Here is a 72,089-nt window from a genome sequence, read left to right as displayed (position 1 = left end):
TAGAAGGCATTTTCATTTGAAGTTTTTTACGGTGTCGCCGAAGATGAAAAGGCCAAGTGTTAGATACACTATCTCAGAGACACATAAAAGTTTGTTCAGAAGGTACACTGACGCTGGTTGATGGTAGTTGAATAGACAATAATGAACTTTATTTGTTTGTCATCCAGATAGAGCCAAGCAGATTTCGAGCCCGGGCACAACATTAGATTACATTTGTTCATTATTATAATAAGTAAATAGGCAGACGCGAGGCAAATGCGTAACCCACCTTAAGGATAGTGGAAAATGAGGCCCAACGGCTACTAAACAGACGGCCTTTGCGTTGCCAAATTGAACATTGAGATGGATTGCCTCTATTAACAGGTTCCCTGTCCCGCGAGGCACATGTGCCTCATGCGTGACTTTACTTCCATGAGGCACATGTGAAATAATACATTTTATTACGTATTATTTTATAATATTTTTATTCTTGAACCATATTTAGATACATACACACATACAATACATTTCATCACCTATCTTACCTCCAAACCGAAATAATAACACTGAGAACACAACTATTTGGCCGAAAGTTAACGAGTAAGATGGTGGTAGCTACCAGCAGGGCTACTACGAAACTAGAAACTCGAAGTTCGTGTCGTGCGGTCCCTTTCGCTCTCGTATTAAATAGTACAAGTGTCAGAGGGACTGCACGATACGAACTTCGAGTTTCAAGTTTCGTAGTAGCCCAGCAGGACGGACCATGCACGATATCCTTCTACCATAAAAGGGAGCCTCTGAGTTTATGTAATCTACGTGTGAAATTACATTTCTTTACCATAAGCTTGTGAATAAGGAAACATCGGCACAAAACCGGAGGCTTCATTGTCTAACGCACTCATCCACAATCATTTTTACTGCTTCTTTCTGACATAAGGACCTCGTGACACATGACGAGGGCGCAGAAAGAGACAAATAATGCGATCGCTAGTGGCCGCGCATTTCATAATACGGCCTCTGTAATCCTGCGAAGCAATTCAATGGTGTTTGAAGTCCTAATTTGCACTGGATCCACGTGAAAAGTACAACCAAAGGCCTATCATACAGTAGTATACAGGTCAAAGACAGCGATGATGAGAATTATTGAACAGGTACAAGTTTACAGAAGGGTACTTCGAAATCTATAAAATCCCGAGGGAACATCAATAATCCCGCATGAAAACCATTCCGTGTCAAACTTCGCCAACTTTCACTCATTATAAATTCCGCCAAGTTCCGACAGCCATCGATATTGAAATTTCATAGTTCATTCTTGATTAATTATCGCCTAACCGGCCCTTCGTTTGGGCGAGGAATTTCAATGTACTGGAGCATGTATATATAAGCAGTAGTAGCTTTAACTTGCAGCTTTGGCTGCGTCAGGAATACTTTTACAAGGAACATTTAAATACAATGTAAAGCACAGGTTAGACCTGCAATAAAAATCGTTCCAATTACATTACATTGCGAGAACGTCAAGCAAATGCGTATAAAGTCGTTAGTCGAACGCCACTTTAAATGTAATGCACCTTGTATGATTTTTCTTGCAAGTCTAAACTGGGCTTTAGAGTTTATCCTGAAAAAAAGTTCAATAACGTTTTTGAAACGCAACATTTGTTGGGAAAACGCCATCTATTGATTGCAGACGAAGTTAACACGGCATCTGGAAAGCCGAGGTGCGATCTTTACGTAAGACGAGCGCCCTCTATTCTTTTTGAAAATAAAATATGTTCCTACGGTCAATTAGCCTTTCAACCATCGAAGGGTACATAGCTGTCTTTATTTTATGACTTGGACTGTCAAAATTAAAGACAGCTTGCATCAAAAAGCAGACAGCTATCACACACTTCTGTGATTAGATTAACTTGAAATTTGATACAGACATGTCATCAAAAACACTAAATATAAGTTAAAATATATTAAAAAAAAAACTCATTTAATTTAACAGTTCCATTTTAGCAAAAACAGCTGCATAAAGGAACAATATTATTTTAGTAATAAAATCTGTGCAAATATAAAAGTAATTATTCGAGCGCACTGAAATCATTAATGACTGTGTAATGTGTACACATCTTATGTTACAAAACCATTATATATTGCTACAACGTAACCCATATTGTCCACAGGTGTTATAAACGACCCAATTTCTATTAAAAATAATCACCAAATCGCACAGATGTCGTGCCACTATTAATAAACGCCTTATTGCCCTATAACCCAGTTTACCAGTAGTAGCGATGATTTATCATATTTTAACAATATTTTACCGCCCCTAGTGCAGGCAAGTGTGTTATATAGAATTTTGTAAAACATAGTATCTATTGTTATTTTATACTGCAAATTATTGAATAAATTAATACTATTATTATTTATAGAATATCCCTTAAATCGGTGTGCCATCTGGCATAGGCCTCCTCCAACAATCTCCACTCTGCTCTGTCATCTGCAACTCTGGTCCACTGTGGCCCCAGGGTCAAACGGATATCGTCCACCCATCTCCTTATTGGGCGTCCTCTTTTTCTGGTACTGTCCCTAGGGTATCACAGTGTGACCTGTTTGCTCCACTTATTTTGTTTGCATCTCAGCATGTGTCCCGTCCAGCTCCATTTTAAATGGTCAATTCGGGTGAGTATGTCTGACACTTTAGTTTTCTTCATTATCTCTGTACTTTTAATTTTGTCGCTTAACTTAAGTCCTAACATACTTCTTTCCATTGCCCGTTGGCACTTTACCATTTTTCGGTGGTGCTCTGTAAGTGACCAGGTCTCGCATCCATAAGTTAAACATGGCAGGATGCAGGTATTGAATGATTTCTTTTTGATGTGTATGCTTAGTTCTTTACTTTTCATGATCTCCTTTAGGGACCAATATTTCTTCCATCCATTGGCTATTCTTTTATTTATTTCCTTAGACATTATGTCGCTAGGCGAGATGATTTGTCCTAAGTACACATACTCGCTTACATATTCGAACTTAGTGCCATCCATTTCTATATCAACCTCTGTGGAGTTAGTCATCAGTTTCGATTTACTATTATTCATTTCGAGTCCCACTTCTTTACTTTTTTTTGCTAGTGTTTTTATCATAATTTCCAATTTTGTAGGGTCTTCTTCAAGCAAAAAATTGCCAATATTAAGTCCATAATTGTCCCAGTCCAGCTCCCTAAAGACACCTTCCAGTATCTTAGTTAGTATATTAAAAAATCACGTCACACTTAGTACGATTAAACGTCTGACAAAAAATATTTGGACGCAAAATGTTTACAGGCATTGTCCCAACGTTGGCTACGAGTTTTTAGCCAACTCTTAGATAGACTATAAAATCCTTACTGTAAAAAAAAATAAATAATTTTGAAAGTAACTCGGTCTTTCTGTATTGATGATGGGTATGAAGATAATTTTATACTCTGAGAAATACAGGATAGTTTTTATCCCGGAAAATCGTATAGTTTCCACGGGCGCGATAAATAGATAGTACTTTATAAACATAGTATAGCGTGGTATAGAATGTACTGGGCCCCTAACCTTACCACATTTTTTTAATAGCAAACATAGCAAATTGAATGTAGGCGTCCAATCTGATGTCATGAGATAAATGGATTATTTAGTGTGACATATATAACAGATCATCTAATTGAGCCATTGAATTTACTGATCTAATTTATTGATACGAGTCCAATTATAATTTTTATGATAAAAAATACAAACTATAGATGTCTGTAATTTACTTTTCGCTAACCTTATTAGGGATATAAAATCCCACGAGCATTGTGATTAGGTCCAAGCACACTTCAAACATTAAGGTAATTCCACTTGGGCAGAGATTTCCCGTACGTTTACTTAGGTCCGGAACTCCTAAACTTGGCATACTTGGTCCAACTACACCAGCTACTACTCTCTTTGTCGCACCCATATGCAACGAGTAAGAGGTAAATGTTGGCCAAATCATGGCGGGATTGTCCAAATGTTTGGTTGAATGGGCCAATGTTGGTTCCCTGGTTCAAATGGGCTGTTTAACCTCAGTATTATTCTAGGTCCCTAATTAAGTTGAAAATAGAACCTATTTGGCTGAGTACATATTGGATCGTTAAAAGGGTTACTGGACAAAGCTTAGGGCAAGGTCCGCATGAAAACATAAATATATAATGCTGAACAGTTTGTCAGTAAATTACACGAACAAAATTTTAATATAGATCGTCCTCGTCAAACTGAACATTAGTTCAGCGACTTTTAAAAATAATGGAGTCTTTGAAATTTCCTTTTTTCATACAAATTAAATACTGCTATCAATGTACGCCATCCTAGAACCCAACTGACGTCGCCTGTCACGCTACAAACATCAAGCTTTTTGCCTTACATTGCTCATTCGAATAAACTTTAGAGTGTGATAAGAATTAAAAAAGTAATTATTTTTAAAAGTCGCTGAACTAATGTTGTTCAGTTTAGGAGTATGATCTATGTTTTAATTATTTGCTCATATTACAGGTCACACCCGGTATACATCTTAACTTATTCGTATAACTATTTTTTATTTTTTTTAAGTCAAAGCTTGATAATGCGTATTGTCGAATAGAATAGTAGATTGTACAACAAGAGCATAAAACGAGCCATTTTACCCAAGACGTTCATATAGCCAACCGAGCCGGTGCGGCGAGGGTGGATAGGTACGTCGAGGGGAAAATGAGTGTGGTATTTATTTTGATTGATTTTTTTAGATTTTCAGTTTCATATAAATTAAAAATTATAAAAAAAATATGTAGAAACTTTTTGTGTGTCATTTTATGTCGCCTAGATCCAGCATAAACACGAACTTTACGAGCATGAGAAGTGAAAAAACATTTTTAAGCTACCTTTACACATAATCGATTTACAAAGGTTTGAAATTGAAGATTAGACAGAGAAAGAAATACTAGCGTGCTATGTCACAAGCAAGTATAAAAAAATACCAAACAGCATCGAGAAAAGTGCTTTAGAACACAACAAAGACAGATGCACATTTTTTCAAAATTCATACTAATAGGTATTATAAATGAGTGTGTGTTTTTATGTTTGTCCGTTTTCACGTGGAAACGGAGTGACGGATCGACGTGATTTTTGGCATAGAGATAGTTTATAGGCCAGATAGTGACATAGGCTTCTTTTATCCCGGAAAAATGCACAGTTCCCGAGGGAACAGCGCGTGATAACCGAATTCCACGCGGACGAAGCCGCGGGCAAAAGCTGGTTTCAACATAAATTCAATTTTCAACTAAATATCTTTTTTGCTAAACATTATCTATTTATCTATATTTCCATAATAATTTATAGGATATGGCAAATTTAGCAGTTGTCGAATATCGTGTTACCTAACACTATTACTAGAAAACAACTGAAACAATATTTTTCTTCACACAAAATTTTTCATAGCTGCCTATTTACTTATATCACACTATAAATAGTTACTTTTATAGATAATCTTCCAAAAAGGGTTTATTTATATTTTTGTTACTTTTGTTAGTCTCCCTTTTATGTTAAAACAAATATTTATATTTACTTTTAATATAATGAGCAAATGATCGAAACAAAATTACCACGCTGGCTTGAGGTTCGCTTTGATTGAGAAACTTTAAGCACTTAATGGTAGGGAGTTGGCATTTAGTCTAATCTATAAGTCCATTTTAGGGCTGCAAGAAAAATTGTGCACGTTTGCGGTGCTTGATGGACCAGTTCAAAACTTGTTTGTTTTATGGTAATATATTTTATGCTAGTACCTAGTAAGTAGGTGGTAGGTTTTACACTACAGTATTAGATTTTTTAATAGATCATAGTAGTAACTAAGTAGACGTTTTCCTTCACCGTTAAGTTTATGGTAAATTTCAAATGTAATTTCGCAGTTGCTCACTTAAATTCTCAAAAACTTAAAAGTGTGAGCCAGTGTTCCTCCACCTTTGGCTTGAAAGGATAGGTCAAACGCGACTCTTACAAACTTTAGCGTTAGTAATTAAGGAGAATTTTAGAATGAGAAACTTAAATAATCACATCCAAAGCACTTAAATTTTGTGATATGAGTCAGCTTTTCAAATTTTATCACGGCCCTTAGAGCACTTTAATCCGAAAGCTTATTAAAAATCCAAAAATAGAGCCAATAACTCGCGCTGCATTTTAGGACAATCTCGTTCGGCTGCCTGTCCACTGGAGTGGAGCTAGGCAGCGGAGCGAAGCGTGGGGAAAATGCGGAGCGGAACTAGACAGAAATGCGGAGCGGAGTTGCGGAGGCGCAAAGCTAGATAGCAGAGCGGAGCGAGAAAGTAATGCCTAGCGGAGTAAAGCAGGCGTGATGCTCGATAACAGAGCGGAACGAGAAAGTAATGCGGAGCGGAGTAGCGGAGGCGCGAAGCTAGATAGCAGAGCGGAGCGAGAAAGTAATGCGGAACGGAGTTGCGGACTGTTTTTCCATTCGTGGAGCTTCTTCGTTTCCCCGCTTGCGATGGTTTCGCCGCCCCACTTCCCCAACCTCTTTCTCGCTCCTTATTCCGGTTTTGTATGATTTTTTACGCTAGTTACCGAAAGTAAGTAAGTTTTTTAGTTGCATTGAATGTGGTTAACAATAGATCTTATTACAATTCATTTTACACTGAAAAGAAGCGGAGATTCTATGCAACTCTATTGGTGGAATAAAAAAATCTAGTTCCGCTCAGCATGTTTACCACGCTCGGGCGAACGCTCCAGTGAACAAGTAGCCTTAAATGGAGCTTTTATGCACCTGTTTCAGAAGCTTTATACTGAAACTTAAGACGGTATAAATTCTATTTTAGCTACTTTAGGCGAACGGGATCAGACTTAAAGTTGCAAAGCTCGCGGACCAAGAAGTTCGTAAAAATTTATAAGTCGTTATCAACTGTTGTTAAATAGCTTTAATAATGCAGCTTTATTTTTGTGGTGAGATTATTAACGAGGTAATAAAGATGATGTAGAGTTGAAATTACGTCTGAGAGATTAATTCTTTATGTTGTGTTACTTACTTATTAAATAAGTTTTTGGTACATTTTAAACAAAATACAAGCTTTTTTTTTGCTGACTGCACTTTTTGTTGACTATACTTGTATTGTCACTCAAACTACATTTGCATATCAAATTTCAAGTCGATGCCATTAACCGTTGAAGAGTACCGTCCTGTGGAGACAATCCTGGCTGGACTACCAGGATGTCACTATCAGATTATTATATTATCACGCAATTTACATAATTGTACCAAATTTAAAGTCAATCCAATTACTGAAAGTTGGTCGAATTCAACTTGCAAGATTTGATTACAGAGACAGACAGACAACGGGACAGGTAAAACTAAATAAAAGCTTATAAAAAGTACGCAGTGAGGGGTCGTTTTTGATGGTTATTGACGAATAGACATCAAAATAAGAAGTTAGTATCACTACGCTTCAAAACCAGCTGGTTTAGGTAGCAAGTGGCCTAAGAATCGACTGGTCTAAATAGTCTAAGAAGCAGCGTAGCAAGTGCTTTAAAAAGTTCCCCGAAAGTTTACTCTGCCTCCGTTCATATTTTTGGTATGTCTTTCACTTGCTACTTGAATAGTCCAGTTGTTTATTAGACCACTTGCTGCTTAGACCAGCTGCTTTTTAGACAAAATGATATTAACTCAGAAAGTCGCCATGACGGTATACTACTGATCCTCAATCTAACAGTGTAAGGTGACCCGGGACTATTGTAGCTGGGGGGATATTGTATCTGAGCCGTCTGATGGCGTCCTTACGACGCCATGTTCGCCATGTTCATGTGTGTTGTGTGAAGACAGTCTTCTGGCGAACACAACGTAAAATGGCCGAGAAGAACATGGCGTCGTAAGAACGCCATCAGGAGGCCCAGATACAATATCCCCCCAGCTATAATAGCCCCGGGTCACCTTAGCAACTTAGAAAAAGATTTGAGCTAATAAGTTTCAACCCTGCACTATAAATAGCAAGTCACACATTTAAGCTGGTGTCACACTGACTAATTTAGCATCGTAATGGATGCATTAAGGATTCCGAGTGACGCATTTCGTGTTTAAGCGAGAATCGTTTGCTTCGTTGGTCAGATCATTTAACATCAGCAAATTATTGATGAAAATTCATTTCAAATTCATTTTGAGACTATTTGAGGTTATTCTTATCAAATCATACTTACTACTACTGGTACCTTACAATAACGCCATGGCTGAAATCGGTCAGATCATCATCATCATCATCATCATCATTTTCACGATACCAAATTTAACCCTACTAAACGTGTAGGTAGTAAGTAACTATAAAAAAAATGTTTTTAATTCAGACAAGGGTTGCAAGGGTTCCTTGTAGGACTATGAAGTCTCTCAAAAGTCCTGGTAGTTCAAGTCCAAAAATTGGATGTATTAAGTTGGGCTATTTCTTTATCCTACCCCTCCTGTTGCTTGCTATTCCATCTGCTTTCTATGGAAACTGCACTATTCCGGAATAAAAATTGCCAATGCATTGACAGTGCGTACAGTCAAAGAAAGTAAATCGCGTACCAGTGTGTGTGGAACCTATGTGCTACTGTGATGTCATATTGACGTTCCATACATCTACCAAAGAAATCAAAGCGAACTTGATTATGAAAAGGTCCCTCACTGGTACGCGCTTCAGAATTTCTGATTTATAAATAAAAGGTCCTTTTACCAAGAGAAAGTGGCAATGACCTATCAAATTGCACATCTAGCGCAGTTGCCCACTTCTTTAGGCACAGGTACTAAAATAAATGCTCCACCATTTACTAGACACCCTGTTATTTTAGCAGATATGAAATATTCACAAAATGTGATAAATATGTGTTACATGTAACACTCTGTAAATGACAGGCGTAAACTTCAAGTGCCTTCGTTAGCTCTGCAATGAGCAAGGGACGTGACTTGTGGCCCATCTGTGAGTGTTACGGTTATTTATGAGTTGTCAGAGTTGAGTGTCGCGGTCACCTTCCCTCATTTGGTTGCAAATACATATCCACTCACGTGCTTTGAGCAACTACGGTTGCCAAATATATTCCGTTTGCTTTTTCACGCGAGCAGCTGAAAGGTTATGTCCCTTTCTAAATTATTTATTTTAACATCAATCAACGCACAGCCCGAGCCCGAAATTTTTCGAAATACAAATGGGATAGGAAATAAATGGAAAGAATGAAAGATATTTTCGCTTCAAAGTGGCTCTAACTGCGTAATTATAAATATTACAGACTTCAAGTTTGGCTTCCAGGTAGTCAATGGACATGGTAATACTTATGTTGAAAATAGCCTGAATGGCTACGAGAAAAGTATAGTACGGCCGTGCCTTTGTTTTTGTTTTGCTCGACTTGGCGGGGGCACTGCCGTGCCCCCAGATAGGTAAAAACTGTTCAAAGCATTCCCAAAATATTTATAGAGAATAAGTTCGCCTTTGTATATAGATCTCAATGTTTGTCAATTGTGTTTGTTTAGGTACTTGTTTTGTACAATAAAGAGTTAACATACATACATATATTTCATTAACATGTAAAATACACCTAACTTTGATGAGGCTTAACATGAGAACGGATAGTCCAAAAAATATGAACTTGGCCTCTTTCTATGCGAAATTAAGTTTATCCCTATCGGGGTACATTTTTACCCCCCATCACTTATGCACCACTCCGTGGAGGGACCTAGAATAGTCATATTGGGCAACAAATGAAGTCATTAAAACAATAAAATATTTTTAAGCATTTTTCTTATTTGCTTATAGACTTTTCAATTTTCATGTGCTTATAGACTCACTTTATCAATTAAATTTATATAACGTATTGTTTCTTATGGCAAATCATAGACGAAACCGATAGAAGCAACGTTTTGCAAATTGATTAATTGAATTAAATACTCTTTTTCTTAATTTCAGGTTCAACTGAAGACACAATGGCCATCTGGGCGACGTTAGCACTTCTCTGCACCGCATCCAGTTTGACTGTTGCAAAATATGAAAGCCCCAAGAAGGACACACCAACCATTTGTGATTCTGTAACTTCTCCCACAAACAATACCAACAAAATCCAATGCTACTGTATCAGAGATTTAAATGGCTTAGATATCGTCAAAAGCGCTGATTGCTACATCACCGAAGATTTAGGACCTGACGATATAAACTGGGAACTATTCAGCATTTTAGAAAACGCCAACAAATTGACATTGACCAATTCAAGAGGGATCACTCTGAAATATATCCCAACCAAAGCGCTTAAGCGCACTGGCTTTCTCACTAAAATTGATGTAAAGTACAGCACAATACAGAGAATAGAATCTTTTGCCTTTGCAAATTTGAGCACGCTACAAGAAATTTCTCTGAGAGATAATCAGATCGAAGTGTTGGTGATAAATGCATTTGCTCATCATAAAAATTTGACCACTATTGGTCTCGATAAAAACAATATTGTGGAGATCAACAGAGATGTTTTTGTTGACCTACCATCACTACAAAAGCTGTTTTTGACTAGCAATAAGATAACTACGCTTCATGACAGAGCGTTCGTGCATTTGGGAAATTTAAGAGAATTAGAAATCGACAGGAACGGTCTGTTCAGTCTGAACAGTGAAACATTTTCCGGTTTGAAAAATCTGCAAAAGCTTGATCTCAGTAGCAACAGCTTGGAGGTTATAGGAGACAATACGTTTTTGCCTCTCGTAAATCTAATTTCACTAAATTTAGAAGGAAATAAAATTCAGATGCTTGATGAAAAAGCCTTTAATGGTCTTTGGAGATTACGATCGCTCTCTTTAGGACGGAATAAGTTAACAACTATCGAGAATGTAAAAATTTTCCATGGATTGGATACGCTCAGCTTGTTGAGTTTGAGGGAAAACGGGCTTTGCGAGATGAAACCGGAGGTTTTGGCGCCAATTTTAAGTAACTTTTATGGAGTATCAAGCAGTCTTGATGTAGAAGGTAATAATACTTAATGTACTTAATTAAATATTTAAGGTAGCTCACAGCATGGTTATTTATAATTAGCTAAATAAAATCTAGAATTACGTACTTTTGTTCAAGAAGCTCTATTATTTTTAATTTGATATAAATTTGTTCTATTTCAGGTAACAACTTTCATTGTGACTGCCACCTCGATTGGTTCTTGTCCCTCATGAACAAAACACAAAACAACCGACAAAAACTTGCAATCGAGAATCTTCAATGCCACCCAGATCCAGAAATCAGGGATTTGTACATGAAAACCGAAGAGGCTGAGAAGAACATTGCTCAGGTTTTTGAAGATGAAGAACCTCAAGCGCAGAACACTGATTATGAATACTACGACGTGTCGCAACTAAATGGGAAGTTATTCTACGTAGATATGAGGTACTTGCTCAATTGTACTAAGCCTGTGGAGATGTGGACCGCGCCAACTGTGCCAACCGTGCCGACTGTGGAGACCCTACCGAGCGTGCCGACCGCAGAAACTCTTCAAGTCAACAACGAAATGAGAACAGAAGCTAATCCAAAGAAAACCAAAGAAACACCTGCACCGGCTAAGTCTGTAGCTACAACCAAATCGAAATTAAACAAGGTTGACAACCACGGAGTGCTTAATTTAAATGAAGAAGAGTCGACTACGAAAACAGTTGAGACGACGATGCCAGATGTGGATGATCCGACATTTCGTAACGCTGCTAGATTCGATCAAAGAGCAAATCAATTTACTACTAGTCGCCTTGCCACAGTATCTGCTAAACCGTTAGATGACAAGAAGACGTATGATGAACGGGAGATGGCAGCAGATGAAGCAAAGCCTGAGCAATATAAACCCCACAGAATGCAAGAGGATGTTAAGAAAACTAATGATTTTAATAAAGGCAATAATGCACAAATAAACCTCGGCTGTGTGTACATACTATCAGTGGTAGTTCCAGTTGTACTAAGTCTTTAAATTCTTAACTTAAGTATTTTAGTTATAACGCTTACTGTATGTTATTGTATTTTAAGCTCTCACAGTCATTAAAATAAATAAAATCATAGATAAGGTTGGACGTTGTTTACAGTTATTTGTTTTCCTTAAAATAATATTATAGTAGGTAACAGAAAATGAGTTTTGATAAATAAGGTTTTTTTGGAAAATATAAATATACCAATCTGAATTTAGACCTCCATCTACGTAAAACAGACTACCTGAAAGTTTAGAGTAGATAGCATAATTTGTAATCAAAATTTATTGAGACATACGAGTAGTAGCTTGCATGACTTACTGTCACGTACATCTATAGTTGAGAGAAAAAGAGTTATCTATACAGATTTGGTTAGTATAAACTGAAATTTTATCGGTGCGAAATATTCAATATACCTAACTGGTTTCCTAAGGATTGTTCCGACGTCCCGATTAAACTGGCATTGGCTTTGAACGCGACCTGAGAATGGCTCCTCGTGATTTACAAATCCAAATGCTCCAGATTAGGTACCTACTTAAAAAAAATTGCACCTTTTAGTAAAAAGAATCTGCTATTTCTCTTAAATTTCGTATGCTCTTTAATACTAGTTAGTCTGAAAAAGATAATTAAATTTATTAGATGAAGGCAAAATAACATTCTGCGGACAAAAGTTAAACATCCATACTAATATTATAAATGCGAAAGTGTGTGTTTATGTGTTTGTATGTTTGTCCGTCTTTCACGTTGTAACGGATCGACGTGATTTTTGGCATAGAGATAGTGTATGGGCCAGAGAGTAACATAAGCTACTTTTTATCCCGGAAAAATGCACAGTTTCCGAGGGAACAGCGCGCAATAACTGAATTCGACGCGGGTGAAGCCGCGGGCAAAAGTTAGTACGGGACCAAGACTGCTACAGACGGACCTGCTAACGCCATCTATGAAGAAATCTAAGTAACTCGTGCCTTCTGAAACAACTCGAATGTCTGGCTGGCGTGTTTTGTTCAAAACTTCAAACGATTCCTACTAGATGGCGTAGATCTGCTGTCCAAAAGCTTGAATTGAAAACAGAGGGCGATAAATCAGTAAAATGTTTTATTCTAATATGGAAAAAATATGTTTAATTAGTGCTATGCTATCCCATCATTATAAATAAATACCTAAATATCACGGGAAAATTGATATTGGGCTCCAGATTGATAAGTGGATAAGTTTTAGGGATGCTCTAACATGATACATACCATGAATTAATGAATGATGTTATATGAAATTAATTTTCAAGTTGAACTCTATAATATGCATAAAAATCATACTTTATTTATTTCACTGCTCCAACGGTAACAGACCTGAGTATTTGATATTAATTTCAGCTTAACTGAACTAACAGGATACTGATTTGTAAAACGTATTACTAAAGACCGAAAAAAGCATGCTGGGTCACGTAGTAAAAAAACAAGTAAAGTTGGAGTGAATTGGATTGGGTGATTGGAAGAGTGGAATTGGAGGTTACTTTGGGAATTAGTTGTATCGAGCGAAGTGTGATGAATCGTGTATCGAAAGCTGTGTTATTAAAGATAATATAATCAAGAATGATATATATTTTTCCCACGTCTACAAATAGCAACGTTTCGTAGAAAAATAGGATAATTCTTGGGGTAGTTTTGCGTATTTGGCTCAGGGAACGGCCTTAATCTCTATGCGTTCTGAGAAAAAAAGTCTTGACTAGCGGACGAACGACTGGACAACAAAGTGCTCCAAGGATTTTGTTTTTGCCTATTGAGATCTAGAAGCTTCATTCCCAGCTTGCCTACTAGATCCAAGTTATTTAGTGCCTCTAAACAGTAGTGGTCACGAGGGAATGATTGAGAGGGCAGGGGGACAACTACGAAATTTGAAAATACAAGTTCGTATCGTATCGTCCCTCTCACTCTCGTATTAAATAATATTAGCGTCAGCGAGACGGCAAATAAGAAGTTCAGGCCCTATACCGCGAAGTGCAAAACTCGAACTTCGTATGTTGCCGTCCCGCTGACGCTTATGTCATTTATTACGCAAGTGAAAGGGACGGTACGATACGAACTTCGATTTGCGAGATTCGTAGTATGACCGAACCCCGGACGTAGGGGGAGGGGCCCAGCGAGCATACTGCTCAAGCGAGCACTGGCGCTCATCTTGAAATATATAGGACAATGGCGGTGTGACTGCGTGGCGATATCCGCCCCGCCCCGGTCCACCTGCCGCATCGCCCACCACCGCCTGTTAGCGACCGTGCGCGTGTAGTGTCAAAAATTACGATTTGATCAGTCCAATATGAAAATACGAGGTATGTATCGAGTGTTTCGGATTAGTGAGGACGTTGTTGAAAAACGTTAATTGTAATATGTATTGACAGTTATTTAGCTTTGTTTTGGTAAAATGTTCTTAATGTGCGCGAAATATTTGAAGTTTAGGTTCGAGTACAATGTGTATTTGGTCGAAAAGGCAAAGCGGCAGGGCAAAGTGAGCATATGCCCACATACCGTTAGGCATATTAAAGCGATTTATTTGTTTTTGTGTTATTTAAACGCTTAGCTTGCTTGTTTTCATTGCTTAATTGTTTTAGATGGTCAATAATTACAAAAGAAAAACTGAATAAGGTGCTTGGATGAAGAGTCAATGTCAAAAGCAATGGCGGAAAGCAATGTTTTGGAAGAAGTACCATTTTTTGTTAAATTAGTTATGTTTTGACTCTGATTAAAGTCTACATCAAATCACTGGAGTTTTATTGACGTGATCGAAGTATTTTTTGTCCTTATCTCCAAATAAATATTTTATAGTTATTGCATGAATGAAGGGTGCTCATTTTGCCCCCTTTGTGCTCGCTTTGCCCAAAAGCAGTGCTCGCTTTAGCTCCGCCTCGGGCAAAGCGAGCAAAAGTAAAGTTTTCGTAATTTGTTATTTTTATTAGTTTTCTAAACTTTGTTAGAATATTGAAGTATGTATAATTAAACTACGATAAAATTCAGCTTTAAATAGCATTTAAAGTTAAGTGATACTGATATTTTCTTCATACTTTTTTCTCAGTCCTCTAATGGTGCTCACTTTGGGCCCCCCTCCCCTTATGACCCAGGGGGCAGGTGAACGGTTGCCGGAGCAATCCATCTTATGTTGCTTTGCTATGATAGTGTTGGTGTTTTTGTGTACGTGTAAGGAGACATACTAACAAAATGATAGCCTAATAGCTATGTTAGTTCTGCTGGGTGAAGGCGCTTGTGATGAATAAGAATTTTGTCTATGAGTCACCAATGTTATGTTACTTTATGTATTTATTAAGTACATGTTTATCTAGTACAGTCACCTGCTTTAATATCGGCCACAGGCGCAGTGTGTAATAGTCATTTGTGTCACGAGGGAGCAAAATGATTTATTTAAAGCGAGGGCGGTACATTAAATCCAGAATGTAGCGAAGGATTCTACGATAGAATCCTGATCGTAGCAAGGGATTCTAAAGTAGAATCCTAAGCGTAATGAGGGACGCCCAAGATGAAAATAATTCTTGCTCCCGCCCGAGTGACGCATAAACAATTTTTAACCCGAGTATAACGAAAATTAAAAAAAACAATTCTTAATATAATTAAAGAGCAACCAGCATAGAAGATGGCGTGGTTTTATAAACTTCAAAAAATTGCATTTGCAAAAAAACACTTAGAAAAGCCTTGAACAGAAAAGTTGCACTTTGATCCCTCTCGTCAGCGAGGCGAAAGTTACTTTTCTGAATGAGAGGTGTGAAAAAATAGTTGACACGTCCTACCAAGCCTAGAAATAGATTCGTATCAGATATTAATGCACGCTTTGTCGTGTCAGATTTGGTGCCGGTGGCTGTACTAGCTTTATCCGGCAGCTTCACTCTTGAAGGAGTAAAAACCGGCCAAGATCGTCTCGGACACGCCCAAAATAGGGTTCCGTAGTTATTACGAAAAAAATTAAGTAATATTTTTCTAAGGATTTCGTATTTTATACGGAATCTTCCAAGTTTAGGTATATTTTATACTTTAGGCTGCTATTTACTCTTAAACTACTAATAATTCTCAAGCAAACTTGGCCGTTATAGTTTTCCTTGTAAGTTTGATATACTTACTACCATTGTGAATTTTTTCAAATTTTTCCACTCACCAGTTTAGATTTTAGAGGGGGGGACGCCCTATTTTAATGAAAATTTGCACTTTAAAGTTGAATATTTCGCAAATAAATCACTGAATCGAAAAACCGTCTTAGCAATACCCTAATGGTATTAAAAGACCTATCCAACGATACCCCACACTGTAGGGTTGTGAAAAACAGGTCCTAAACGTTTAAGACATACATATTATCTATTAATAGCTGCAAAATCTATCGAGCGTCAGAATAAAATATAATTTCCTCAAATAGCATTCAAATTAATTCAATTTTAACGATTCCATTAAGCCGGGCTATGCTATTTGATATTATCATTTGAGTTCGATTATTTCTGAGTTAATTTATTCTGTCTCTAAAGACTTAATTAGAGAGCTTTTCTTAGAGATTGTTCGGCCAGTCATAAAGCACTTCATACACGAACCAACTTTGTATTGTACTTCCGTTGAACAAAAACTGCATTAGGGGAGACCGAGGAGAGTTGTGACAGGGGAGAGAAGTGACAACGTCGATTTTGGTAACCTCTTAACTGCTAGCAAGCTCGCAACAAGGCGCGTTTGCTAGCTCGAGACCTGAACTAAAAAACGCGCGCTATTGCGAGCTCGCTAGCAGTAAATAAGTTCCTAAAAATCGACGTTGTCACTACTCTCCTCTGTCACAACTCTCCTCGGTCTCCCCTAATATCAATAACCGTAGTCGTATCCTGCCTTTCCGCAGAATTATTGTTTGCCAAATATTTAATTTGCCAAATGTTTCATTTCCCATCTCTCAATTTTCTCCGAAACCAATAGTTTTTTGCAGTGTATTTTCTTATGCTTTTATAGAAAACAGTAGGTTAGTATAGTTTTGTTTTATGAAAGCTCCGAAAAAAATATAGTTTCATAGAAAATCCTGAGTTGGGAAATGAAACAGTTTGGCAAATGAAACATTTAGGAATCGTGAGTCAGGAAAACGCAGAGAACCAACTGTTATTATGTCAATTTTGGAACACCTTTCAAGTGTAGAGATGTCTGCTTGTACGTGCCAGTAGCGTGGCTGGATAGTTTCCTGGGTAAAAGAAATATATTTTAGTCCGTCAGTTTATCAGAAAATATTTTAGTCCGTCAGTTTATTAGAAAATATTGGACACGTATTTTATCTTTTGCCAATCAAACAAAAAATTAGAAAGATTAACCACGTGAGCTCGAGACTGGGTCCCAAAGGGTGCTAAAAAGTGACAGCGTGACGTCATGCGGAACTTCAACTGGCTATCATCCTTTTTTGGGTTACATAACGTATCTCGCAGATAAGGTCACAGCTCATTACAGCCACCCGGCACCCGACCAGCACCGCCTCTCCTCGAGCGGTTAGTATTCTTCATATGGATTTGTATGGGCATGCGCTCACTACCGTAAACTGCTTCAACTTTGCCCTCTGGCCCCAACATTGCCTGATTTGATTTAGAGTCAATAATTTAGCACTCATATAGGTTTTAAACTTTTATCTACACGGGAATTATTATTACAGGGGGATAAAAGTAAAAAAAACCTAAAGGGTGCTGAGTCGATAGACTCTAAATCGAATCAGGCAATGTTGGGGCCAGAGGGCAAAGTTGAAGCAGTTTACGGTACATCAAATCCGTAGCATCACCGGACCACCTCACTCGCGACTCGCGAGGTTAACACGCGCGGACGGCGAGTGTACCATTCAGTGATAGCCCGCTGCTAGTGACTACTCGGGTAAATACGTGAACCACGCGAGGTCCATTCGTTGTCAACGCGGCGTCCACCCGTGGACCACCTGTCAACAACGAGTGGACGCCGAAAGTCGAGGCGGTGCTGGTCGGGTGCCGAGTGGCTCTAATGAACTGTGACCTTTAATGTACACGTACACCACTTTTGCCATACTTATGTTATCACTGAAGTCATGTAGCGGTTATCGAGCATTGTAAAAGTAACAGGCAACTTAAAGGACATCGAGTTGTTACTAGGCTACGTCACTGGTGCAGTCGAGGAAACTAAATGACGTACCTTTTCATAATTAATTTCGCTATAATTTCTTTGGTAGATGTATGGAATGTCAACATGACATTAATAGTACAAAGGTTCCACCCTGGTATGTGATTCAGTTTTTATTGACTGTGCGTGTATACTGCACGGAAAGTAGCAGCAAAATACAGTAAAAAGCAAAAGGCTCCCTTTATAAGTAAGTGCTTTGCAATTGGCTGTCACATATTCCTAAATTAATGTCAAAACTGTTCACAATTTCGGTGCACCCGACATGGTCGGCTCGTGAATGTCAGGCTTAATTTAAATTAATTCTTATTAGCATCAACTTCATTAAGCAGCGATTTCTACTTGAGTTTTTGTAACTGAATTAATCAGGAGCGTCCCTTCTCCGTTAATTAACCGACTCCGATAAACAGTTAAGGGTAAAAATTTAATAAAGAAAACACGGCCGGAGCGGGATTTTGACTTGACAACTCAGTTCCTTAGGAAATTTCGAATTAACGTTTTCAGTGACGTGAAAGCTGTTTCAGTCAGTGTATTTATACTTATACCATTTGTTGGTAAACATTACACGAACATGCGATTTGTAGAAACTATTGCTACTATTTGAATGTAAAATCTCCTTTCCATGGCGCATTGGTTTAAAAGCTTATCTGTATTTGTTTGTTTTACTTTCCTTGTGCTTCAATCATTACAAAATTTTATTTACAAAAGACTAACATGAAATTTAAAATACTCGAAACTCATCACAAATGTGGATTCATTGTTCGCAAAAAAAACTCGCATATTATTAGTTTTTAAAATACGACTAAGTATAATCAATATTTTAAGCACGTGGCACGTGGCCGATATATATTTTTTTAATTATGAGAGGGAGGCAAACGAACAAGCGGATCATCTGATGGTGAATAATCCTTCAATAATCGTCTTATTTTTAACAGACTTCAAAAAAGGAGGAGGTTCTATGTTCCAAAGTTTGTATTTTTGTTATGTATGTTCACTGAATACTCAGTCAATTGTGAACCAATTTTCAAAATTATTTTTTTATTCGAAAGGGTACTTTTCTGAGATTGTCCCATTGTCACCAAGTCAAAATCTGATGATGGTATCCTAGGGAAATCGAGGGCAAACCTCAAATTTTATAAGTACACCTATGACGATTTTGGCATTTTTAGCATAAAGATAAGCATTTACATTCAAAAAGTATCATTTGGTAAACTGGACCTGATGAAGAAGACCGTAGATGACCAATAGAACTCGTCAAAGCTAAGTAATGATCGCTCGTCTATAAACGATCACAATTAATATACCTAGATAAGCGACCAAAAGGGAGCTTTAAGTTAATGATTCTTTCGAACTGATCTGATGCTGAAGCCGGAAGGTAGGCAACGGAACTCTGTTATAAAACAACGTAATTAAGCCGTGTTTGGGCTTCATGGAATCGTTGTGAGATGTACTTTGGCTACAAATCATTAAAAAGTGAGAATAAAGAAAAATTTTAACATAAAAGTAAAACCGACTCCAAAAAAATAAAAAAATAACGAAAAATGGAACCGACTACAAAACCCTTGAAAATATTTTTCTACCGAAACTACTGGTTTGTAAATATTGAGAAAATTCATGATGGTAGTAAATATAATTTACAAAGGATAACTTTAACGGTTAAGTTTGCTTGACAATTAGTAGTTTAAGAGTAAATAGGTATAAGCTACAATATACATATATACCTAAACTTGGAATATTCCATTCAACTTGCAAAATTCTTAGAAAAACATTACTTGATTTTTTCGTAACGGCTACGGAACCCTTGGGCGTGTCCGACACGCTCTGAGCTGGTTTTACTTCAAAGACTTTTTTTTTTTTTTTGGTACCTATAATATTTTTTATTCCGCTAAAACAATAATTACTTATGACAAGTGCATAGCAGATTAAGGTAACCACGGTGAAGCCGGTGAACCGTATTATGCGGTGTTTGTCGAGGGCCTATTCTGATGAAATGAACTTTATTAAAATTGTACGTTTACAAAAACTTATCAGGTCTCCATAATAAAATTCACCGTGTTGGTGTTTCAAATGTTAGGTCCCAAATATATTTGAAAGTAAAGTATATACCCATTATGCGTCTAAGATTCCTACCGCAACGAACAAAAGAGCTGACGATCTTGAAACGGCTAAACTGATTTTGATAAAAAATGTCTAAGAAACATCGCTAGAAAACCTGCTTTCCACCCGTTTAAGAGTTACGGTGCCACAGACAGACACACAGACACAGGGTTAAAAACACAGTCCTCGCAACACATCCTCGCACATCATTGGTGGAAACGCTGCTTTACGGTTGCTTTAATGTCAAACCAAACATAGCAAAGGTTCTTTGACCAAAAAGAGCGCATACTTCTTTTCTTTGGTGACTTTTTGTAATTTTTAACCCCCGACGCAAAAGAGGGGTGTTATACGTTTTAACGCTTCATTTACCTCGCCTCGCTCCGCTCAGCTGTTTCCATCAGAGATGTGCCGTGCGAGGATGTATAAACAAAGCGTTTCTATTGGTTAATGATAAACATATTCCTCGCAACACATCCTCGCACATCTCTGGTGGAAACGCTGCTTTAAGCGCCCGTAAGCAACACATCCTCGCATATCTCTGATGGAAACGCTGCTTTAAGCGACCGTAAGCAACACATCCTCGCACATCTCTGGTGGAAACGCTGCTTTAAGTGCCCGTAAGCAACACATCCTCGCACATCTCTGTGGAAACGCTGCTTAAGCGCCCGTAAGCAACACATCCTCGCACATCTCTGGTGGAAACGCTGCTTTAAGCGCCCGTAAGCAATACATCCTCGCACATCTCTGGTGGAAACGCTGCTTTAAGCGCCCGTAAGCAACACATCCTCGCACATCTCTGGTGGAAACGCTGCTTTAAGCGCCCGTAAGCAATACATCCTCGCACATCTCTGGTGGAAACGCTGCTTTAAGCGCCCGTAAGCAACACATCCTCGCACATCTCTGGTGGAAACGCTGCTTTAAGCGCCCATGTAAGCAACACATCCTCGCACATCTCTGGTGGAAACGCTGCTTTAAGCGACCGTAAGCAAACATATCCTCGCACATCTCCAGAAAAATCCATCCAGAAAAAGAGCGTATCTTTACGGCACTTACGTCCTTTTGTTGAGAAGCGCAGTTTTTCGGCAATAACAAATAATTAATAGTAGAAACTGTTGTAGCTACTGCAATATTTATATATGTTTTATACTTTGTATTATTTCAAGCTGTTCGTTTTCCTAAAATAAATAAATAACTCAAAAACGGTATATCCGATCATGTTGATGAAACCAATTTCCGTTGAAAGTATTTATTAAGCGTTACCTTTCCATATTTTTTGGACAAACGGTTTACAAAATAGAGGGGCGGGGGGGACACAATTTTTGCTACTTTGGGAGCGATTATTTCCAAAAATTTTAACTTAATCAAAAAAGTTTTTAACAAACCGTACTATCTTTTCAAAAGAGCTGTCGAACTATGTAACTACATATGAGCCACACGTTGATGCGAGTTAAAAAAAAATTACGTGTAAGGAGTGCCCCCCCCTATAAATATTTATTTTTGTAATTTAACTACAAAACTAAATAGCGGCATTGACAAGACATCTGTACTCCAAATTTCATTGATATACATCTTGTAGTTTTCGAGTAAAATGTATGTGACATACGGACGGATGGACAGACAGACAGATAGACAGACAGACGAACTTGACGAAACTATAAGGATTACGTTTTTGCCATTTTGGCTCCGGAACCCTAATAAAAAACAGCCTAAAAAAGTGCAAAGTTAACTACAACAATCTTCAGACAGAGCCGATTGCAAGTGAAAAGAGGCCCGTGATTCGATTACAGGCCGCCCAGGTCGTCACAAAAATTGGTTCAATTCGAACCGCATTCGATCGCTAACTCTTCGAATCTATTGGTTGTTTTTGTATTTAGTCGATCACGATCCAAGTTTTTCACGGAAAAAGAGCGTGGGTTTCACAACAGAGACTTCCGCGGGTATGCACGTTTGCTTGTTTACCAAAGCGGTTTTATCCTCATCATCATCATCCAGCCTATATACGTCCCACTGCTGGGCACATGAGTGCGTTTTTGTGGAAATTATCCGTAACTAGCGTTTACACTTACGTAACCGCGTAAATCATTAGATACAGCAGTTGAATTGAAATACAGGGATTTTATTAAATTCTCGTGGAAAATTACATCGTGGTCTTCATTGTCGTTACCATGCCAAATTTCATGACTCTAAGCCCAGCGATTATTATTTCGAACTTTATCCCTATTCCGTAGGAATATCGGGATAAAAAGTAGCTTATGTGTTATTCCAGATGTCCAGCTATCTACATACAAAATTTCATGACTAAGCCCAGTCGTTATTAGTTCGAGATTTTATCCCTATCCCGTGGGAATATCGAGATAAAAAAAAGTAGCCTATGTGTTGTTCCAGACGTCCAGCACCCTACATACCAAATTTAATGACTTTAAGCCCAGCGGTTGTTATTTTAAGATTTTATCACTATCCCGTGGGAATGTCGGGATAAAAAGTATCCTATGTTTTAATCCAGGTTATAAACTAACTTTCTGCCTAATTTCATCCAAATCTGTGCAGCCGTTTTAGCGTTTAGAAGTAACAAACATACTCACTCACTCACTCACTCACAAACTTTCACATTTATAATATTAGTAGGATTGGAGGCCCTCCTCCAGAGGACAGCAGCGTCCGCAACTCTCGCTATGTTGTCAGTCCACCTAACTAGTTGGAGGCTTGTCAACACTTCGTCTTCGTGTTCGTAGTCGCCACTCGAGGACTTTTCTCCCCCAACGGTATTCAACGGTATTAAAATTCATGTCCCTTAAAATTAGATATGATTATTATAATACTGTAGAATCTCAGAATCGCCCGGCGTGGACTAGTGCGTAATAAAGGCCATACTTCTTATCAGGCCGGTGCAGGCTTTTGCATTATTCAACCAACATATTTATAGCTTAATCTGCTGCACTGCTTTTATTAAAGCTGTTTCGCTTTAGGCAAGTAACAAGAGGAATATCAAAGCAATCCTACTTTTTTATAGAATTATGTACATTTCAATACTAAATTTGGTTTCGTTTTTAGTTGTTAAACATTATTGAGTATTTATTGTATGTAATGGCGGATGTAAATGCCGAATTTTTTACTTTACTAATTACGAGTAGGTACTCTACATTTTATGTGAAGGAGCTTGGCAATGGATACCTATAAAAGCTTTCCAAAAAAAGTTTTGGTTGTAAACTTGTTGTTTACTTGCACTTAGTCTTATGACTTTGACAATATTATTAACTTAAAAACAATAAACGATATATTTCTAATTTTATAACTGAAATTTGAGTCTGAACACAATTGAATCTCTCGAAATAATAACCCTGTTCCATAGTATTTTATCCACAAAAAAATCGCATTTATCGTACCTACTCTCTCAATTAGGTAGTTTCAGTACCTACCCATCGTTCAGCCATCTATTTATTATTTTGACACTAAATAATAGTGTCCTATTAATGTTTTTTTTTATTCGACTGGATGGCAAACGAGCAAGTGGGTCTCCTAATGGTAAGAGATCACCACCGCCCATAAACACCTGCAACACCAGGGGTATTGCAGATGCGTTGCCAACCTAGAGGCCTAAGATGGGATACCTCAAGTGCTAGTAATTTCACCGGCTGTCTTACTCTCCACGCCGAAACACGACAGTGCAAGCACTGCTGCTTCACGGCAGGATTAGCGAGCAAGATGGATATGAAAATATCACTCATTTAATACAATAATTTTATTGATTGACACCTCGGGTGCCGTCGTACTATCATTGAGATCCGAATTTTTCCAATGGAAATACCTTATGCACTGATCTGTACTTAAGTATCTCGCGTTCGAAGTCCCTTGTAGTTAAGGAATAGTAAGGAAAAGGTTGTAGTTAATTCTGTGCCTCCAGTGAATACGCTCCCCACGTCTTCTATGTGGAACGAAATCCTGTTAATTAGTACTTTCGTAGATAATATTCACTGTAGGCACATCATTGTAGTGGGCTGCCGTAAAGTAGCTCTGAATCAGTCAATGGTTTAAAACAATTTATTAGAAATTTCCAATTTTATTACTGTTGTGATGAAGTTATTACAAATTAATTAAAATGTATCTGTATAAAACTGTATGCAGTTATGCCAATATGTTACTCGCAATCTGCGTCAAATAAGAGATAAATAAGGCGTGTGTCATCACTCTCTTATAAGTACCAAGTACTTACCAGATATTTTTGAAAGATATCTGTAATAATAATAATAAGCCATTTATTGCCATCTCCAATGCCGATGCAATGCAATGTAATGTAATGCATTGTAATGCCATATCTGTTTTTTAATTTTCGAATAAACAGACGGCAAATAAATATAACTGATAATGAAAATTTTGCTGCGAGAAGGTACAATCTGGAATATTATTTATGCTATTTTACGAATTTAGCTCCATTTCACACACAAAATATGAAGTCTCGTAACAGTTCTTTATTTGTATGCGTTCAAATTTCTCGGTTTTATTGATATGCACTGCATTACATTCATAGCGTATGAAACTTTCGTTGGCAAGCTGTTCGTCGTAGCTTTTTGCTGAAACAAAATAGGATATAGCAAGCACTTATGAATGTAAAAAAAAAATATCACCGGTTCGGAAAAATCTCTGTTGAGACCAATCCGGCAAGAAACTCAACGAGGTAGGTATATAATATTATATTTATTAAACAGATTCGTGAAAGACATTCGCAATCTATTCCAAATGTTTATGTGAAACGTGTGCCATCTATTTGGCATACTTTTTAATGTTCGAAATTGATTACGCATAACAGGTTTCGCATAATTTATTTACGCCGAATCTTAAACTTGCCGAAATTTAGTTCGGCATAATTCTGTATAAGCCGAATAATGGTTTACCCGAATTTATTTTAGCATAATATTAACATGGCCAAATATTATTATGCATAATCTTGTGTAGCATATATGTGTTAATTGTGCGAGTGTCGAAAATTTGCAGCATAAATGGCTGTATCTTTTGATTGCGTTAGCTTAAAAGCTTGATTTTTTCACAGCTCCAAGGGACAGTAGACCTGAGTATTTGATATGAATATCAGCTTGATACTTCCACGCGTTCCTGAGAAAAAGGGTCTTGACAGACAGACAGACAGACAGACAGTCGGACAACAAAGTGATCCTATAAGGATTCTGTTTTTCCTTTTGAGGTACGGAACCCTAAAAAGATCGTTCCACCATCTTTGTCGGCCGTGGCTACCTATTGAGTATTATAATTTTTAAATTAGTTACCTTTTTGAGGAGACATACTCCTTACTACGATTCGGGGACCAAGAAAGTATTCTTCAAAATAACGCAACTTTGGAATAAGGACTTCAGCCCGAATAAATCCTGTGGATAACGATAATGCTGCTCCTTCTAAGGTACATGTTTTATCGGCATCATCCCATGTTTTCTTGCTTTGATGCACTTTGTAGCACGCGTGAAGGTTTTTCACGTAAATATATCCTGCCAAACGATAATGTAAATAAGTAGTATCATCAAATTTGTAAATAACAAGTCAATCCGACTACTGCTGCGAAAAGTGCCTCTAGCGGAACGTTTGCGATGTTCGTGTTTCCATACAAATTGAGATTTTAACGCGAACGCGATCGAGAATTATGTTGTAACCGAAAACTTACACTAACTCGTAACTATTTTACCCGACTGCCCGAAGGAGGGTTATGTTTTTCGAGCGTCTGTATGTATGTATGTATGTGGGTATGTATTGTATGTATTTGGTCCTCGCTGCAGCCTAAACGGCTGGACGGATTTTAACATATGAGGTAGGTATCATTTTTTTTAATGGCTTTCACTCTTGCCGTTTTAGCAAGACGTATTTTGCCAATGTCGACGTAGAGACATCACACACATGAGGATCATTGGATTCGTCATAACTGTTGGAGTGACATAGGGTATATAATATTTCAATATGGCGTCTGCGAAAAAAAATATGGCGGAGGAAAAAAAATTGTATTGTAACAATATGGGTATCATCATCCCATCCCAGCCTATATACGTCCCACTGCAGGGCACAGATTTCTCTCGGAATGAGAGGGCTTGGGCAGCAGTTCCCACGCGGGCCCAGTGCGGATTGGGAACTTCACACACACGTTGAATTGCTTCGCAGGTTTGTTGTGCAGGTTTCCTCACGATGTTTTCCTTCACCGTAAAGCTCGTGGTAAATTTCAAATGTAATTCCGCACATGAATTTCGAAAAACTCAGAGGTGCGAGCCGGGGTTTGGACCCACGATATGGGTATATTGGGTATCAAATGAAAGCTTATAATTAGCCCATTCTAAATTTATATATTGGTTATAATACTTTTAATCTATCATTTTCACGAAAATATCAAAAAAGTATAAAAAAAACATTACTTAAATAAAAAAAACTGACTGCCTTATAAACTAAAAGGAAGAAAATTAGTCTAGTGGTCTAGAACTCTGTCAATTAGCTTATTTAAAGTTCAACAGTCGGAACCCACTTAAATCGTAACCAGCTCAAAAATTCTTGGTAACGGATCCCGAAAAAAAATCCAATTATGACATTTCTTAAGATTTTGGTATTAAATAAACGGGTAAAAAACTAGTTTTGTTACAATTTTATCGGTTAAGTATAATTGCGTATGATTTTTGATCGTAATATTTTATCAAAATCAGATAAATCCATATGACAGTTTTTTTCAAATGTAGGTAAGTCCATCCAAGCCAATCAGCGAAAGAAGTTTCTTTTTTTTGTCAGTTTTTCTTTCACCCAGAATCCAGGTCTGTTAATCAAAATAATACAATTTTTCATTATATCAAATGAAGGTAAATACAAACAACATTTTATTTTTTTGTAAAGAATGGATGGTTTTAATGCTGAATTTGCCGAACAGGATCGATTTCCTTAATGCTTTAGCCAAAATAAAAAACTGCTTTACAAATCACCGAATTATCGTTATTAAGTATCACTTTTTTTCAATAATCTCCCAAATGGTTAGAGTGGATTTATCTGAGTTTGAAGTTAAGCGACTCATTTCTCAAACAATTATTGTGAAATTTTGTGAGCTGGTTCAATAACTACAATGATATTTAATGTACTGATTCTATTTTTTTTTTATGAAGGAATCATGCACGGGGGTGAAATCATAAAGGACAGACTCGTGAGGTCTACAGCTCAAAGAACTTCAGCCATATACTAAAATGGACCAAATACAATGTACCTAATACTTACCAGTATCGATAGTAGGACAAGTAGCTTTTTTTTTACAGACAAATGATTTCACGCTGCCCATTTCACAGCTGCCTGTCATATTATAGCTGCCAGTTTCTATGTCCATTATAACGCAAGTTCTTGTTTTTGGAGCCTGTTCAATGGGAATGGGAGTCGGATCTGGTAAATCTGAAATTAAATTTTTTAAAGTCGTTTACTGTATTTTTTTAGATTGTTATGAATCTAACCTAACCTAACCTAAGGGGTTCTATACAATGCCGTTTTAATGAATCCTGAAAAGTTTACGGTTTCAGAAAATAAACCTTTCGATATTATGACCCATTCGATATTTTAATATATTCGATATTTTAACATCCGATATTCAGATGCGTACCCGAGATAAATAGGTAAATACGAGTAGTTAAAAAAACTGCTACCAACCACCACCAACTGATTTGATCTCGCCGTATCCGAACTCGTCGCTCATGCCAACAATAATGTCCGTGACATTCGGTTTCTTTTTCATTCCCGCTACCAGGGCCTTTACAACCGTCCACTCATCTTTCACCTCCGGGTAGAACAACGAGGACTCTTCATCGGCGCACGTCGAAGAGGCCTGGTCCCACGAAAGCCCATTCCCATCCCAGTGGACTTTGTAGAAAGCGTCGTATTTGTATATATACGTATAGTCTGTTCTATAAAATGGACCATGACGAGAAGCCACGAGGGTAAGTCCTGACAAAAAATGAAAAAAAAAGAAATAGTTTATTTTGTGTTACTATTTACATGGTAAAATTTGTAGCGGCTGAATCCTCCGAAGCAACTGGTCCATGTGGATTTATAGCTGGTTTGTAATTTGCTTTCTTTAGTGTAATTGTTTAATGTTTTACGCCATACGATTAAATAAATAATGGGGGGAGGCCGATTACCAACAGAGGTCGTTCTACGCGGCTGATATCATGACGATGATGGTAAAATTAGTCTTATTAAGTACCTGTACTTGTTGAGTACCTAGTGCTAAAGTGCAATGACATGTCTAACCAGATAGAGTAACAGAGTTTAAATATGGTGGTATATTTCAATCGTTTTCACATCAGACCGTTTACGTACATCTTTGGCTAATTCAAAATTATGAGAGCTCTTAACGTAGAGACGTAAAATTATTGTGCAATTTTTGCCTATGCTTTTCATCACAAAAAAATATTTTTTCTTAACAACTTACAAGAGCTATCTCGGAGCTTTTAAATGTTCCTACGGTTCTAAAATGATTGGGCGAACTGATGGGTCGAACTATTTATTTATTTAGCATAATAGTTGAAAATGATAATTAAGTGCTTAAACATGATTAGTAAGACAATAGGTAAATGTTTCATCGTTAAACGCAAAGTTTTCTTGAATCATGATAGTTTAAGCTTCGCAGTTATCATAACGTGACTGATTAAACTAAAAGTGTATCATCTTAGAAAACAACTTCACCCCTCGGGAACTAAAAAAGTACAGAATTCTATTCTCATCATTTTTAATAAGCACTGTTCACGCCGCTATCGCCGTTCACAGGAATATGACCTTAATTTGTATAATGATAAAGTATGTTTTGCATTGTATAGTTTTAGGCCAATAGAAACACTCATACATCACGCAATACTCCACACCGACCAATCACAGCGACACACATACACACAAAAACAACACAGCTACACTTGCACTCCAAATTCCAACTAAGAAAGATCGATATATATGTAAATAATCAAATTTGTAATAAAAAAATCATAAAAATCTACGTTTTCATTCAACTCCTTGTTCCCACTCGGAACAAAGTGGCGACCGTGACAGGACCTGCAAGCATTATAAATCGGATCAACTCGCCTACCTACCCAAATCAGAGCGACTACCTAGAAGAGGTCATCAATCAAGTCGAGTACGCCGTGCAGCGCCTAATAACTATATACCTGGAAAATACCAAGGCAATCCGCTGCGCCTGCGCCTACATTGTACATCGGACGAACGGACCCCGCTCCAACGAAGCTGCCTGAAGCGAGCCAAGCAGCTCGCGATTGCATCAGCCAGTGCTAACCAACATCAACAAGTGTCGAATCGAACAGTTTTAGTGCCGATCCTGATTTGCCGATCCTGAAAATCAAGTGAGCCCGTTCCTATACATAAGTCCTAGTTCTTTTCCCTAGACTTTAGTAACTAGTGAGCTCAATTTCTCGAACTTTAGATTCTATCGTTTCTATATCTCTTTGCCAATACCTACTATTCGTTAAAGTTACTTGCTATAGCTTGCAAGCAAATGTTTTTTTGCATATAAATCAAAGCTAAGAATATCGTACCGTAGAATATCATACCTATCTACCTACCGCGCTTACTAAATTGCAAGTCATCTACAAAGCGCGCATAGATCGCATTCTTGCCTATTTATGTATGCCTACAATATCTCTTCTACAAATAATTCTTTATATTACAAGCAAACTTACCTTTTATTTATTATTTCTCATCACTTGTTAACTTTAAAATTACTATTAAAGTCCATTTAGAAGTCATTATTCGCAAATTTCCTTCCCGCTTGCTGCTTGCTCCGATCAGCTGTTTAGCCGTGCTTTGTATGCACATTCCAGGGCACCTAAGGTCTACCTATCTGCCTACTACGTGAGCCGGCCACTGCGACTGCTGTTCTCACCCGCGCTAACTGAGAGGGAACCGGTTCTGCGGCCTGCTAGGCAGTCGATCAGCTGATCCACAAAGCGAGGAGCGTATCGTATTCATTTGAAATTCATTTGTTTATTTGATTTGTGCTTGATTTATCTCGAAGGTTTGTGGCAATGTCTGAAATAAAGGATTTAAAGACTAAACGTAGCTATATAAAAGGACGTTTAACGAAGTTTAAGAACTATCTTGACGAAATTACGTCCTTGGAAAAAACTACTACTTTGATTGTAAATAGACTTGCGATGAAGCTTTCGAGATTTCAGGCATTATTTAGTGAATTCGAAGAGGTGCAAAGTCAAATTGAAATGTGTGAGGCGTCTAACCAAGACGACGAATTGGAAACACGCGAAACATTTGAAGTGGAGTTCGATAATTGCATTTTAATTGCCCAAGAGTACATTGAAAATAATGCCCCTACTAAAGAAAATCCTTTATCTACTACGAGTAGTGTATCTTCTCACTGCAATCATGATGATTGCGACGCTCTTGGATTTAAGCTGCCTGTCATCAAGATACCTAACTTTGACGGCACGTATTTTAAATGGCTCGAGTTTAAAGAGACATATACCTCTTTAATACACGACAATAACAAAATTAAAAACATACATAAATTTCATTATCTTCACTCGTATTTAGAGGGTGAAGCGGCCCGTGTGCTCAGTAATTTAGAAGTGACAGAGGCTAATTATTCCGAGGCTTGGCAACTACTTTGTAAACGTTTTGACAACAAACGTCAATTAATTAACAATCACCTAAAGGCTTTGCTTAGCATTGAATCGGTGCGAGAGACCGACAAGTCACTACGTTTTATTGTTGATCACATTAATAAAAACTTGCGGGCTCTCCGCACTCTGGGCTTGCCTACCCAACACTGGGATGTCCTCATTATTTTTATGACACTCGCTAAACTGGACAACAGTACATGTTACAAATGGGAGGAACATAGGAACGGTTTATCTGAAATTCCCACGCTTGACGATTTTTTTACATTTTTAAAGGATCGTGCCGATGTGTTAGAAATTTTTAACCGACAAAAACATGAGAAACCTAAACATTTGCCACCGCCGCCGCCAACAAAGCCGCATACTAAAACTTTTACCGTATCGAATAAGCAACCTATCGCGACGGCTCCTAGGTCTCCTCCTGAGTGCTTAGTGTGCAAAGGTGCTCATCGCTTGTTTGAATGCACAACTTTTAAAACTAAAACACCAGAAGACAGGTTTTCTATAGTGTCTACATTAAACTTGTGTGAAAACTGTTTGAGAGTTGGTCATAAAGTTCAAAGTTGTAGGCTGCCTGGGTCTTGCCGTTGTTGTAAACAAAAGCATAATACCCTTTTACATATACCAGAGAAACCCGCGATGCCTACTCCTGGGACTAACTCACAATCTCATAGCTTAGCTGCTATGACAAACGCCGAGGTTCTATTATGTACTGCCCAAGTTAAATTAATAAATCCTAAATCAAATCAAATGTTAATAGTCCGAGCGCTGCTGGACAGCGGGAGTCAGTCGTCATTTGTCACAGAAAGGATTCAAAAAATGTTACATTTGACTCCTCAGCCCTCTAATGTCAGTGTAGTCGGGCTATCCGATGTTCCCTTAGCAGTTGATACGAAGCGTTGTGCGCTACTTCTTCAGTCACTTACCGACCCTTTTAATGTTAATATGACATGCTTAGTTATACCTAAAATTTCTGAAAAAATACCTAAAACTACCGTTGACATAAGTCATTACAATTTATCCAAATTTCAACTTGCGGACCCCAGCTTTTTTGAGGCATCTTCTATTGATATGCTGATTGGTGCTGATCTATTTTGGGACCTCATAGGTTCCTCTCAGCATTCATTAGGATTAAATAATCCTATTTTACGCAGCTCTAAATTAGGATGGCTCATCGCAGGTCCTCTGCCTATCTTATGTAAACCTCAATCCAATCAACGCGTCAGCAAATTTATTCACTGTAATTTTCTATTTAAAGAATCTAACCTACCTACCATTAACGATGAGCTGGAAAGATTTTGGGAACTAGAAAATATACCCCAGGCTCATCCCTATACCAAGGAAGAAAAACTATGCGAACAGCACTATCTTTCCAATACCTATCGACTAAACGATGGGCGATTCTGCGTAGGCCTCCCTCTGCGCGATGAAAGGGAGTGTTTAGGCGATTCCTATACATTGGCTAAAAAAAGGTTCCTAAATCTAGAATCTCGCTTCAGTAAACAACCCGAGTTAAAAAAATCGTATTCTGAATTTATTCACGAGTACTCCAACCTAGGTCATCTCTCAGAGTCCCCCGTTCTCAAGCCCGCAAATGCATTTTTTCTGCCTCACCACCCTGTCATCAGAACGAAAAGTGAATCAACTCGGCTCCGCGTCGTATTCGATGCTTCAGCACGATCCACTTCCGGTTTCTCGGTCAATGACCTACAAATGGTAGGGCCGGTCATACAGGATTCACTTTTCAATATTCTTTTACGTTTTCGACAGCACAAATTTATAATTTCTGGTGACATAGAGAAAATGTACCGCCAGGTTCTTCTGAGACAATCTGACCGCGACTTACAATTAATTCTATGGCGTGACAGCGAAACTGAACCGTTGCGCACACTAAGGTTAAATACCGTAACCTATGGCTTCTCCAGTGCTAGTTTTCTTACTACCAGATGTATTTGGCAACTTGGCGCTGAATGTGCTGACCCCGCTATAAAAAGAATAATTCAGAGCGATTTTTACTGTGACGATTTATTAACTGGGGCTGACCATGAAGATGAGTTAAGTTATATTAAGCGTCAAGTGTCGAGCGAGCTTGCCAAAGGATGTTTTCACCTAAGAAAGTATAGGTCAAATTTACCAACCTTACTTGACGACTGTTCTTCGCATCAAGAAGGTAGCCTAATAATAAGCAATGCCACAAGCACGCTAGGCATAGGTTGGTCTCCAAGTTTCGACCAACTAAATTTTCAAATCGAGTACATGCCCCCCCCTAATTTAACCAAAAGATCAATCTTATCTTCAACGTTTAAAATCTTTGACCCACTCGGTCTTCTATCTCTATGTACTATCAAGCCTAAAATTCTCCTCCAAACCCTATGGTCCTCGAAATTAGATTGGGACGAAGAAGTACCCGTTGATATCAAAAAAGGTTGGGTAAAATTCACGCAAAATTTAAATTTACTATCGACACTTCAAATCCCGAGACGTGTACTAATTAACAATTTTAATTTTATAGAATTGCACTGTTTTTGCGATGCGTCACAACTAGCGTTTGGGGCATGTGTATATATTAGGTCTAAGGATGCTGCAAATAACGTTCAAATTAGGCTATTGTGTGCTAAGGCCCGCGTTGCTCCGCTCAAGCCTACAACCATTCCCAGACTTGAGCTGTGTAGCGCGCTGTTAGGAGCTCAACTGAGCGCCGCTGTGACTCAAGCCTTGCGGTGCAAAATTGATCGCCAGGTATACTGGTCCGACTCGAAGGTAGTTCTGGGCTGGCTTCAATCGGCAAATAGAACTAAAACGTTTGTCACAAACAGAGTCGCCGCAATAACAGAGCTTACCGATGCTAATAAATGGCGCTACGTTCCAACGGCCGAGAATCCGGCCGATCTATGTTCCCGTGGCGTGGACCCCCAAAATGTTAAGGCCACCGACATCTGGTGGCACGGACCAGCCTTTCTTAAGCACGATGAAGAGTTATGGCCAACTACGGATTTTAAAATGGTATCACTACCCGAATTAAAAGCTTTGCCCGCTTTGGTGGCGGATTCTGCACCTCCGGTGGCGTTCATAGATGTAACTAGATATTCTAAGTTAACAAAATTACAGAGAATAGGTACATACATTCTAAGATTCATATATAATTGTCGAAATCCTCGAAACAAAATTACTGGTATATTGTCAGCGGACGAGCTTCGACATGCTTTACTTTGCCTAATAAAGGTAGCTCAACAAGACGATTTTCCTACAGAAATAGCATGCTTACGAGGTAAAAGGCAACTACCGCGTAAGTCTAATCTAAATAGCCTTAATATTTTTATTGACAAAGATGACTTGGTTCGCGTCGGTGGCAGGCTGGGTCATTCAAGTCATGGTTTTGATAAACGGTACCCTATTTTACTGAAAGCTACACATCATTTGACTAAATTAATGTTTCAACTCTTGCTAGCCTGTATTCGCGACCAGTATTGGCCTATAGGTGGACGCAAATTGGCTCGTCATGTTTTTGAGTGTTGTATTATATCTAAATATTCATGATTGTGCTTGAACCTTTCTATATTAATGCTGAATAAGTTTACGCAGATTGAAAATACGCTGTGCTAGTTAAAATGACTTCTAATTATGTTGTGAGTGTGCCCAAGTTGAAGGGACGTGAGAACTATCAAGAATGGGCTTTCGCCGCGGAGAATTTTCTGGTGTTGGAGGGAACTTCGGATAGTATTCGAGTTACAGAACCAAAAGAAGCCGCAGCTGATGCGAAAACCAAGGCCAAATTGATCTTAACGATTGACTCGCCGCTATATGTACACATCAAAGACGCGAAGAGTACAAAAGAGTTATGGGATACACTTAAACAGCTGTTTGATGATTCTGGTTTCACTAGAAGAATCAGCTTGTTAAGAACTTTAATTTCAATCCGTCTTGAAAACTGTACTTCTATGACATCGTATGTAACACAGATCATAGAAACGAGTCAAAAATTAAGTGGATCGGGCTTTAATATCAATGACGAATGGGTTGGATCTCTACTTTTGGCCGGATTATCTGAAAAATATTCGCCGATGATAATGGCGATCGAACATTCGGGCATAAAAATAACGGCAGACGCCATTAAAACCAAGTTGATGGACTTGGAGGAAGACAGTGGCGACGTCAGCGGAGCGTTTGCGAGTTATCATAAAAAGAAATATGGCAGCACTAGCGGAACCAGAGACAGAGATAATGCGTCAACGTCAAAGTCAAAGAAAGTCATAAAATGTTATAAATGTAAACAGACGGGACATTATCGTAATCAATGCACAAATGTTGATAAAGATTCATCAATTACCAATTCGAGTGAACGAAAACAAACCAATGCATTTAGTGCCGTATTTTTGAATGGTAATTTTTCTAAGAATGATTGGTATATCGACTCCGGAGCGAGTGCACACTTAACTGCGAACGAACATTGGATTAAAAATGTTTCGAAAGAGCATTCCGTAAAGGAGATCGTTGTTGCAAATAAAGAAAAGGTGCCTGTTAAGTGCTCCGGTGATGTGCAAATTACGACATTGACAGATAACTGTGAGTATGATGTGGTTGTTGAAGGAGTATTGTGTGTTCCAAGTTTGACCACAAATCTCTTATCAGTGAGTCAACTGATTGCTAAAGGCAACAGAGTGTTGTTTACAGATGGTGGCTGTCAAATTTTTAATAAGGCAAACACGCTGGTTGCCACAGCTTGTTTAATAAATGGAGTATACAAGTTGAGAATACCTGAGTTGCTAGCTGCAGTGATGACTTCAAGTGACATTTGGCATCGCAGGCTTGGTCATGTCAACAGCAACTATTTAAACAAAATGCAGGATGCGGTGGAAGGTCTCACACTTGACAGAAAGGCAGATATAACTAAGTCGTCATGTACAGTGTGTTGTGAAGGCAAACAGAGTCGTTTACCATTTCCACAGAATGGCAATAGAAGTGATGATCTTCTGCAAATAATACATACAGATGTATGTGGCCCGTTCAATAATATTTCAATTGGTGGTTCCAGATATTTCATTTTGTTTGTGGATGATTATAGCCGCATGATCTACATTTATTTTTTGAAAAACAAAAGTGAAGCTTTTAGCTGTTTCCAACGCTACAAAGCAGTTGTAGAGAATGAGCTGAACAGAAAAATAAAGATACTAAGGAGCGATAACGGGAAGGAATTCGTCAATAAAGAGTTTGATAACTATCTGAGCCAAGCAGGAATAATTCATCAGAAAAGCAATGTTTACACACCCGAACAGAACGGTTTATCGGAACGTTCTAATCGCTCAGTGGTTGAGAAGGCAAGATGTCTATTATTCGATGCAGAGCTAGACCAAAGTTTTTGGGCTGAAGCAGCCAATACTGCTGTATATTTACAAAACAGGACAGTAGCATCAGCCTTGAACGGAAAAACACCTTTCGAGTTGTGGACAGGGAAAAAGCCAGATATAAGCCATTTAAGAGTCTTCGGAAGTGTTGTGATGATGCATATACCCAAAGAGAAGCGACAAAAATGGGATAAAAAGGCTGAGCGAGGCATTCTAATCGGTTATCCAGATGGTGTCAAAGGATATAGAATCTACATTCCAAGAACAAAAGATATCACAACTAGCCGCGATGTGATAATCATTGAAAAACCTAAACCGGCAGAAAGTTTAGTTCAGATTGAGGGAAAATCACCATCAACAACTGATGCCATTGGAGATTCAGTGGGGGATACATCAGATGATTCCAGAAGTGAAGAGTTTCATGATGGTGATGACACTTATCTCCCAGATGAAGACTCTTCTGTAAGTAGTGTGGAAAGTGTTGTGAATGTTGAAAAAAGATGTGCTTCCCGTAGAAACAGAAAGCAGCCAGACAGGTATGGTTTTTCGAATGTTTGTGTAGGAAATAGTATTGACGAAGATGCTTGTGAACTTTCTATTGTAGAGGCTTTAAAAGGGCCAGAGAGAGAACAATGGTTAGAGGCAGTGCGAGATGAATTGCAGTGTTTTGATTATAACAAAGCGTGGGAACTTACTGATGTGCCTAAAGACAGTACCATAGTTCAGTGTAGATGGGTATTGCGTAAAAAATATGACAGCGAAAACAATGTTAGATATCGTGCTAGACTTGTAGCCAAAGGCTTTTCACAAAAACAAGGTGTTGATTACACAGAGACTTTCTCACCTGTCGTCAGACACACGACCCTACGGTTATTGTTTTCACTATCAGTTCAATTAGGACTTAATGTTACCCATTTGGATGTTAAAACTGCATTTCTAAATGGAGACCTAGAGGAAACCATATATATGCAAAAACCAGAGTGTTATGATTCCCCAGGTAGCTCTAATAAAGTATTAAAACTTAAAAAAGCAATTTATGGCTTGAAGCAGGCATCGAGGGCCTGGAATAAAAAGGTGGATAACTGTTTAGTTGACAATGGTTACTTAAAGTCAAAATTAGAACCTTGCATGTACACCAAAATGGTTGAAAATAAAAAAACCATTGTGACAGTTTATGTAGACGACTTCTTTATTTTCTCTAATGATAAAATAGAGACTGAAAATGTAAAGAAAGTGTTGTCAAGTCAATTTCAAATCAAAGACTTGGGACAGGTTCAGAAATGTTTAGGAATGAATGTGAAATTCAATAAGTTGGAAGGGTCAGTCACCTTAGATCAGGAAAACTATATTGATACTTTGTTGCAGAAATTTAACATGACTGACTGTAAGACTTTTGACACTCCAATGGAAACTAAATTGAGTGTAAACATGGATAAAAAATTAAATGATCAAGTACCTTTTCAACAGCTCATAGGTAGCTTGATGTATCTTTCTGTTTTAACTAGACCAGATATAACTTACTCTGTAAGTTACTTAAGTCAATTCAATAACTGTCATACAGATGAGCATTGGCATTATGCAAAGAGAGTCTTAAAATATTTAAAAAAGACTAAATCTTTTGGTATTAAATATTGTAAAAGTGGAAATTCTGAAATTAAAGGTTTTGTTGATGCTGATTGGGCAAATGATCCACTGGATAGGCGATCATATACTGGATTTTGTTTCTTATTATCTAACGGTATTATATCTTGGGAATGTAGGAAACAAAAAACTATTGCGCTTTCAAGTTGTGAAGCAGAGTATATGAGTATTTCAGAGGCATGCAAAGAAGCTATATATTTAAGAGCTTTGCAATTTGAAATAACACATAAAATGTATACTTTAAGCTTATTCAATGACAATCAGAGCGCACAGAAGCTATCTACAAATCCAGTACTTCACAAGAAATCTAAACATATAGATGTAAAGTATCATTTTGCTAGAGAATGTGTTTCAAATAATATAGTGAAGTTGTACTATCTGCCAACAGCTGATATGCCCGCTGATTTATTTACTAAGAGCTTATGTGCAAAGAAACACTATACCTTTTTGGAATTATTGGGTGTGGTGTTTGTATAAATTAAATGCACAACTTTCTATGATTATTAGATATAGTGGGGTGTTGTATTATATCTAAATATTCATGATTGTGCTTGAACCTTTCTATATTTGTTTATGGTTAATTGTCTATGACTTTAAATTAAAATTCAGTTCTCTTTTGAAACACAACACGGTCGTTTTATTATATTGAGCACTGTTTTATATGTCGCAGGTTCAAAGGTAGCGGCATGACTAATATAATGAGTGACTTGCCATCAGAACGTGTGGAACCAGATTTTCCGTTCAGTACTGTTGCTACAGATTTTGCGGGTCCCTTTTTAATCACCGACCGTAAAGGTCGGGGTTGTAAAATAACTAAATGTTATTTATGTATTTTTATATGCTTCAGATTTAAATGTATCCATTTAGAAGCAGTGAGCGAATTAAGCAAAGATGCCTTTATTTTAACTCTAAAAAGGTTTATCGCCCGCCGAGGAATGCCTAAAGTGATTTACTGCGATAATGGCCGAAATTATGTAGCCGCAGCTAAAGAACTTAAGGATTTTCTGCATGCAAACAATCAATCTATTACCGACTTTGCAGCTCAGCGAGGCATAAAATTTAAGTTTTCTCCCGCATACGCTCCTCACTTTAATGGTTTGGCCGAGGCCGGTATTAAATCTTCCAAATTTCATATTCGACGTATATTAGGGCAAACCCATCTAACGTTCGAGGAGTTGTCCTCCCTGTTTACCCAAGTCGAAGCTATACTCAACAGCCGGCCCTTATGTCCCCTCAGTCCATCTCCTAGCGACTTTCAGTGCCTCACTCCGGGTCACTTTATAATCGGCAGGCCACTAACTTCGTTACCGTCTACGTGCAGTCAAGACAGCGAAGCTCCACTGCGCGACCGATTCCAGCGGCTAGAACAAATCCGTCAGCATTTCTGGAAACGCTGGTCACGCGAATACGTAGCTGAACTACAGCAACGTACGAAATGGCGTGTGAAAGGCAAGGAGTTACGGTTGGACGACCTTGTACTAATTAAGGACGAGACCCCACCTCTCTACTGGCGCTTAGGCAGAGTCACCAAGCTGTTTCCTGGGTCTGACGGAGTACCACGCGTCGCAGACGTCTCAACGGCTCACGGGACTATACGCCGAGCTCTCAATCGACTGTGCCTGCTTCCAACTGAAAGCTGATTTTGAAAGCTTAGCTTTCAAAGGCGGGGATGATGTTCACGCCGCTATCGCCGTTCACAGGAATATGACCTTAATTTGTATAATGATAAAGTATGTTTTGCATTGTATAGTTTTAGGCCAATAGAAACACTCATACATCACGCAATACTCCACACCGACCAATCACAGCGACACACATACACACAAAAACAACACAGCTACACTTGCACTCCAAATTCCAACTAAGAAAGATCGATATATATGTAAATAATCAAATTTGTAATAAAAAAATCATAAAAATCTACGTTTTCATTCAACTCCTTGTTCCCACTCGGAACAAGCACAAATTCTACTGATTTAAAAAAAATACAAAAAGGTAGCCTTCAATTTGACACGGATCCTTGTTTTAAGCATATTATTATGAGGGGCTAACTCCGCCATATTATTATAATAAAAAATAATAATATATAAATATCACGGGACAATTCACACCAATTGACCTAGTCCCAAAGTAAGCTTAGCAAAGCTTGTGTTATGGGTACTAAGCAAGTGATAAATATAATTATATAGATATAGATACTTACATACTTAAATACATATTAAACACCCAAGACCCGAGAACAAACATTCGTATTTTTCATACAAATATCTGCCCCGACACGGGAATCGAACCCGGGACCTCAAGCTTCGTAGTGAATTGATTTATTTCCGTCCATCATACTTAACAAACCAATTAACATCTACTTACCTAAAAAAATGTATCATGAAAATAATTTTCTACCAGTCTGAAGTCGGTGCTTCAGCACGAGCCAGCAGGAGTGATTGAAGCCCAATGTATAGGTGAGGTTGACGACTATAGGTCCACTCCTGCTTGAAGCCCAATGTATAGAATGTAGGTGAGGTTGACGACTATAGGTCCACTCCTGCTTGAAGCCCAATGTATAGTATGTAGGTGAGGTTGACGACTATAGGTCCACTCCTGCTTGAAGCCCAATGTATAGTATGTAGGTGAGGTTCACGACTATAGGTCCACTCCTGCTTGAAGCCCAATGTATAGTATGTAGGTGAGGTTGACGACTATAGGTCCACTCCTGCTTGAAGCCCAATGTATAGTATGTAGGTGAGGTTGACGACTATAGGTCCACTCCTGCTTGAAGCCCAATGTATAGAATGTAGGTGAGGTTGACGACTATAGGTCCACTCCTGCTTGAAGCCCAATGTATAGAATGTAGGTGAGGTTGACGACTATAGTCCACTCCTGCTTGAAGCCCAATGTATAGTATGTAGGTGAGGTTGACGACTTTTAGGTCCACTCCTGCTTGAAGCCCAATGTATAGTATGTAGGTGAGGTTCACGACTATAGGTCCACTCCTGCTTGAAGCCCAATGTATAGTATGTAGGTGAGGTTGACGACTATAGGTCCACTCCTGCTTGAAGCCCAATGTATGTATGTAGGTGAGGTTCACGACTATAGGTCCACTCCTGCTTGAAGCCAATGTATAGTATGTAGGTGAGGTTCACGACTATAGGTCCACTCCTGCTTGAAGCCCAATGTATAGAATGTAGGTGAGGTTGACGACTATAGGTCCACTCCTGCTTGAAGCCCAATGTATAGTATGTAGGTGAGGTTGACGACTATAGGTCCACTACTGCTTGAAGCCCAATGTATAGTATGTAGGTGAGGTTCACGACTATAGGTCCACTCCTGCTTGAAGCCCAATGTATAGTATGTAGGTGAGGTGACGACTATAGGTCCACTCCTGCTTGAAGCCCAATGTATAGAATTAGGTGAGGTTGACGACTATAGGTCCACTCCTGCTTGAAGCCCAATGTATAGAATGTAGGTGAGGTGACGACTATAGGTCCACTCCTGCTTGAAGCCCAATGTATAGTATGTAGGTGAGGTTCACGACTATAGGTCCACTCCTGCTTGAAGCCCAATGTATAGTATGTAGGTGAGGTTCACGACTATAGGTCCACTCCTGCTTGAAGCCCAATGTATAGTATGTAGGTGAGGTTGACGACTATAGGTCCACTACTGCTTGAAGCCCAATGTATAGAATGTAGGTGAGGTTGACGACTATAGGTCCACTCCTGCTTGAAGCCCAATGTATAGAATGTAGGTGAGGTTGACGACTATAGGTCCATTCCTGCTTGAAGCCCAATGTATAGAATGTAGGTGAGGTTGACGACTATAGGTCCACTCCTGCTTGAAGCCCAATGTATAGAATGTAGGTGAGGTCGGCGACTATAGGTCCACTTAGGACTTCAGACTGGTAAAAAAATATTTTCATGGTTTTGTTGTAGTCGCTTAAATTTTTTGTTATAATTTTTAGTGTAAATAATCCAAGATAGAATAGTTTAAAGTACAATTCAATAGAATCTGTCAATTTCTACATATTTAAGACACCCTATCGTGGGCACACTTATTATATTATGTCCCTTTGTTGCAATTATCATCTAAAAGGAATAAAAGAATAATAGTCACATCACAAAGCCTTAGCAAGCCAGGTGTTTATATGTAGGTAGGCTGGACTATAGGTCCACTTAGGACTTCAGACTGGTAAAAAAATATTTTCATGGTAATGTGGTTTTAATTGTTATAAATTTATGGGTTTAAAAAATGCCTAAATAAAGAAATTTAATATTATTATTAGGTAATGTCAGCTGCTCGTCACCTTTTACGAAAGATTTGCTTTTTCTGATGCAGACATTCATTATTGAGGAGCAGTCTTGGTGCTTCACCACCCGTTCCATTTTACCATATACATTACGAGGAGCATAGATTGCTTAGCAACTGTGTTAAAAATTGAAATTCAACCCGTGAAATACTTGTTATTGAGTAGTAAAAAACATACAACCGAATTGATAACTCCTCCTTTTTTGAAGTCGGTTAATAAAAGCAGTCCACTTACCCAATACGAAGATAAACGTGTTCTCGAGCATGTTGCTTCTTTCGAACTGACTACGGAAATATTCTTTAGCAATAAACATGTCCGTTTTTATATTAATCAGTATCTTTTGTCCTTATTTTATAATGATATAATGACCATCTTAAACTGTGTTTCCACCAGAGATGTGCGAGAATGTGTTACGAGGAATGTGTTTTACACGATGAACCAATAGAATCGCTTTATTTACCTATCCTCGCACCCGCACCGCACAGCACATCTTTAGTGGAAATAGCTGAGCAGAGCGAGGCGAGGTAAATGAATCGTATTTATTGGGTAGGGTAATCCATCATTTTACCGAAAATTGTTTCATCGATTATCGTTTCCCATAACACTATTCGCAGAATTTTGTTATCACTTAGGAATCATTTATCGAACTTCGTTTCATCGCTCATACAATTGCTCGAATTACCTTTTACACAAGAATCAACTCATCGAATTTTACTTCATCATTTTATTTGTATATCGACATAGTCGTTCATCGAATCGCTTTTACTATAATTTTGGTTCATCGTAAGTTTCAGTTCCTAAAATTCTTATACTTACACAGAAATTCGTACTTTATAATATGTTTATATGACAATACATTTCATCAAAAATGCGTGCCAAATGCAAAAAACATTTGATTTCTGCGAGCGAGCGAAGCAAGCGAGCAAGACGGTTCGGAGCAGAAGCGACTCGGATAAGTTAGGTTCAGAAGGCTAAGGCGGCAGCTTATGTTAGGTATTTTTTTATAGCAGCCCGGATAATATTGCTTCACAAATGATATTTGCTGTTGGAATCTTAAATATAGGGTAAGTAATTAATTGTGTATTAACTTACGACTGACCGCAATATATTTTCTAAACGTGCTGCAATAATAACAAATGCATCGTTCGATGAAAGGTGACCTCGATGAAACATTGTTCGTGGCAATAATAATATATAGGACGTACCGTCTGTGAATCATGTTTCGATCATTTGATACTATTAATAACTGATAATTCTATGACATGTAAATTCGATGAACCGTTATGCTACGGTTTGAGACAGATTCGAAACGATTTACGATGAAAAGTCGTTCGATTATATAAAAAGTATTGAATTGAAGATTATGTCATTAAAAAAAGGTGATAAAATTCATGGAATAGTTTTCGATGAAATGAAAATCGACGTAACAAATTTCGATATAATGATAGTTATCCTTTCTATTGGCTCATGAAAAACACATTGACGCAACAAATCCTCGCACATCTTATGTGGAAACGGAGCCTTGAAGAAACATAATTTCCATCTTATCAGTAATTGCGGGTAGGTCAGTAGTTACCCCAACAGTAGATTATAATTATTATCATATTTATTACACCTATAAACGAGAAATGCTTTTATATTTTCAATGTTGTTTATTTTGATTAAATATACCTACCTAAGGTGCTAACAAATTAAGTACCAATATTTTAAGAGACGTTAATAATATAATATACCTAATATATATTTTATTTATTTATCAGACAACATAGATCCATTCATTTGTTATAATTATTGCATTTGTGATAATTTTGGATATCTTCTCACTGAAAAATAAAACAATATTATAATAATTAATAAATTCGATCTAATTTATACGAGTACTCAATAAATTGAAAATACAAACTGAAATAAAGATGCACAGAAAAAACAGAAAAATAAGACCATCACTGGGAATCGAACCCAGGTCCTTGGTAATCCGTACCGCGTGCTATACCGCTACACCACTGATGGTCACTGGTGGACCATCATCATGCATCTTTATTTCAGTTTGTATTTTCAATTTAGGTTTTACGGGATGGCCGTAAAAGTAAAAATTTGGAATTGAAATAAAAAATACAAAAAGATTCCAAAAAACCAATCTTGAGTACTCAATGGTCAAGACTTTATTGTTAAACCATTGTGTAAAAGTAATATGTTTGTTTTAAACAGGTACAATTTAAATGATCTTCACAACAAAACTGCCACTCTAGTTCTTGACGTATTTTTGCTACACTTCAAGGTCCGCCCGGATTGCTACCACCATCTTGCTCGCTAATCCTGCCGTGAAGCAGCAGTGCTTGCACTGTTGTGTTTCGGCGTGGAGAGTAAGACAGCCGGTGAAATTACTGGCACTTGAGGTATCCCATCTTAGGCCTCTAGGTTGGCAACGCATCTGCAATACCCCTGGTGTTACATTGGGAGCGATTATTTCCGGAAATCTTCACTTAATCAAAAAAGTTTTTGAGAAACCTTACTATCTTTTCAAAAGAGCTGTCGAACTATGTGCTACACGTATTAATATTTTTTTTTTTTCAATTTCTATTAACTAAGAAATATTTCACGATTCGGTAATAATGTTCGATGGTTTTCAATTTCCCGTCGGCGCTGTCCGGGCGGGTTCCGCATCAATAAATATCATGACCAATGACCATATATTTGTGAGATACAACCGTGGGATTGCCTATTTGAAGTAAACGTGTTATTTATCGAAAATTCTGTGTGTAATATTCACTATTTGAGTGAGAATTGGAGATTGCTCCATACAACATTATCATCTATATCTCGGCATATACATGTCCAACTGCAGGAGACAGTTCTCGTCTCAGAATAAGAGGGCTTGGGCCGTATTTTTTTTAAGTGTGTGCGCAGGAAAATGACTTGGATAATCACAAATTATTATGTTGTTTTCTCCCTGTATAATGCAGGGATAGCGACCATCCATCGTTTGCCATCCAGTCGAAAAAAAAAACTTCGCAGACAGGACTCTAGGCACCAGTAAGTATCAAATTAAACTTTAGTTATATTATCGAATCTAACTCCATACAGCTGTATACTGCAATCTAGTCATTATGCAAAAGCATACCAACGAGTTTGAATTTGACAAAGTAATAATTTACCTACAACTTATAGGATGTTATTATCTCTCATGCATCTCTATAGCCTCTCAAGCAGAGGGTAGTGGGTTCGAACCCGGGCTCGCACCTCTTTGTTTTTCGGAATTTATGTGCGAAATATGCGAAGTTCCCAACAAGCGCCCACATGGGAACTAATGGTCCTAGCCTAGCTAGCTCATTTAGAGAGGAGGCCTATCGTTTGCAGTGGGACGTATATAAGTAATCCCTAGTTATTTATATATCTTTTGAATGTCTTTTTTTGTTTTTTGTAGGCTTAATTTAATTCAAGCTGCTCTTAAATCAAGGTACGCCGAACAAAACCCGAATCCTACTTAATATTATAAATGTGAAAGTTTGTGAGTGAGTGAGTGAGTGAGTTTGTGAGTGAGTGAGTATGTTTGTTACTTCTTCACGCTGAAACGGCTGGACGGATTTAGATGAAATTTTGCAAAAATTTAGTTTATAATCTGGATTGAAACATAGGATACTTTTCATCTCGATATTCCCACGGGATGGGGATAAAATCTCTAAATAACAACCGCTGGGCTTAGAGTCATGAAATTTGGTATGTAAGTAGCTGAACGTCTGGAATAACACATCGGCTACTATTTATCCCGATTTTCCCAAGGGATAGGGATAAAATCTTAAATTACAACCGCTGGGTTTAGAGTCATGAAATTTGACACGGGTGTTTTAATTTAACGTCAATGAAGACCACGATGTCATTTTAGGGAATTCCCACGAGAATTGGTTAAAATCCCGGAATTTCAATTCAACTGCTGTAGCTAATGATTTATGCGTGCGAAGCCGCGGGTAAACGCTAGTTTAATTCATAAAATTATAATTGAATTTTATACCGCATTGGTTTTTTACCGATAATGATGTAATCAGTGGTGGTGGTGGGGTGGCAGTGTGGATGGTAGGACCTTGTGCAAGGTCCGTCCGGATTGCTACCACCATCTTGCTCGCTAATCCTGCCGTGAAGCAGCAGTGCTTGCACTGTTGTGTTTCGGCGTGGAGAATAAGACAGCCGGTGAAATTACTGGCACTTGAGTTATCCCATCTTAGGCCTCTAGGTCGGCAACGCATCTGCAATACCACTGGTGTTGCAGATGTTTATGGGCGGTGGTGATCTCTTACCATCAGGAGACCCACTTGCTCGTTTGCCGTCCAGTCGAATAAAAAAAACATAAATATGGGGATTCCCCGAGTTACTCTATTTGCCTTTGCAACGTATGGAACTAAACGATAACATAGTAATAATGAGATAAGTTAATATAAACACTGCATTGAGTTAGGATGTCGTAATTATTTCAAAAGTGAACACGCTCTGAGTAACATGCTCCAGAAGACATTATTATTTTTCGGTAAGTTTTTCTCCGAAATTTAATTTATCTTTCGAATCTTGCCTAAGATCTAGCTTACATTAACAATTGGTTTTAATTTTTTGCTAAGGTTATTTTTTTTTGTTTTATGTCAGTTTGTTAAGTTTCTCGGAAAAGGCCCAGTCGGTTTTTACCAGTGAATTACCTATATAAAATGTTTTTTTCTATGCTCTTAGCAGCGTTGTAAGCCCCAAAGGGGATGGGATTAAACTTTGCTTATTTTAGCTGACAAGAGGGAGAATAGAGTCAAAAACTACTAAAATTCTGCTTATGTAATACTTACATGGGCCAATATGATATTATGTAGAATTAAAGCTAACACAACAATCCAAAAAAAATATTATAATATGTATATCTTTATAATGAATTATCCAAATGGCTTTCGGATACCACAGGGGACCGAAAAGCTGGCAGTTTCCTCGCATAACGTATCAGCATGGCTATACAGAGAGGAAATGCTGCCAGCATCTTTGGGTCCAGGCCGCGGGGGGAAACTTTAAAAAAAATCTAGTTAAATATATTGACCCGGATAAATCACGTCTTAAATCGAGTTTAGCTCGTCATGTTTCGGGCTAATCCGTAGCCGTAGGAGCAACGGGACTCAGCGGCTGCTGCAACACGTGCACTCCGCGGATTAGCCCGAAACATGTCGAGCTAAACTCAATTTAAGACGTGAGTTATCCGGGTCAATATATTTAATATGAGTGAGTCTCACGGTAGTTTCATGTTCAAATTTTTTTCTACTTATTATTGAATTAATTATTTAACATCGTGAGGAAACCTGCACAAACCTGCGAAGCGATTCAATGTTGCGTGCGAAGTTCCCAATTCGCACTGGGCCCGCGTGGGAACTATGGCCCAAGCCCTCTTGTTCTGAGAGGAGGCCTGTGCCCAGCAGTGGGACGTATATAGGCTGGGATGATGATGATGATGATTATTATTTAATTATTAGTTTGTTTTACTTTTAGTAATAATTTTAAATTAGTTTAATTTTAATTATAAGTGGGACATATATAGGCTGAGATGATGATGATGATGAGAATGAAATATTTTATTAATGTTATCAATGTTATGTTTTATATTATACGAATTCAAAACCCAATGTCAAATAAGTGGTAAATAATGTCTTTGAGCCATCTGAAACACCCAATGAATGTTATCGTATTGACCGTGGATGACCTTTGCCCACGCAGTGAGATTAATCACTTATCATAATAATATGAGATATATTATTACTTAGTTGACTAAGTTTTTCTCAGAGTTCTTTTTTTGTTAAAACTCTAATACAAATTAGCTAACATACCTACCTTGGGAGTTACAAGAATCGATCGAATCCGAAATACCATATTGCGCTCTAAAATCGAATCGCTGATGATGGGAAAGTGACCGCCCAGCTTAATGGAATTGGCGTGGGCATATCTGCTGGATGCACCCTCAAAGATTGGCGCACACAGCCACATGGTGGGTGCCGCTCGACGGCCACCAACGGCAAGGCACACCGAGGCGTAGATGGCGAGACAGCCAGGACGCAGTACTGAGCGAGTGGCCGGATGTATACCTTCCGCCGTCTAACTATGCCTAAAAGTTCATTGCCACGACTAGTACTACAATACAAAAACTATAAAGGTATAATTCCAATAATTGAATAGGCACTATACCGCTAAGCGATTCGAACACAATCCCGGAGTAACGTAAAGACGTCGCATAAAAAATGTATCTCAAAAATGCGCCAAAACTGAGTATTAAGTAATGAACTTTTAGGCAGATTTATATAACGCGTGGTATAGCTCCGGATAGGGAGATGTGGAGGTCAAAAAGGGAGGCTTTTGCCCAGCAGTGGGACATACATGCAGGCTATTAAAGAAAATAAAAAATTAAGCAAACTACAAAATTCTATCTTTCTTTTAATAGAAGTACTTATAGTTAATTAGCTTTTGCCCGCAACATTGTCTACCAATAATTCGTTTATTGCTATACCATGGGAACCATGCAATTTTCCGGAATATGTATGTTTATCCCAAGGTATCACACACCTATCTTTACACCATCTGTCAGTTTAGCGGTTCAGACTTTGGGATTATCGTGAGGCCAGTATCATGACATCGTGAGGTCCGTTGACAACTTTGATAGTTGCGTTACGTTTGTGATTGATTAAATAACTGGTAAACTTTAACTTTAAACGGATTAACGCCATCTAGCGATCTTTTGCCTGTCAAGAATCCCTCCCATTAACCGAATATTGAGCAAATAAGGAACAATCTGCACCCGAGTACAACTTCAAATTTTTTTCAGGTTTTGCTCTCGTGGCTTCACACCCCGAGCCGTTCTTCAGGAAAGATTACACATATATACCAAAATTTGATGCTTTCTATAAAGTCCATTGGACCGCAAAAAATGGCTTATCCTGGAGTTCAGCTTTCATGGCATGTGAAGATGAAGAATCTTCACTGTTCTATCCAAAGATGGCGGAAGAATGGACCGTCGTGGAAGATCTAGTGTCAACAATGAAAAAGGAACCCAATGTGAACGAAGTCTTCGTCGGTATGCATTACGTGGTTGACTTGGGCGAGTTCATAACCGTTGATGGAAATGGTATTGTCTAAATATTTTCTTTGTCGGATATTCTTGATAGAACATTCGTGGTCACGTAGCACGTCGAGCAATGCCACGCCAGTTGTCTCTGGCTATCACTTCTCTGGCGCAAGTGTTCAGAGGAGGATTGCTTTTACCTGGTCAGTCCAGCGCGTAGGAGAACTCCTCGTGTTCTTATGTTATTGACCCTTCCCTGCACCACAAGTCGCTCTAAAGAATGCTCCCCACGTTGAGTCACATGTCTGACTTTTATGAGTATACTGGCTCTTACCTGTGGCTCTGCCTACACGCGTCAAATTATGTCTATTAGTAAGATTTTAAAGAGACTGACCACTTTTATACGGGAGTGGGTGAAGATAGGTTTTGGACAAGCATAACTTAGTTTTAGCTTTTCTTTTATTCTTAATTTTTTTTCATAAGCTCATAAAATTATAGTTAGGTACTTAGTCTTAATGGAGGGTAGAAAATATATTTCATTGAATTTTTATTAATCTATTTAGTTAATCTATTTGGTGTTTTTAAAACGTAAGATTTCCTTCCTTAATTTCTAAAAAGAGTTTCTAAGTAATCCATATTTTTTATATATTTCAGGTTTACTAAATCCAGGACCCATAAATAATGAAAATGATTCACCTCCCGAAGATGGAATGGGTTCATGTGTTACGATGGATATACGCAATGGGTCGTACAAGCTCCAAAGCTGTAGTAACTTTACAAATAATGTGCAGCTTTTTGTATGTAAGAAGAAAGTAGTAGTAGAAGCCTGCCCTACTGTGGATACTGGTAAGAATAATCACCATCATCGGGAAGCCATCCACTGTTGGATGAACGTCACCTGCTTCTAGAACATACTGAGCTTCTAGCGCATCTATTACATTCAATTAATCCCTGCTGTATCATGTAGCTTTAGTTTTGAAACTGATATATAAGGGTGTATAATCCCTTTAAACGACCGGATGGACAAGTGGTTAGAGTAGAGAACCTGATCACGAAGCTTGAGGACCCGGGTTCGATTCCCGGCCGGGGCAGTTTGTATCAATAATACGAATGTTTGTTCTCGGGCGCCCTAACCGTTTTTATACCTACCTTACGTGTACCCTTAGGTAGTCTTGTATAATTATTTTCAAAATTGGTTCATTTATTTGAGTTTATATTTTTGTTTTTATAAACAAAAACCGGCCACTCTAAATAGGGTTCCGTGGCCAATACGAAAAAAATAAGTAATATTTTTCTGAAGATTTCGTATTTTGTACGGAATATTCCAAGTTTAGGTATATTTTATACCGTAGGCTGCTATTTACTGTTTAACTACTAATAATTCTCAAGAAAACTTAACCGTTTTAGTTTTTCTTGTAAGTTTGATATATTTACTACCATCCTGATTTTTTTTTAATTTTTCCACCCGCTGGTTTATATTTTAGAGGGAGGGGGGACGCTCGATTTTAATGAAAATTTTCACTTATTCAAATTTAAAAAGAATCACTAAATCGAAAAATCGTTTTAGCAACCCCCTAATGGTTTTAAAAGACCTACCCAACGATACCCCACACTACAAGGTTGGATGAGAAAAAGAAGAAGAGAAGAGAAATTTTATTTTTTTATTTTTTATATTCGATCAAAATTACAGCTTTCTAACATTTAGTCTGAGCAAATACGGACGGACAGACAGACAGCAGTGCAAAATTACAGCTATTTCTTGCATTGTTAGTCCCTGAGAAATAAAGATAGAAAGGAAGGATTTTGGATAAGACCACCTAAAACTAGACAGAAAGACACTCAGCATGTTGCCGAAATATATAACGCTGGTTCCATTTTTGAGCCATTTTGGCTACGGAACCCTAAAAAGGGGAGGACCTTCGCTCCGAGTCATTTCTGGTGCAAAGGCTATCCATGGCTATTCAACGAGGACATGTCACGAGCGTTATGAACACTTTTGCGCCGGACATGGCAAGGGGCGGGTTATTTGACCAGATTGTTTTTGCAACAATTATTATTATTATTATTATTTAGAAGCCTGTATTGCTAGGCAAATAAACTGCAACAATTGCTTATTGATAATAAAAAAATAAATATTAATTTTTTAGGTTACAAATACGTGAAGGAAATTGGGAAGTGTTTTAAATTACACGAAGTGAAGAGGAAGACCTGGAAAAAGGCAATGGAAACATGTTTCAATGAAGGCGGATCTCTGGCTATACTTAAGAACTCAGTTGAAGCCGAAATCATAAGGAATAAAATAACATTGCACAACAAAGATTATTTTGTGGGATTCAAAAAAATGGAATCCGACACATCAGATCGTCATTTCTACACTATTCATGGTATTCTATGAATCTTTCTCTATTGATATGATTATCAACATCACATCCCATCCTATATACATACATCCCACTGCTGGGCACAGGCCTCCTCTCAGAATGAGAGGGCTTGGGCCGTAGTTCCCACGCGGGCCCAGTGCGGATTGAGAACTTCACACACTCCATTGAATTGCGTTGCAGGTTTATGCAGATTTCCTAACGAAGTTTTCCTTCACCGTAAAGTAGGATTAACGAGTGCTGGTAGCAACACGGATGGACCTTACACAAAGTCGAAGTAAATTTTACACAATGTTTTATCTATACGGGATATTGTTTGCCATTACCTTCGATGAGTGTTACTGCGTCGAAATTTCAAGAGGTAATCAAAGTCAAAAGTCAAAGTAAAAATATGTTTATTCAATTTTATTTGCTAGAAAATATTGTGTGTATTTAAACTGTTGAGCTAAACTTTGTTTTTGTGTTTGCAAGTGGGATCTTAACCTGAAAAAAAAATTGATTGACCGGTTCAATTGTAAACAATGGGATGAGTAATTAGGGTTCTTTACCTCAAACGGATAAAACGGTACCCTTAAGGCTGGAAACAGTGCTCGACCGACGGTACGTCCTGACCGTCAGCGCTGACCGTCGGTTGCCAAAATTCATTCAGTGCTACGCTGATTGCTACGCTGACGGCGAACTGCGACGCGTGTGTACAGTTCACAGGTCGGTCGCTCCATCAGCGAAGCACTGAACGCATCCATACAATCTCATAGCTCGTCGGTCGACCGACGCCGCGCGACCGACCAGCCGGACCGACGGCTCGACCGACCGTACGCGCGCACCAAATCACGCGCGTACCGTCAGCGTAGCTGTGTGCGCATTCATAGACCTGCATAGATATAGCTACGCTGACCGTCGGTCGAGCACTGTTTCCAGCCTAATAGGATCACTTTGTTGTCCGTCCGTCGGTCTGTCAAGACCCTTCATCTCGGGAACGCGTGAAGATATCGAGTTGAAATTAAAACTATATACCTACTCAAGACTACAGTATTATTATTGTGAGAAGGTTAAAATATAATATAATAATACGTTTATTGTTTCAGGTCATAAATTTGATAACACGTTTTATATAAGATGGAACCATAATGAAACATTTGACTTAAAGGACGATTGCGGTGTGATTTACAAATTTAAAGAGAATTTAAACACAATGACTAAAAATTGCGACGACCCATCACCATTCCTTTGTGAAATGTTATCCAAGTCGTACAGCTGGAGTGCTTTCAAAAGTCCATTATCACATGTAGGTGACGAAAGCGATACTTTGACGCTAGATCATATTGTTGTGAATAATGATAAAGACTCTATTGTTTTTGGACCACCTTTTCAAGATGTAAAATAAACTGGATATCATTTTAAGTGTTGGTGTTTCAATTATACATGTTCCATCCAGACGGTTGTAAACTAGCATGCCAACAGAGGTCCTCTGGTTGGAACTTGGTTTACAAACATGCGCCTACACGCTATAGTAGGTACTTTTCGGACAGCATGGGTACGGTGACACTTGCTATTTTTCCATTCCACGCCATGAACGTTTCAGGCCAATAATATATGAAAAAATATACTTGAATCCAGAAAGAACAAAAAAAATATCTCTATAGCTTAAAAGATTTCGTAATAATAAACAAAAATCACTTAAAAATATATTATTGTGTTTTAAAACTAAAAAGAAAAATTTTAATCTCGTCAACTTTCATCGCGTAAAACGGAACTCTATTTCAATAGAGCTTGACTTAAGCAAAGCTTATCGACCGAATCGATTCCACAATCTTGTCAAATCGTTTGACTCGCATCATCTGTCAATTAGTACGAGAGTGAAGGTCCTTAAAATGCGTCTTTGTATCGAGTGTTTCGTATTGTTTGATGTTTTGAACTGTTACTTTATTATTCAATTATGTTATAACGGTTTTTGTTATTTTTTTTACCGTTATTAGTTTTGTTATAGTGCCAAAGAAGACCGCATGGTTTGTGAGATCCCGATAGACAAGCAAAAACACTTGCTACGCGGGTGAAGCCGCAGGCAAAAACTAGTTAAAATACAAACTATAACTAATAAAATCGATTACACACCCTTAGCATATTTAATCGAGAATAGGAATAAATCGATTCGAATTTACATTGTCACAACCCTTTAATTGCTTAATGACATGTGTCACCGTACTCATCCTATCCGAAAAGTACTATAGTGAATAGCGAGTTGTGCTTGGACACGCGCCCGTCTGCCAAGGACGTTGAACGTGATGTTATGATTTGGTTTAGGTACAATGCATTCTACTCGCACAAGGATGGCAAAAAGCAAGGTCAACCCTGTTGGGACGTTGGTTTAAAACTGTCTGGAACATGATTTACAATACGAATATTCTTCATTGCGCGCCACAAAGCAGTGAATTAACAAAAACAAATAAGTAATGCATGGCTGACGATAGTCGCTCTTATTGCTAAAAAGTGATATCTTCCAGGCAACCATTACCCAGTACGATTATAAAGACAAAGTAATATAAACACGGCAAAGTAGATAGCGAATACACATAGACAAGAGAAATTAAAATATAGGTAATATTAAAATGAATTAGGTAGACAAATAAATAAACACACACATACCTACTACATACTATTAATAAAATATCGTTAAGAAATAAGACAAATGCCGTATGTGAGAAAGGATTTATTGAATTAAGGTACCTAATTATATGAACTGGAGACCTATGGGAAGTGGAGAGACACCACAGATCCTTTTTCAGGCTGATATTAAGTCTGAGAACCGAAGTCCGAAACGAGGGTTTAAGATATTGTATTTATGAATAGGTACCTCCGGACTCATGCATCGTGTCATGACAGTTCGTCTGTTTAATGAAAAGGTCGCTACATACTCCTACACTAAACTCAAACACAACATTTTTTGACACTAGCTTCCCAGAGTTACTGACTGGTCGGTTAATCACACTATTACGAGTATGTTCACATCTTTCTTTTGGACTTTACAATGTAACTACGAGAACTACTAATTGACTGTGAAGTTAAAACTTTTTCTAATTGTCAACTATTTTTAAATAGGCGACGCCATCTACCGTGTAATTTAAGTACTTGTTAGCGTCAAGGTAGGTGAGGCATTTATTTCTATTCGATAAATTATTGGGATCGAGTGCTTTTGTTAGGCTTAGAACTTATAGATGGCGCCATCTGCGCCACTACTTTAAGTGTAATACCACAGAGTAATACTTACAAAAGCCATCAAAAACATTACATGTAAAAAGATGCAAGTCTTGCAATGCAGTTCTTAAACTGCAAAAACGTTTTGGTGATGCAATTTTAAAACCAAATCGGTTATTTTACTCAACCTGGGGTGTCGTAGAACTCATTTTTCAGCAACTTGCTCATTTTAACTATACCATAGGAACATCTGACTAAAAACTTTGCGATAAATTGTAACCTAAAAACAATTTGTTCTAATTTCGCATCAATATTAGATAATAAATATTGTTAAGTTATTTTTAGTATAAAAATATATATAATATAATCTTTAATTTACATTAAAAATAAATAACTTGTTCAAATTACATGTACCTTTTATAGTGACTGTATCTTTTGATTACGGTGACTTAGATGTTTAACTTATTCACTGCTTCAAGATAAATCCTTAATAAATCGCAAAATTACTCTGATATTAGTTCATTTTAGCTAGGATATTATAGCATGTAGGGTATAAACCCACCCGCAATTACTGATAGGATGGAAATGAATTATATTTCTAAGGCTCCGTTTCCACAAGAGATGTACGAGGGTCTGTTGCGAGCAATGTGTTTTTCATGAATCAATAGATGCGCTTCATTTACCTCGCCTCGCTTCGCTCAGCTATTTACACCAGAGATGTGCTGTGCGAGGATAGGTACCTAAATAAAGCATTTCTATTGGTTCATGAAAAACACATTCCTCGCAACACATCCTTGCACATCTCTGGTGGAAACACAGCTTAATATGGCATCTGAGTGAGTGACCTGAGAAGAAGTACTGTCCTGTGTCATGATAACATTATAAAATAAGGACAAAAGGTACTGTTTAATATAAAGACGGACATGTTTATTGCTAAAGAATATTTCCATAGTCAGTTCGTAAGAAGCAACATGCTCGAGAACACGTTTATCTTCGTATTGGGTAAGTGGACTGCTTTTAGATAAAACTAGATAGGATGTTGATTGGTTTGTAAAGTAAGATGGATGGAATTAAATGAATTCACATAATAATATGGCGGAGTTAAGTGTTTTTTTCTAAGATGATAAATTTTAAGTTTAATCAGTCACGTTATGTGACCTGCGGAGCTAAAACTATCAAGGTTCACGAAGACATTACGTTTAACAATTAAACATTTATTGTCTTGATAATCATTTTAAGCACTAAATTTATCATTTTGTATAATTAAATTATTCTAAAAAACAACGGTAGCCCAAAAATAGTTCGACCCATAGGTCACTCGTAGACCAATCATTCGATAGCTCTTGTAAGTTTTTAAGATTATTTTACCATCTTCATCATCATATCAGCCATAGAACGACCTCTATTGGACATAGGCCTCCCCCATAGACCAGTTGCTTCGCTGGAGTCAGCCCCTACCAATTTTACCATGTAAATAGTAACACAAAATAAACTATTTCATTTTTTTCCAATTTTTTATCAGGATTTACCCTCGTGGCTTCTCGTCATGATCCATTTTATAGAAAAGACTATACGTATGTAGACCAGTTCGATGCTTTCTACAAAGTCCATTGGGATGGGAATGGGCTTTCGTGGGGACTAGCCTTTTTGACGTGCGACGATGAAGAGTCCTCTTTGTTCTACCCGAAGATGAAAGATGAGTGGACGGTTGTAAAGGCCCTGGTAGCGGCTATGAAAGAGAAACCAAATGTCACGAACATTATTGTCGGTATGCACGACGAGTTTGGATTGGGCGAGTTCATAACAGTTGATGGTATATTTTTATTAATTATTTACCTTATTTGTGAGTCTTTTCATAACTTTCTCGTTCAAAAATGAAAGAAGAAATAAGAAACAAAACACAATGCACTTATTTTCAATTCTACAATTGCATTCATTTGGCACTAACACTGAATAAGGAATGCCTAATTTAATAACCAAATAACTTGTAAATAACCAAATACATACCTAGAATTAGCTTAATCGGAATAAAACTTTTGATTTCAGGATTACCAACTCCGAGTCCTATTGTATCTGAAGAACAGATGCCAGGAACAAAAACTTGCGTAACAATGGATATAGATACTGGTAGCTATAAGATAGGCAGCTGTGAGATGGATACCGTGAAACCATTTGTTTGTAAAAAAAAAGTTGTAGTCGAAGCTTGTCCTACCGTCGATAGCGGTAAGTATTGCATTGTATGTGGTGTATTTTATTGGTAGTGGTTATTTGAGCTGTCCTCAGGAGTCTGTTTTCTACGTTTTCACACCCATGAAAAAAGAGACGGATGGGGAGAGGGGGAGAGAGAGAGAGAGAGAGAGAGAGAGAGAGAGAGAGAAAAACATCGAACAGTATAAATTGGGGCCCACTCAGCATAATACAGAGATGATAAAATCTTTTCTTATCTTTAATTTTACTTGCCCTGCTAGCAATTTAGTTAGTATGGGTCCAATCTCACGAGTTTTTGACCCACTTCCAGTATCAGATTGACTTGTTATTCACAAATTTGATGATACTACTTATTTACAATATCGTTTGGCAGGATATACTTACGTGAAAGATCTTAAGAAATGCTACAAAGTTAACCAGAGGAAGAAAACATGGGATGGTGCCATGAAAACATGTTTCTTAGAAGGAGGAGTTCTAGCGGTGATCGTAGATTCGACGGAAGCTGAAGTCGTTAAACGAATGTTGCCTAATTTTGAAGACTACTTTGTTGGGTTTCGGAGACTGTTTCCTGATAATGATTTCTACACCGTAAAAGGTAACCAATTTAAAAATAATATACAATAGGTAGCTATTGGTAACACGGCTGACAAAGATGGTGGAACGATCTTTTTTGTAAATACAAACTGAAATATAGATGCACAGAAAAACCAGAAAAATAAGACCAGCGCTGGGAATCGAACCCAGGTTTTTCTGGTTTTTCTGTGCATCTATATTTCAGTTTGTATTTTCAATTTAGGTTTTACGGGATGACCGTAAAAGTAAAAATTTGGAATTGAAATAAAAAATACAAAAAGATCTCAAAAAAAAAATTATGATCGTTTTTGTGACAGATTTACTCGTAGCTCCGTACACATGGTATGATTTACCTAAATACGTTAGATACAAGATTATACAATATTCTTTAAACTTTTACTAAATTTACAGGGCATGTAGATGGGATACAGTGTACACTGTACTGGGATGTAGATAAATGACATAGTTCCAAATATGTGAAACACTCAAAACCCACAAGTTGTTAGGGCTTATGCCACCCTGATCTAGTTATTCGAACTGAAATACAAAGACCGCATCGCAGACATGATTCACATAAATATTTGGAATAGAGAGTAGATACATCACATCTCTGAATTATTTAAATTAGGAATTTTATTATTAACATAGGGACTTTATACATCCCCTTGCTGTATAATAATTTTATTATTAACTCAGGGACTTTATACATCCCCTTGTTATGTTTAAGGCTGTATATTGTTAAGCTTATGGATTTTAAACTTTTATATTTTTAGTTTAAATTCTAGTCACAGGCTCGCGACGTCGAAGTTCCCAAGACGATCCCATAGAGCTTATGGGAACGGAAGCAATACCATGCCCTCGGTACCGCTCTGCTTTCAGAGCATGACATGAGTGCGTGTGAGCTAACTTTGGGGCGGCAGACGTGAACTTGCCTTCGAAATCCAAAAGCTTAATGGTTACTTGACCTGAAATGTATATTTCAGAACTAAATTATTGTTATTATTATTTTAAATTTATGACGGTGGAAGCATTCTACACTTCCACTGAACGTAGATATAGTTTAGATATAGTTAGTGTTTAGTATTGTAACTAAGGGACCCCATACATCACTGTATTTCTTTTATTATTTTTTGTATTTTTTTTTCTTTAATTGTATATACAGTTTTTAAGTATTTATTTGTAATTATATTTTTATGAAAAAATGACTTTCTGCCAAGTTTCTTGCGGCGCATTCTTCTTGGCAATGATGGTCTTTCCGAAAGCGCTGGTAGTTTAAAAAAATGACGTGTAAAAGTGCCCATTGCGGGCTATTTACTGAATAAATCATTTGAATTTGAATTTTGAATTTGATTAAGAATGCAGTTAAATCACTATTTTGTTTCAGGACAAAACTTCGACAGCAAGTTTTACAACAACTGGCCTAACAACAACAACGATGAAAATGATATACACCGTGACTGTGGTGCAGTGTTGGCTGTCAATAACAACTACGAGAATGGTTTACGCACAAAAGTAAAGAACTGTTACGAAGTGTCACCTTTTGTGTGTGAAATGACGCCAAAGTCATAAAATAGCGTAATGAATATTGTAGATTGTTCCTACTCGCAGCAAAATTTTGATTTTCTTCCTCTTTCACTACCCTCTTATAATTTTCTTGTATTTTCTGTGATCGAGATTTACAACGCCGTCTCTGTTTATCCGAAAAAAAAGATGACAATACTACCACTTACTACATAATATCTGTCAAAAGTATCTGGTACTTATAAGAGAGTGATGTGATGTGGCACACAAGCCTTATCTCGTATTTAAAGCAGATTGCGAGTAACATATTGGCATAGCTGCATACAGTTTTTATACAGATATGTAGGTGAATGAAGCGCCAGGAAGACAGTTCAGAAGGTTATTCAGGAAAACTTACAAAACAGGTTTAGGGCTTACTTTACTTAAATAACCTAGCTAAAGTATAGACATACAACTGTGAGTTTATGGAATGGACAGCAGAGGCCGTCTCACCCCGTACCCACTTGTTGGTTTACTTGAGGATAGCAGAGGCCGTCTCTCAAGCTAGACCACTAGCTGAATGATGCACTCTCGTCCGCGCAGCGCCTTTTATTAGTTCCGAATGCAGCCTTCGTAGGCGCTCGGGTGTATCGGGTCGCCGAGCGAGATAGGTAGTTACTGTGCGAGCGGGAAAGTATTCGAGCCGCGCGCATGTTGTACAGATGTCTCAGTTTATGGTTCTACATTCTCCCCCTCTGGTACTCGTTGACGTCCCGTAAGAGTACCAGTACCAGGAACTGGAACGAGTTGCTGTTTCTTCGGCCGTCCCGTCGTCTAATAGATAGGACAGGCTCTGGATTCTTATCATCTCGTTTTGTAAATCGAGTTATAGCAGATGTGTGATATTTTCCAATGGGTTTCTTAGGTTCGTTTACATTAGCAATTTCGTAGATTGAACTTCCCATTTTATTTATGATTACGTATGGACCATCTCCACGGGGTGCGAGTTTAGCAGAAAATCCACTTTCTGTCACTGTGTAATTGCGTTCAGCTGGTGTAAGTAGCCTACTAGCATATTCAATAGGATGTTCTTTCTCTCCTCCCCTGCACTAAAAGCTGCTCCAATGGCGTAACTGCTGGCATCCGTTTTGTTTGTTGTCGAATGAAAGGGAAATCGACTTAATAGCTCTTCAAACTGTTCAGGAGTATATTGAATCGCCATCTGATGTGTTTCTTCTGCTATCTTCTTAAGTTCTTTTGATTTACGTCTTGTCTTTTACGTAATTTACGTTGGCGCCAGATTGTAGGGTGGCGTCTAGTAATTTACGTTATTTACGTTGGGCGCCAGATTGTAGGGTGAATGAAGCGCCAGGAAGACAGTTCAGAAGGTTTATTCAGGAAAACTTACAAAACAGGTTTAGGGCTTACTTTACTTAAATAACCTAGCTAAAGTATAGACATACAACTGTGAGTTTATGGAATGGACAGCAGAGGCCGTCTCACCCCGTACCACTTGTTGGTTTTACTTGAGGATAGCAGAGGCCGTCTCTCAAGCTAGACCACTAGCTGAATGATGCACTCTCGTCCGCGCAGCGCCTTTTATTAGTTCCGAATGCAGCCTTCGTAGGCGCTCGGGTGTATCGGGCCGCCGAGCGAGATAGGTAGTTACTGTGCGAGCGGGAAAGTATTCGAGCCCGCGCGCATGTTGTACAGATGTCTTAGTTTATGGTTCTACAGATATATTTTAATGAATTTGTAATATCATCATCACAAAACAGTAATAAAATTGGACATTTCTAGTGAATATATTGTTTTAAACAATTGACTGATTTAAAGCTATTTTACGGCAGCCCACTACAATGCTGTGACTACAGTGAATATGTATTATCTTCGAAAGTACTTGTTTTCAGGATCTCGTTCCACAGCAGCAGTGCTTCGACGTTGTGTTTCGGCGTGGAGAGTAAGACAGCCGGTGAAATTACTGGCACTTGAGGTATCCCATCTTAGGCCTCTAGGTTGGCAACGCATCTGCAATCCCCCTGGTGTTGCAGGTATCTATGAGCGGTGGTGATCTCTTACCATCAGGTGACCCACTTGCTCGTTTGCCATCCAGTCGAATAAAAAAACAGAAGACGTGGGGAGCTGTATTCACTGGAGGTATAGAATTAACTAGGTACAACCTTTTCCTTACTACTCCTGAACTACTAGGGCCCGCGAGACACTTATGTACCATCAGCCAATAGTGGTCTATCAATTTTTAAACAAGTTCCTTTCAAATGAATGTCGCTAAAGTCGAACTCTCAAGTTGACATCAGTTGGCATTATTGTTTTAAGGCATGCAAACGATTATCAACTTGAAGATGGACCGCATAAATATTTGGCTAATGGTACTATTATATTAGTGCATAAGGTATTTCCATCGGAAAAAGCCGGATCTCGATATAAAACCGGCTAAAAGCGTGTCGGACATGCCCGAAATAGGGTTCCGTAGACATTACGAAAAAAATAAGTAATATTTTTCTAAGGATTTCGTATTTTGTACGGAATATTACTCTTAAACTACTAATAATTCTGAAGCAAACTTAGCCGTTATAGTTTTCCTTGAAAATTTGATATACTTACTACCATCCCGAATTTTTTCAAATTAATCCACGCACCGGTTTAGATTTTAGAGGGGGGTGGACGATGACGCTTGGTTTTAATGAAAATTTGCACTTACAAGTTGAATATTTTGCAAACAGACCACTGAATCGAAAAATCGGTTTAGCAACTCCCTAAAGGTTTTAAAAGACCTATCCAACGATACCCCACACTTTAAGGTTGGATAAGAAAAAAAATCTCCCCCACTTTACGTCTATGGGAGGTACTCAAAAAAATTTTATTTTTTGTTTTTTATTGTACAGTCACCAGCATTAATATCTGCTACAGCGTGCAAAAATATGTGACACGACCTTCCGGCCCTAGAAATAGAGTCGTATCAGATATTTATGCACGCTGTACCATTTTGTCGGAATAGTTTACATATTCGTGCAAAGTTACAGCTTTCTAGTATTCATAGTCCCTGAGAAAAACCGCGGATGGACTGACAGACAGACAGACATGGCGAAATTATAAGGGTTCCGTTTTTGCCATTTTGGCTACGGAACCCTAATAAAAACGACGCCACCCGAAGTGTCAATCGATTATATTCATGTATTAAATGAGTGACATTTTCATATCCAATAATACCTATGGTTATTATTTTAGTGTCAAAATAAAAAATTGTCGGCTGTACGAGGGGTAGGTACTCGTATTGGAGCTAATTGAGAGAGTAGGTAGTTTTTTTTTGACTGGATGGAAAAGGAGTAAGTGGGTCTCCTGATCGTTAGAAATCACCATGGACACTACGACACAATAAACAACATACGATAAGTACGAATTTTTCGGATAAAATTCGATAAAAAACTATTCTGTATTATATCTGAATGATGTTCTGCATAAAGCTTCCTATGTCATGGATTTAAATATCGCTAACATCACACAGGACGCGTTCCAAACCTTTGTTAATCTCTAATATGTAAAATTACCCTGTCCCAGTGTTTGTGACCAAACTCCTTCGAAGCGGTTTGACCGGTTTTTATCCAACTGCCCGAAGGAGGGTTATTATGAAAATTTTTGTGTATATTCGGGAGGTCGCAGAATTGAACGTAAAATATTTTTCAGACTTCCACGCGGACGGAGTCGCGGGCAACAGCTAGTATTTTATAAGAAATTATTATAATACTAGCTTTTGCCCGCGGCGTAGCCCGCGTGGAGTTCCCATATCGCGCGCTGTTGTTTCCTCGACAACTGTGCATTTTTCCGGGATAAAAAGTAGCTTATGTCACTCTCTGGCCCATAAAATATCTTTATGCCAAAAATCGCGTCGATCCGTTGCTCCATTTCCACGTGAAAGACGGACAAACATACACACTTTCGCATTTACAATATTAGTATGGACTCCTACCACGGCTAATACTATCACTCAATCGAAGCTTGTACCTACAGATTTTATTTATAGTGCTATAAATAATATTGATAGGTCTACCAGATAAATAAGGTAAGAGAGGGGTCAGGCAGACCATAAATAACCTGAGTAATCGGCTTTACTGATAGCTGGGCATCATACCTTCGACGCGTTCGCAAAATCGCTGACGGAAAACGTTTTTTTTTAAAGGTTAGGAAAAACGAGCCATAGTGCCATCTGGCTTCTTGATTTTGTAAAGTAAGTATAATGCCTGCATCTACCTTGTTTTGAAACAATTTGACAAGTGTAGAAGTACCCCTAGGTTGTCTAGGTAAGTTTGACTGGTAGAGATCCGTTAATGAGATAAGTTTGCCTTTGTACATATATCTCAATAAATAAATAAATAAATATCATGGGACACTTGACACCAATTGACCTAGTCCCAAACTAAGCAAAGCTTGTACTATGGACACTAGGCAACGGATAAACATACTTATAAAGATAAATACATACTTAAATACATATTAAACATCCAAGACCCGAGAACAAACATTCATTATTCATACAAATATCTGCCCCGGCCGGGATTCGAACCCAGGACCTTAAGCTTCGTAGTCAGGTTTTCTAACCACTTGGCCATCCGGTCGTCAATGTTTGTCAATTGTGTCTGTAGCTTATTTTTTTCAATAAAGAGTTTACATACATGCATCTACATACAAGCCTAGAAGTCACAGACATCTAGAAGTAGTACATACATAATTCTGTAGTATAAATTAGACATCAAAGATTCATTTTGGTTGCCGCTAAAGAAATAGCAAATGTGATGCAAACATTCAAACCAGCCCCAAACCGAAATTAAAACCAAATTTAACGCATTTCATCTAACTTGCCTTGTTTATCTATGGTTACCTATGGAATAAGTATGCAAGTTGAAGTGGCAATGGGCGGGCCAGATCCCGTTGACAAGCCTCCTACTGAGTGGACTGACGCCATCGTGAAAGTTGCGGGCAACCGAAGGATGCAAGTGGCCAGTTGTGTTGGCATTGTGGCCTTGGTTCAACAATGGACATCTTCCGGCTGAAGATAATACAGATGTACATCATCATCATCATCATATCAGCCATAAACAAAAAGTAAAAGTAAAAAAAAGTAATATCAGTAAATCTTATTTTATTTTATTTATTTATTCCTCTTAATGGCGGCCTTAAGGCTGGGCCAATGTCAGTTAAATTAAAGATAAATATATTCTTCTTCTTCACGTTGTACGGTGATTGTAGTTTTTGCCACTTGATAGCAAAATTCCAGAAACCACGCGGAGACCACTTGCGCATTAAAAAATGTCAGACACGAGAGCAATATAGAATTTTGTGATCACTGTTCACTGTTAAGGTTAATCGCCGCATAAAACACTATCAAAATTATACTTCAACTAGCCAAAGAAGCAGAAATACCAAAATTAGATATCGTCTACATCCGCCATGTTCGAATGCTACAAATCGAATCCTCAGTAAATCTTTCTGAAACCCTTAGGCCCCTACTGTCTAACGTTTCTGACACTCATACATATCAAAGTCAAAGTCAAAGTCAAAATATCTTTATTCAATTTAGGCTACAACAAGCACTTATGAATGTCAAAAAAAAATCTACCACCGGTCATATCTTTTGCATACAAAAACTGTCATTTGATTGTGATCAGTGTCAGAAACGTTACGCAATAGACCCTCTGTTTTATAACCATTTTACTCCAAACTTACATCAACAACGCATCAACACGATTTTCAGTCACGGGAGTGTTTTCAAATTAATTTTTTTAGTTTTTATAAGACGCATTATTTATTCTCCTATACAAACTTTTCTTTCGTACAATTTAGTCTCGTGGGATCGGCCCGCGATTAGGGAGGCTCGCTTAGAAAAATCAAATAAATTCCCATCTGGTACAGGGTGTTGCCGTTAAATGAATAAGGTAATTTAGGAAGGGACTGAACAATGAAACTGAACTCGTGGAAACGTTTTTGTTTGGATTATAAAAAATCAGACAGATATTACTAAAAAGAAAAGAAAATTTAAGCTACTGGAGTTTTGAACATGAAACTACCGTGAGACTCACTCATATTAAATATAATGACCCGGATAACTCACGTCTTAAATCGAGTTTAGCTCGACATGCTTTTTGAGTGCGCGTGTTGCAGCAGCCGCTGAGTCGCGTTGCTCCGAAGACGAAGGGCTACGGATTAGACCGAAGCATGTCGAGCTAAACTCGATTTAAGACGTGAGTTATCCGGGTCATTATATTTAATACTGGAGTTTTTTGCGAAAATTAGGTTTTTTGCTGGCCCGTGCCATGGTTATGAAGAAGACGGACTTACAAACAATGGCATGTTTATTGTGAGCGTGGTAATCGTCACCGTTAATGCGCAAAATTACAACTACTAAAAAACTACTTGAGAGGCCATAGGTCAACTACTAGGACACTATGGCTTCCACTATACTTGGTTTGGATAGGTACGTATTTAAGAGGCTACTCGAGGTTTTCATCGATTTTTGACAAGTTTTGAATCGTATCTCCTACTTTTGCACTACAGATAGAATTATAAGTCAAACGGCTATCGGTTCTCTAATCTTTTATCTCCATTTTTGTCTACCGGATTTTGAAAAAAAAATGAATACTTAATTTTGTATGATTTTTTTAACATTGTCTGTAAAAACACTTATTTCGTATCTCTATTGACGTAAAAGATCTAACATATACGAAATCTACATATTTGGGCTTGTCTTTGACGTCTCTAAAAACTGATCGAGGGTTTTCATTTCAAACTAATTAACACAAAAGTTATACTCAGAAAACCAGTTTTTTGGACTAAAATTGTTCAACTTTGATGCTAAATATCTCGAAAACAATGAACTGAAGTAAATATGGGATACTATATTGCTTAAAGCCGTTGTTGTTAATATAATAAGCTACAAAAAACATTACAAAACTAAGGAATTCAGATCGAAGGTCATTGGCGCATGGGATCCCGTGGTTTTTGACCTGTCGCCTCTCAAGCAGAGGGTCGTAGGTTCAAACCCCGGCTCGCACCACTGAGTTTTTCGAAATTCATGTGCGGAATTACATTTGAAATTTACCACGAGCTTTGCGGTGAAGGAAAAACATCGTGAGGAAACCTGCACAAAACTGCGATGCAATTCAATGGTGCGTGTGAAGTTCCCAATCCGCACTGGGCCCGCGTGGGAACTACGGCCCAAGCCCTCTTGTTCTGAGAGGCCTGTGCCCAGCAGTGGGACGTATATAGGCTGGGATGATGATGATGATGAAACAAACTTCAGATGCCAGATTTGGTACATTCAAGGATTTTAAAATTTTACTTATTTATTATTGGGAGAGTCGGGTAGCCCCGGACGGCGGGTAGTTCCGGTCACTGTCGATTCTAGGTAATCACGCACACATAGATACTGCACACTGTTTGCAGCGCCGCTGCTCAACATATTTACGTGTGCACTATTTATCTATGTGTGCGTGATTGCCTAGAATCGACAATGACCGGGGCTACCCGCCGTCCGGGGTTACCCGCCTCTCCCCTAAAACAAACTAGACTAGTGTATTTCAATACAGAAATGTAATACCTATCCAAACCAAGTATAAGCCACCACGGCAATAGCGTACAGGTCGATTCACAAGAAGCTGGCACGAATGGTTTGAATGAGAAAATGAAAATATCTACGTGTTACTTATTTGAATACACTTCACACAAATGTGAAATTGACATACATCAGCACTTTCCTACAAAAATATCTTAGTGACATTACTTCGTTCAATCCATTCGTGCCCGCTCTTGTGAATCGACCTCACACTCACTTCATTCATCACTTTGATGTCTTATACATGTCGGCGGCCGATCGTAAAATCCGCCAGATCACGAAATTCCTAGGCATATCATGAAATGGCGCCATTCGATTCCCGAACTGAGTACAAATGTGTTTTTTTAATGTATGAATGCAATTTTTTATTAAAATCGATGACATGGTTCCTAAGAACAGATCCTCGTATGTGTTATTTATTTATAAATAAATAATAAATAGTAAAATCATTTATTGCCACAGAAAATAAGATATAGTTTCAGACTTTCTCATGCTGACCGACTTAGTCAAAACATCGAATTTGTTAGGGATAATTGTCCCATAACTTTTTAATGTGTGTAGAATATGAGCGAATTCAAATAAAGTTACGGTGATAGAGGAAATATTATTCTCTTTTTACCATATATCAATCCGACAGCGTTGACGAATGAATCAACAGCCTACAGCGAGGACGAAGGGAGCGCCAAAGTTCACATACTCTTCGCTAGTCAGTAATTTTTGTCCTAATCATAGTGTCATATTTTTTTTCCCACTGAAAACTCACAGTCTTCTGAAATTTTTAAACGGTCACCTACGGCAAACTATAGGTTAGGTTAGGTTTGTTTTATAACAATTCTGAACAATCATTGCATTCAGAGAAAAAAGAGTTATGTATGACAAACGATCTTTCAGACAAACATTACATTCGGACTTCCAATAAACATGCAAGCCGATATGGACCCGAGGACTTTCTACTCTTTCAGGCAATCGGGTAAAACCTATTGCTCAAACTTCCGGTGTTCGACATTGGCATCTATTCCAGCATTTCTATATTTGCGTAAATATTTTTAGAAAAGCGAGGGTTTATTGATCGAGCATCTGGCGCCGTTTGCATAATATTCTTTCCGATCGCCATCCGAATCACGGCCTAACTAAGTTTATTAGATGTCTTATTACTCAATTACGAAAAGGAGGCTAATGTACCTTTGAACTAATACCGTAAATTATTCGCTTTGCTGAGAATACAACGAATTTGGAATTTTTGTTTAGGGTAGGTAAGTGGAGCTTGGATTTGAAAACAGCTATTGACCGACGAAAAAAACGGAGGAGGTTCTCAAGTCGACCCGTATATATATATATATATTTTTTTTTATATATGTCGGCGGCCGATCGTAAAATCCACCAAATCACGAAATTCCTAGGCATATCGTGAAATGGCGCCATTTTATGAATTGGCTAAGGGACATCCGCCATATCGTTTAAAACTCACCGTTTAACGATTTGCCTAGTGACGTTTACATATCATGAAATGCCGCCATTTTTATTTTTTTCTTCATATCACTATGTGCCCGATATAGAGCTAGGAATATCGACGAATGCGTTGCTCTAATCAATCTGCCGTATTGTTTTTCAGGCACATCGTGATATGCCTGGCCAACTTTTAGGCATATCATGAAATGGCGCCATTTCACGGTATTCCTAGGAAGTTTGTGATCTTGCGGATTTTAAGATCGGCCGCCGACATATATGACCACGCATAACTTTTTACAGAGTAGTCCGATATTGACAATTCTTTTTTTATTGAAAAGCGTTTACCTCATGGGTAGTTCCATATAAATTTAGAAAAAACACCCCTACCCTAAGGGTAGGAAAACAGGGAATGATTGACAGACTGCTCGCCACTTGCATAACACGGTTTCCCGCAACTCTCAAGATGTCGTCAGTCCACCTGGTGGGAGGCCTGCCAACGCTTCGCCTTTCGGTTCGTGGTCATTACTGGTTCCTGTGCAGCGCGTCTCTTACAACTGTTCAGAAATTGGAGAGTCATGTAAATACCTATTTATCTCTTTTTTTTAATGCGAATTCCCTATTTTCATCACAAATCCCGCCAAGGCCCACAAATGCCGTATTAGGAAGCTTAGCGTATGCAACGCTTGCCCCAAATGTGCTACCTCTACACATTTTTTTTTTTATTCGACTGGATGGCAATCGAGCAAGTGGGTCTCCTGATGGTAAGAGATCACCACCGCGCGTTAGTATCGTGAGGTCCATTTGACGTTTAGGTAAGAGATTACCACCGTCCATAGACACCTGCAACACCAGGGGCATTGCAGATGCGTTGCCAACCTAGAGGCCTAAGATGGGATACCTCAAGTGCCAGTGATTTCACCGGCTGTCTTACTCTCCACGCCGAAACACAGCAGTGCAAGCACTGCTACTTCACGGCAGGATTAGCGAGCAAGATGGTGGTAGCAATCCAGGCGGACCTTGCACAAGCCACCTGCAAAAATATCAAAACAGCTAAATATGTGAGTGTGTGTGTGTGTGTTTGTGTTTGGGAGTGTGAGTTTGTTTAAAGTCGTTCGTCCAAATGAAACAGCTGCGAACACTTGGGAAAAATATTTTCGGTGGAAAATTAAAGAACTGCGCTTAATGATATTATCCGCCGGTCTCTTGCCACCATAAACGTGCCGTCAATTTAAGAACCCAATGGCATTGCGCGAGATGATGGCAAAAGGCCGGACGGTATGTCTTATTCCCTGGAGGATGGGTCGGGTTTTAGTTTGGGACGCAACCTGCGTCGATACCCTAGCCTCTTCACATCTCCAGGGTACAACTAAAAAAGCTGGCGCAGCGGCTGAAGCGGCCCAGGGCAGGAAAATATTAAAATACCAGGGTCTCGGTTCAGCATATAATTTCGTTGCTGTCGGATTTGAGACCCTGGGTCCTGGGGGTCCCGGCGCATAAAATTTAATTAAAGAAGTGCAAAAGCGCCTGGTCGACACTACTGGAGACCAAAGGCTGGCAGCTATCTCTCTCAACGAATCGCCATCGCCATTCAACGAGGGAATGCTGCCAGCTTCTTCAGCTCCAGCAGTCTTGGGCACCATGCCACGGGGGCCTTTTTGAGATTTAATTTAGTAGGTATTAAGTTTTTAAGTTAAGTAGTTAGGTAGTTAGTTTATAGTTAAGTTTTAGTTTTATTACAGAGTTCCTACCAGCTCTATGATCAGATCAGCTCCAAGAACCGAAATTAAATTTATGATATGCAAAGATCTATGAAACGGCCAAGCATACTTCTTAACCCCAGGCGTAGGGTTAGTAAAGTCAGGGCTCCTTTACCTGGGACTAATAACTTTTTTTCCCCCCTGTGGTGTCGGGTTAGAATTACACCTCTCCATTTCTTCCGTGAATGTCGGAAGAGGCGACAGAGGATATAGGTTAAGGTATACCGTAGGCGACAGACTAGCAACCTGTCACTATTGTACCGTTTTAGTCAAACTTAAAACCTAAAATTGCTAAAAGTGGCTCCGAAGCGGTAACGTTTCGTGTGCTCTGCCAACCCCATATGGGAATACAGGCGTGATGTTTGTGAGTTTTGGCCACCAAATTTACATGGAATGTTTTTGGTGGGATTTATTTAATCAGATTCCATCTTGTCTAACACGGCCATTAATCTGTCTGCCGTAGGATTGATTCTTTTACCCGTATTGACAGTTTAATTGGAATTGACCCGGGTCGCATTTCGCCGGTTAAGACATCCCGGCTTCTTCAACCGAAAAGACGGATAATTGTTTTGGTGCCCCAATTTCAATATGCTTTAGAGTTCGGAGGGTATAAACTATAATCAGAAACGAAAAGGCGTACTGAGCAAAAATAATTTTAGTATTTTGGATAGTCGTAAGTTATATTGTGTGCACAAGAACCATTATCATATACAGATGTCCCAAATAATGACATAGGAATTTCTAGAGGTCCACTTGATTGGGGTCTGAATCAAATGTGTATATTTATTTTTTAATACACGGAACAAGAAAAGGTGAAGTGTGAACAAATAAAGTAAGCATTTGACCAAGAAATTTTGGGTTCAAACTTTGTCTACTCCATTGTATTGCCTCCTGCGGTTCTCCTTCGTAATCCATCATATCGTTTGTCCTAAACTCAAATGCCATAACACTTTTGACATATCATACTTTTGCCATAATGATCATTTGCCATACCGATCTTATGTACTAATAATCATAAGCCATAATATCACAAGTCCTAATACTCTAAATCCCTAATTTGTTTCGTACTAATATAGTAAGTCATAAAACTTACGAGTAATAATACTAAAATCCATAATATTAAATGCCATAACAGAGCACTTGTTGTTTGCCATGCGAGCCAGAAAAGTAGATTAGGTTAGAACTGAGACCCTAACAGTGACGAACCGGCACCAGAAAAGTAAGTTAGGTTAGGTTAGAACTGCTACTCCCACAGAAACGAACCGCAGCCAGAAAAGTAGGTTAGGTTAAAACTGCGACCCCTACAGATATGAACCGCAGCCTGAAAAGTAGGTTAGGTTAGGTTAGAACTGTGACCCCAACAAAAACGAACCGCAGCTAGAAAAGTAAGTTAGGTTAGAATTGCGACTCAATATTAGGAAAACAAATATTATGGCATTTACATTATGGCAAACTTTATTATGGCAAAAGATCATTATGACAAAAGTTGCTATGGATTTTGAAATTAGTGCAAATAAGCATTAAGATGTTCGATATTAGGACAAAAAAATATTATGGCCTTTACATTATGGCAAACGTTATTATGGCAAAAGATCATTATGACAAAAGTTGTTATGGATTTTGAAATTAGGACAAAAGATATTATGGATTGCAATATAGACCCGCCTCCTGCACCTAATCTTTCATCTGTATATTTACCCCCTGTGTATTTACTTCTATAGCCGAATACTCACCAGTGAAATGTGTCCATCCATTTTGAAGCGCTTTCTCTGCTACATTAAAAATTTAATAATTTCAATTAATAAACTGAGGTCTGAATATACCTACCTATCGGGCTTTTTATTCCGTTAGATTGCCTCGTGCTTTTAATTCGCGTAACATTTCTATTTTTAACACGTTGTGTTTATATTAAGTACACCTGTAACTAAGTATGTATATCTATGAATGTAACGAAACTTTTGAACTTCATTTTCATCCTATTAATTGATTTTCCAAAAGTATTGATACGAGAATGGGCATTTATGCGTAGATCTTATGACAATTATAATAATTTAGTACCCACCATCGCTGATCTAATGGCGCTGGAAGCTAGGCGCTGAAACGCCAAGGCAGAACAACGAGACTCCGCCATCTTTGGGCTTGTTAGAATCATCTTAGGGAGTATTTTGACCAAGAATGGTATTCAGGGTCTGATGAGGGAGCAATAAGGGAGGCATTGGAACTCGAAGACATAATAACGTTA

The 72,089-nt window shown here is 38.2% G+C and overlaps 4 protein-coding genes across 7 annotated transcripts in view; 3 read left to right on the top strand and 1 right to left on the bottom strand.

Annotated features, from left to right (window-relative positions):
• Positions 1 to 12,030, top strand: part of LOC141429773 (uncharacterized) — an 82,394-nt gene extending 70,364 nt beyond the window's left edge. For all 3 annotated transcript variants that reach the window (XM_074090299.1, XM_074090298.1, XM_074090300.1), the window contains 2 exons: positions 9,914 to 10,954; positions 11,101 to 12,030. In XM_074090299.1, the coding sequence (XP_073946400.1) occupies positions 9,931 to 10,954; positions 11,101 to 11,930 (1,854 nt within the window). In that variant the 5' untranslated portion in view covers positions 9,914 to 9,930 and the 3' untranslated portion in view covers positions 11,931 to 12,030. The remainder of the gene's footprint in view (positions 1 to 9,913; positions 10,955 to 11,100) is intronic.
• A 12,161-nt stretch (positions 12,031 to 24,191) lies between these two features.
• On the bottom strand, positions 24,192 to 42,408 carry LOC141429441 (uncharacterized). The gene is made up of 5 exons (XM_074089748.1): positions 42,335 to 42,408; positions 27,828 to 28,121; positions 27,408 to 27,575; positions 25,445 to 25,660; positions 24,192 to 24,736 (listed from the first exon to the last, which is right to left on the bottom strand). The coding sequence occupies exons 1-5, from the start codon at positions 42,363 to 42,365 to the stop codon at positions 24,582 to 24,584; spliced, it is 864 nt and encodes a 287-aa protein (XP_073945849.1). The 5' UTR covers positions 42,366 to 42,408; the 3' UTR covers positions 24,192 to 24,581.
• Positions 42,409 to 46,537: 4,129 nt separating this feature from the next.
• Positions 46,538 to 52,945, top strand: LOC141429438 (uncharacterized). 2 transcript variants are annotated; one of them, XM_074089745.1, is made up of 5 exons: positions 46,538 to 46,619; positions 48,930 to 49,178; positions 49,821 to 50,012; positions 51,314 to 51,550; positions 52,630 to 52,945. In XM_074089745.1, exons 1-5 carry the CDS (start codon positions 46,592 to 46,594, stop codon positions 52,926 to 52,928), a joined length of 1,005 nt encoding a protein of 334 aa, XP_073945846.1. In that variant the 5' UTR covers positions 46,538 to 46,591; the 3' UTR covers positions 52,929 to 52,945. The 2 variants fall into 2 exon arrangements, with proteins under 2 accessions (XP_073945846.1, XP_073945845.1); XM_074089744.1 differs by having other exon boundaries at positions 48,930 to 49,229.
• Positions 52,946 to 55,635: 2,690 nt separating this feature from the next.
• On the top strand, positions 55,636 to 59,374 carry LOC141429440 (C-type mannose receptor 2-like). Its single transcript, XM_074089746.1, has 5 exons — positions 55,636 to 55,738; positions 56,259 to 56,549; positions 56,783 to 56,959; positions 57,318 to 57,539; positions 58,902 to 59,374. The coding sequence occupies exons 1-5, from the start codon at positions 55,660 to 55,662 to the stop codon at positions 59,084 to 59,086; spliced, it is 954 nt and encodes a 317-aa protein (XP_073945847.1). The 5' UTR covers positions 55,636 to 55,659; the 3' UTR covers positions 59,087 to 59,374.
• The last annotated feature ends 12,715 nt before the right edge of the window (positions 59,375 to 72,089 follow it).

Source organism: Choristoneura fumiferana, chromosome 7 (assembly GCF_025370935.1).
Source record: "Choristoneura fumiferana chromosome 7, NRCan_CFum_1, whole genome shotgun sequence".
Lineage (NCBI taxonomy): Eukaryota > Metazoa > Arthropoda > Insecta > Lepidoptera > Tortricidae > Choristoneura > Choristoneura fumiferana.
This window is presented reverse-complemented; position numbering and strand designations above follow the sequence as displayed.

What these genes read in the sequence shown, in the direction of transcription:
- LOC141429441 (XM_074089748.1), bottom strand. Translation starts at nt 42,365, where the DNA reads ATGCTCGAGAACACGTTTATCTTCGTATTGG. An exon ending in GATCAAATCAGTTGGTGGTG is followed by an intron (nt 27,576 to 27,827) that starts GTTGGTAGCAGT and finishes ATTTAATTTCAG; the next exon opens with ATTTACCAGATCCGACTCCC. An exon ending in TTGTCCTACTATCGATACTG is followed by an intron (nt 25,661 to 27,407) that starts GTAAGTATTAGG and finishes ATCGTTTGGCAG; the next exon opens with GATATATTTACGTGAAAAAC.
- LOC141429438 (XM_074089744.1), top strand. Translation starts at nt 46,592, where the DNA reads ATGCTCCAGAAGACATTATTATTTTTCG. An exon ending in CATAACCGTTGATGGAAATG is followed by an intron (nt 49,230 to 49,820) that starts GTATTGTCTAAA and finishes TATATATTTCAG; the next exon opens with GTTTACTAAATCCAGGACCC. An exon ending in TCATTTCTACACTATTCATG is followed by an intron (nt 51,551 to 52,629) that starts GTATTCTATGAA and finishes TTATTGTTTCAG; the next exon opens with GTCATAAATTTGATAACACG.
- LOC141429440 (XM_074089746.1), top strand. Translation starts at nt 55,660, where the DNA reads ATGTTTATTGCTAAAGAATATTTCCATAGTCAGTTCGTAAGAAGCAAC. An exon ending in CACGTTTATCTTCGTATTGG is followed by an intron (nt 55,739 to 56,258) that starts GTAAGTGGACTG and finishes ATTTTTTATCAG; the next exon opens with GATTTACCCTCGTGGCTTCT. An exon ending in TGATTTCTACACCGTAAAAG is followed by an intron (nt 57,540 to 58,901) that starts GTAACCAATTTA and finishes ATTTTGTTTCAG; the next exon opens with GACAAAACTTCGACAGCAAG.